The following is a 56,018-nucleotide window of genomic DNA, read 5'->3' as shown; positions in this document are numbered from 1 at the left end:
GTTCTTGACATTGTCACAGTAGCAGCAACCAATTTGAGTGTATCAAAGGTCACATGGCACGTCTAGTATACATGCCTTTGACCCCCCCCCCCCCCCCCTTTTTTTCTCTTCTCGTAGACTAAGAGTGATGTCTATTTATAGTTTGGGAACTCTTTAAAATCTTAAATTAGACACACGCTTGAGGAAGAAAGGTGCTGTCACGTGATACTGAAGTATATTATCGTGGAGTTAGTACATTACTATTCTTTTTAGAGGGGACACTTGGACAGACAACATGTGTATATATTGACGGAGCGGCATACTAACTGTTCATTTTATTCTTCAATATCTCGCGTATCACACGATACAAGTATTTTATCTTGTACAATTTAATTACACGCTTATCGATTGATTTCAGCTAATGTGTATATTTTTGCAGGTGTTCGATTAACGGATGTGTACTTTAATGCAAGTGCAGAAATGTCAATTAGTGTACTCTTCATGTTTCTCTCTCTCTCTCTCTCTCAGTGGCGATTTTCTCTTCAGAGCACGATTTTTGTAAAGAATAGAAAGAAGCACGTTAAATTATATATTCGTTTTCTTCTAGCATATTCTAGAAGATGTTTTGCACATAGTCTTCATCACAGAATTTTGTCTCAAATTTTTTTTTTTTTTTTTTTTTAATTTTTTTTTAAGGCTGTTTCCATGGCAACGGCGGCCATTTTGAAATTTCGAAGACAGATGACAATACAATAGCATTTAACGGGAATGAGCTTAAAATTTGTACGAAAATGTTACTTTGACGTTTTTTACCATATGGGTCCAATGTGCACTTTTAGCGTTATCTCCATGGTAACAGCAGCTATCTTAAAAATTCCAACGGCAATGAATTCTACAGTTTATACTGCTGTTTCTACTTACGGTTTTTTTTGCCGTATCTGTAGCGGTTTATTTTCTATAAATTAATTAAGGATTTATTTTCGTTTTTTTCACGTTTGGGACCGTTTCCATGACAACGGTAGCCATTTTAAAAGTTCTTAAGATGGATGTCACGCCTTCTAACGATGAGTTATTAGTTCTGAAAGTTTCATTAAATTTGGACCATTTTTAGGTTTTTACATTTTTGCCGTTTCCATGGAAACGGCGGCCATCTTGAACCATTCCATGCTTACTGCAACTTTGCACATGGGGATTGTCATTATGGTGCAGTTTTATAAATATATGTCAAGGCATCTCCGAGAAATCGGCTGGACAAAAAGTGTGGAAGAAAAAAATTCGTAGAATAACAATATATCCCCCCTTTTTCAAAGGGTGACATAATAATACGCGAAAGTCGATTGTTCAACAGAGAATTAAAGGTATTTTCTTTCATAAACTCAACGTAAAAGATATGTGGATTGGTTGATTGATGGTTTGTGATCATGATTGATCAATCATTGATTGATTAATCGTTTGATTGATTGATTAATCGACTGATAGGCAGTTGTAAAATGGTAAGGGGACGTTTTTTTCGATATCTGCACTTGATTCATTACTTGTTTGATATCAAAACTTGATTGATTGAATCACTTATCATGATTTTGATCACTTGAATCATGATTTGATTGATTGATCAATACTTTGTATAGCATAAAGTGACACATTTTGCATTGGTTTATTCCTTGTCTATACGTTTTGTGCTGTTCAGTGACAAATATCTGTGAACAATTTTACACGTAAAATTGAGAAAAATACTCTATTTCCTGTTTTCTCATCAGAAAAAATGAATTGCGAATGAGTTATTCTAACACTAGATTTGCCATTGCAAGCAATAGCGGAGGATGTCACCCCGTTCTTGACATTGTCACAGTAGCAGCAACCAATTTGAGTGTATCAAAGTCACATGGCACGTCTAGTATACATGCCTTTGACCCCCCCCCCCCCCCCCCTTTTTTTCTCTTCTCGTAGACTAAGAGTGATGTCTATTTATAGTTTGGGAACTCTTTAAAATCTTAAATTAGACACACGCTTGAGGAAGAAAGGTGCTGTCACGTGATACTGAAGTATATTATCGTGGAGTTAGTACATTACTATTCTTTTTAGAGGGGACCTTGGACAGACAACATGTGTATATATTGACGGAGCGGCATACTAACTGTTCATTTTATTCTTCAATATCTCGCGTATCACACGATACAAGTATTTTATCTTGTACAATTTAATTACACGCTTATCGATTGATTTCAGCTAATGTGTATATTTTTGCAGGTGTTCGATTAACGGATGTGTACTTTAATGCAAGTGCAGAAATGTCAATTATGTGTACTCTTCATGTTTCTCTCTCTCTCTCTCTCTCAGTGGCGATTTTCTCTTCAGAGCACGATTTTTGTAAAGAATAGAAAGAAGCACGTTAAATTATATATTCGTTTTCTTCTAGCATATTCTAGAAGATGTTTTGCACATAGTCTTCATCACAGAATTTTGTCTCAAATTTTTTTTTTTTTTTTTTTTTTAATTTTTTTTTAAGGCTGTTTCCATGGCAACGGCGGCCATTTTGAAAATTTCGAAGACAGATGACAATACAATAGCATTTAAACGGGAATGAGCTTAAAATTTGTACGAAAATGTTACTTTGACGTTTTTTACCATATGGGTCCAATGTGCACTTTTAGCGTTATCTCCATGGTAACAGCAGCTATCTTAAAAATTCCAACGGCAATGAATTCTACAGTTTATACTGCTGTTTTCTACTTACGGTTTTTTTTGCCGTATCTGTAGCGGTTTATTTTCTATAAATTAATTAAGGATTTATTTTCGTTTTTTTCACGTTTGGACCGTTTCCATGACAACGGTAGCCATTTTAAAAGTTCTTAAGATGGATGTCACGCCTTCTAACGATGAGTTATTAGTTCTGAAAGTTTCATTAAATTTGGACCATTTTTAGGTTTTTTACATTTTTGCCGTTTCCATGGAAACGGCGGCCATCTTGAACCATTCCATGCTTACTGCAACTTTGCACATGGGGATTGTCATTATGGTGCAGTTTTATAAATATATGTCAAGGCATCTCCGAGAAATCGGCTGGACAAAAAGTGTGGAAGAAAAAATTCGTAGAATAACAATATATCCCCCCTTTTTCAAAGGGGTGACATAATAATACGCGAAAGTCGATTGTTCAACAGAGAATTAAAGGTATTTTCTTTCATAAACTCAACGTAAAAGATATGTGGATTGGTTGATTGATGGTTTGTGATCATGATTGATCAATCATTGATTGATTAATCGTTTGATTGATTGATTAATCGACTGATAGGCAGTTTGTAAAATGGTAAGGGGACGTTTTTTTCGATATCTGCACTTGATTCATTACTTGTTTGATATCAAAACTTGATTGATTGATCACTTATCATGATTTGATCACTTGAATCATGATTTGATTGATTGATCAATACTTTGTATAGCATAAAGTGACACATTTTGCATTGGTTTATTCCTTGTCTATACGTTTTGTGCTGTTCAGTGACAAATATCTGTGAACAATTTTACACGTAAAATTGAGAAAAATACTCTATTTCCTGTTTTCTCATCAGAAAAAATGAATTGCGAATGAGTTATTCTAACACTAGATTTGCCATTGCAAGCAATAGCGGAGGATGTCACCCCGTTCTTGACATTGTCACAGTAGCAGCAACCAATTTGAGTGTATCAAAGTCACATGGCACGTCTAGTATACATGCCTTTGACCCCCCCCCCCCTTTTTTTCTCTTCTCGTAGACTAAGAGTGATGTCTATTTATAGTTTGGGAACTCTTTAAAATCTTAAATTAGACACACGCTTGAGGAAGAAAGGTGCTGTCACGTGATACTGAAGTATATTATCGTGGAGTTAGTACATTACTATTCTTTTTAGAGGGGACCTTGGACAGACAACATGTGTATATATTGACGGAGCGGCATACTAACTGTTCATTTTATTCTTCAATATCTCGCGTATCACACGATACAAGTATTTTATCTTGTACAATTTAATTACACGCTTATCGATTGATTTCAGCTAATGTGTATATTTTTGCAGGTGTTCGATTAACGGATGTGTACTTTAATGCAAGTGCAGAAATGTCAATTATGTGTACTCTTCATGTTTCTCTCTCTCTCTCTCTCTCAGTGGCGATTTTCTCTTCAGAGCACGATTTTTGTAAAGAATAGAAAGAAGCACGTTAAATTATATATTCGTTTTCTTCTAGCATATTCTAGAAGATGTTTTGCACATAGTCTTCATCACAGAATTTTGTCTCAAATTTTTTTTTTTTTTTTTTTTTAATTTTTTTTTAAGGCTGTTTCCATGGCAACGGCGGCCATTTTGAAAATTTCGAAGACAGATGACAATACAATAGCATTTAAACGGGAATGAGCTTAAAATTTGTACGAAAATGTTACTTTGACGTTTTTTACCATATGGGTCCAATGTGCACTTTTAGCGTTATCTCCATGGTAACAGCAGCTATCTTAAAAATTCCAACGGCAATGAATTCTACAGTTTATACTGCTGTTTTCTACTTACGGTTTTTTTTGCCGTATCTGTAGCGGTTTATTTTCTATAAATTAATTAAGGATTTATTTTCGTTTTTTTCACGTTTGGACCGTTTCCATGACAACGGTAGCCATTTTAAAAGTTCTTAAGATGGATGTCACGCCTTCTAACGATGAGTTATTAGTTCTGAAAGTTTCATTAAATTTGGACCATTTTTAGGTTTTTTACATTTTTGCCGTTTCCATGGAAACGGCGGCCATCTTGAACCATTCCATGCTTACTGCAACTTTGCACATGGGGATTGTCATTATGGTGCAGTTTTATAAATATATGTCAAGGCATCTCCGAGAAATCGGCTGGACAAAAAGTGTGGAAGAAAAAATTCGTAGAATAACAATATATCCCCCCTTTTTCAAAGGGGTGACATAATAATACGCGAAAGTCGATTGTTCAACAGAGAATTAAAGGTATTTTCTTTCATAAACTCAACGTAAAAGATATGTGGATTGGTTGATTGATGGTTTGTGATCATGATTGATCAATCATTGATTGATTAATCGTTTGATTGATTGATTAATCGACTGATAGGCAGTTTGTAAAATGGTAAGGGGACGTTTTTTTCGATATCTGCACTTGATTCATTACTTGTTTGATATCAAAACTTGATTGATTGATCACTTATCATGATTTGATCACTTGAATCATGATTTGATTGATTGATCAATACTTTGTATAGCATAAAGTGACACATTTTGCATTGGTTTATTCCTTGTCTATACGTTTTGTGCTGTTCAGTGACAAATATCTGTGAACAATTTTACACGTAAAATTGAGAAAAATACTCTATTTCCTGTTTTCTCATCAGAAAAAATGAATTGCGAATGAGTTATTCTAACACTAGATTTGCCATTGCAAGCAATAGCGGAGGATGTCACCCCGTTCTTGACATTGTCACAGTAGCAGCAACCAATTTGAGTGTATCAAAGTCACATGGCACGTCTAGTATACATGCCTTTGACCCCCCCCCCCTTTTTTTCTCTTCTCGTAGACTAAGAGTGATGTCTATTTATAGTTTGGGAACTCTTTAAAATCTTAAATTAGACACACGCTTGAGGAAGAAAGGTGCTGTCACGTGATACTGAAGTATATTATCGTGGAGTTAGTACATTACTATTCTTTTTAGAGGGGACCTTGGACAGACAACATGTGTATATATTGACGGAGCGGCATACTAACTGTTCATTTTATTCTTCAATATCTCGCGTATCACACGATACAAGTATTTTATCTTGTACAATTTAATTACACGCTTATCGATTGATTTCAGCTAATGTGTATATTTTTGCAGGTGTTCGATTAACGGATGTGTACTTTAATGCAAGTGCAGAAATGTCAATTATGTGTACTCTTCATGTTTCTCTCTCTCTCTCTCTCTCAGTGGCGATTTTCTCTTCAGAGCACGATTTTTGTAAAGAATAGAAAGAAGCACGTTAAATTATATATTCGTTTTCTTCTAGCATATTCTAGAAGATGTTTTGCACATAGTCTTCATCACAGAATTTTGTCTCAAATTTTTTTTTTTTTTTTTTTTTTAATTTTTTTTTAAGGCTGTTTCCATGGCAACGGCGGCCATTTTGAAAATTTCGAAGACAGATGACAATACAATAGCATTTAAACGGGAATGAGCTTAAAATTTGTACGAAAATGTTACTTTGACGTTTTTTACCATATGGGTCCAATGTGCACTTTTAGCGTTATCTCCATGGTAACAGCAGCTATCTTAAAAATTCCAACGGCAATGAATTCTACAGTTTATACTGCTGTTTTCTACTTACGGTTTTTTTTGCCGTATCTGTAGCGGTTTATTTTCTATAAATTAATTAAGGATTTATTTTCGTTTTTTTCACGTTTGGACCGTTTCCATGACAACGGTAGCCATTTTAAAAGTTCTTAAGATGGATGTCACGCCTTCTAACGATGAGTTATTAGTTCTGAAAGTTTCATTAAATTTGGACCATTTTTAGGTTTTTTACATTTTTGCCGTTTCCATGGAAACGGCGGCCATCTTGAACCATTCCATGCTTACTACAACTTTGCACATGGGGATTGTCATTATGGTGCAGTTTTATAAATATATGTCAAGGCATCTCCGAGAAATCGGCTGGACAAAAAGTGTGGAAGAAAAAATTCGTAGAATAACAATATATCCCCCCTTTTTCAAAGGGGTGACATAATAATACGCGAAAGTCGATTGTTCAACAGAGAATTAAAGGTATTTTCTTTCATAAACTCAACGTAAAAGATATGTGGATTGGTTGATTGATGGTTTGTGATCATGATTGATCAATCATTGATTGATTAATCGTTTGATTGATTGATTAATCGACTGATAGGCAGTTTGTAAAATGGTAAGGGGACGTTTTTTTCGATATCTGCACTTGATTCATTACTTGTTTGATATCAAAACTTGATTGATTGATCACTTATCATGATTTGATCACTTGAATCATGATTTGATTGATTGATCAATACTTTGTATAGCATAAAGTGACACATTTTGCATTGGTTTATTCCTTGTCTATACGTTTTGTGCTGTTCAGTGACAAATATCTGTGAACAATTTTACACGTAAAATTGAGAAAAATACTCTATTTCCTGTTTTCTCATCAGAAAAAATGAATTGCGAATGAGTTATTCTAACACTAGATTTGCCATTGCAAGCAATAGCGGAGGATGTCACCCCGTTCTTGACATTGTCACAGTAGCAGCAACCAATTTGAGTGTATCAAAGTCACATGGCACGTCTAGTATACATGCCTTTGACCCCCCCCCTTTTTTTCTCTTCTCGTAGACTAAGAGTGATGTCTATTTATAGTTTGGGAACTCTTTAAAATCTTAAATTAGACACACGCTTGAGGAAGAAAGGTGCTGTCACGTGATACTGAAGTATATTATCGTGGAGTTAGTACATTACTATTCTTTTTAGAGGGGACCTTGGACAGACAACATGTGTATATATTGACGGAGCGGCATACTAACTGTTCATTTTATTCTTCAATATCTCGCGTATCACACGATACAAGTATTTTATCTTGTACAATTTAATTACACGCTTATCGATTGATTTCAGCTAATGTGTATATTTTTGCAGGTGTTCGATTAACGGATGTGTACTTTAATGCAAGTGCAGAAATGTCAATTATGTGTACTCTTCATGTTTCTCTCTCTCTCTCTCTCTCAGTGGCGATTTTCTCTTCAGAGCACGATTTTTGTAAAGAATAGAAAGAAGCACGTTAAATTATATATTCGTTTTCTTCTAGCATATTCTAGAAGATGTTTTGCACATAGTCTTCATCACAGAATTTTGTCTCAAATTTTTTTTTTTTTTTTTTTTTAATTTTTTTTTAAGGCTGTTTCCATGGCAACGGCGGCCATTTTGAAAATTTCGAAGACAGATGACAATACAATAGCATTTAAACGGGAATGAGCTTAAAATTTGTACGAAAATGTTACTTTGACGTTTTTTACCATATGGGTCCAATGTGCACTTTTAGCGTTATCTCCATGGTAACAGCAGCTATCTTAAAAATTCCAACGGCAATGAATTCTACAGTTTATACTGCTGTTTTCTACTTACGGTTTTTTTTGCCGTATCTGTAGCGGTTTATTTTCTATAAATTAATTAAGGATTTATTTTCGTTTTTTTCACGTTTGGACCGTTTCCATGACAACGGTAGCCATTTTAAAAGTTCTTAAGATGGATGTCACGCCTTCTAACGATGAGTTATTAGTTCTGAAAGTTTCATTAAATTTGGACCATTTTTAGGTTTTTTACATTTTTGCCGTTTCCATGGAAACGGCGGCCATCTTGAACCATTCCATGCTTACTGCAACTTTGCACATGGGGATTGTCATTATGGTGCAGTTTTATAAATATATGTCAAGGCATCTCCGAGAAATCGGCTGGACAAAAAGTGTGGAAGAAAAAATTCGTAGAATAACAATATATCCCCCCTTTTTCAAAGGGGTGACATAATAATACGCGAAAGTCGATTGTTCAACAGAGAATTAAAGGTATTTTCTTTCATAAACTCAACGTAAAAGATATGTGGATTGGTTGATTGATGGTTTGTGATCATGATTGATCAATCATTGATTGATTAATCGTTTGATTGATTGATTAATCGACTGATAGGCAGTTTGTAAAATGGTAAGGGGACGTTTTTTTCGATATCTGCACTTGATTCATTACTTGTTTGATATCAAAACTTGATTGATTGATCACTTATCATGATTTGATCACTTGAATCATGATTTGATTGATTGATCAATACTTTGTATAGCATAAAGTGACACATTTTGCATTGGTTTATTCCTTGTCTATACGTTTTGTGCTGTTCAGTGACAAATATCTGTGAACAATTTTACACGTAAAATTGAGAAAAATACTCTATTTCCTGTTTTCTCATCAGAAAAAATGAATTGCGAATGAGTTATTCTAACACTAGATTTGCCATTGCAAGCAATAGCGGAGGATGTCACCCCGTTCTTGACATTGTCACAGTAGCAGCAACCAATTTGAGTGTATCAAAGTCACATGGCACGTCTAGTATACATGCCTTTGACCCCCCCCCCTTTTTTTCTCTTCTCGTAGACTAAGAGTGATGTCTATTTATAGTTTGGGAACTCTTTAAAATCTTAAATTAGACACACGCTTGAGGAAGAAAGGTGCTGTCACGTGATACTGAAGTATATTATCGTGGAGTTAGTACATTACTATTCTTTTTAGAGGGGACCTTGGACAGACAACATGTGTATATATTGACGGAGCGGCATACTAACTGTTCATTTTATTCTTCAATATCTCGCGTATCACACGATACAAGTATTTTATCTTGTACAATTTAATTACACGCTTATCGATTGATTTCAGCTAATGTGTATATTTTTGCAGGTGTTCGATTAACGGATGTGTACTTTAATGCAAGTGCAGAAATGTCAATTATGTGTACTCTTCATGTTTCTCTCTCTCTCTCTCTCTCAGTGGCGATTTTCTCTTCAGAGCACGATTTTTGTAAAGAATAGAAAGAAGCACGTTAAATTATATATTCGTTTTCTTCTAGCATATTCTAGAAGATGTTTTGCACATAGTCTTCATCACAGAATTTTGTCTCAAATTTTTTTTTTTTTTTTTTTTTAATTTTTTTTTAAGGCTGTTTCCATGGCAACGGCGGCCATTTTGAAAATTTCGAAGACAGATGACAATACAATAGCATTTAAACGGGAATGAGCTTAAAATTTGTACGAAAATGTTACTTTGACGATTTTTACCATATGGGTCCAATGTGCACTTTTAGCGTTATCTCCATGGTAACAGCAGCTATCTTAAAAATTCCAACGGCAATGAATTCTACAGTTTATACTGCTGTTTTCTACTTACGGTTTTTTTTGCCGTATCTGTAGCGGTTTATTTTCTATAAATTAATTAAGGATTTATTTTCGTTTTTTTCACGTTTGGACCGTTTCCATGACAACGGTAGCCATTTTAAAAGTTCTTAAGATGGATGTCACGCCTTCTAACGATGAGTTATTAGTTCTGAAAGTTTCATTAAATTTGGACCATTTTTAGGTTTTTTACATTTTTGCCGTTTCCATGGAAACGGCGGCCATCTTGAACCATTCCATGCTTACTGCAACTTTGCACATGGGGATTGTCATTATGGTGCAGTTTTATAAATATATGTCAAGGCATCTCCGAGAAATCGGCTGGACAAAAAGTGTGGAAGAAAAAATTCGTAGAATAACAATATATCCCCCCTTTTTCAAAGGGGTGACATAATAATACGCGAAAGTCGATTGTTCAACAGAGAATTAAAGGTATTTTCTTTCATAAACTCAACGTAAAAGATATGTGGATTGGTTGATTGATGGTTTGTGATCATGATTGATCAATCATTGATTGATTAATCGTTTGATTGATTGATTAATCGACTGATAGGCAGTTTGTAAAATGGTAAGGGGACGTTTTTTTCGATATCTGCACTTGATTCATTACTTGTTTGATATCAAAACTTGATTGATTGATCACTTATCATGATTTGATCACTTGAATCATGATTTGATTGATTGATCAATACTTTGTATAGCATAAAGTGACACATTTTGCATTGGTTTATTCCTTGTCTATACGTTTTGTGCTGTTCAGTGACAAATATCTGTGAACAATTTTACACGTAAAATTGAGAAAAATACTCTATTTCCTGTTTTCTCATCAGAAAAAATGAATTGCGAATGAGTTATTCTAACACTAGATTTGCCATTGCAAGCAATAGCGGAGGATGTCACCCCGTTCTTGACATTGTCACAGTAGCAGCAACCAATTTGAGTGTATCAAAGTCACATGGCACGTCTAGTATACATGCCTTTGACCCCCCCCCTTTTTTTCTCTTCTCGTAGACTAAGAGTGATGTCTATTTATAGTTTGGGAACTCTTTAAAATCTTAAATTAGACACACGCTTGAGGAAGAAAGGTGCTGTCACGTGATACTGAAGTATATTATCGTGGAGTTAGTACATTACTATTCTTTTTAGAGGGGACCTTGGACAGACAACATGTGTATATATTGACGGAGCGGCATACTAACTGTTCATTTTATTCTTCAATATCTCGCGTATCACACGATACAAGTATTTTATCTTGTACAATTTAATTACACGCTTATCGATTGATTTCAGCTAATGTGTATATTTTTGCAGGTGTTCGATTAACGGATGTGTACTTTAATGCAAGTGCAGAAATGTCAATTATGTGTACTCTTCATGTTTCTCTCTCTCTCTCTCTCTCAGTGGCGATTTTCTCTTCAGAGCACGATTTTTGTAAAGAATAGAAAGAAGCACGTTAAATTATATATTCGTTTTCTTCTAGCATATTCTAGAAGATGTTTTGCACATAGTCTTCATCACAGAATTTTGTCTCAAATTTTTTTTTTTTTTTTTTTTTAATTTTTTTTTAAGGCTGTTTCCATGGCAACGGCGGCCATTTTGAAAATTTCGAAGACAGATGACAATACAATAGCATTTAAACGGGAATGAGCTTAAAATTTGTACGAAAATGTTACTTTGACGTTTTTTACCATATGGGTCCAATGTGCACTTTTAGCGTTATCTCCATGGTAACAGCAGCTATCTTAAAAATTCCAACGGCAATGAATTCTACAGTTTATACTGCTGTTTTCTACTTACGGTTTTTTTTGCCGTATCTGTAGCGGTTTATTTTCTATAAATTAATTAAGGATTTATTTTCGTTTTTTTCACGTTTGGACCGTTTCCATGACAACGGTAGCCATTTTAAAAGTTCTTAAGATGGATGTCACGCCTTCTAACGATGAGTTATTAGTTCTGAAAGTTTCATTAAATTTGGACCATTTTTAGGTTTTTTACATTTTTGCCGTTTCCATGGAAACGGCGGCCATCTTGAACCATTCCATGCTTACTGCAACTTTGCACATGGGGATTGTCATTATGGTGCAGTTTTATAAATATATGTCAAGGCATCTCCGAGAAATCGGCTGGACAAAAAGTGTGGAAGAAAAAATTCGTAGAATAACAATATATCCCCCCTTTTTCAAAGGGGTGACATAATAATACGCGAAAGTCGATTGTTCAACAGAGAATTAAAGGTATTTTCTTTCATAAACTCAACGTAAAAGATATGTGGATTGGTTGATTGATGGTTTGTGATCATGATTGATCAATCATTGATTGATTAATCGTTTGATTGATTGATTAATCGACTGATAGGCAGTTTGTAAAATGGTAAGGGGACGTTTTTTTCGATATCTGCACTTGATTCATTACTTGTTTGATATCAAAACTTGATTGATTGATCACTTATCATGATTTGATCACTTGAATCATGATTTGATTGATTGATCAATACTTTGTATAGCATAAAGTGACACATTTTGCATTGGTTTATTCCTTGTCTATACGTTTTGTGCTGTTCAGTGACAAATATCTGTGAACAATTTTACACGTAAAATTGAGAAAAATACTCTATTTCCTGTTTTCTCATCAGAAAAAATGAATTGCGAATGAGTTATTCTAACACTAGATTTGCCATTGCAAGCAATAGCGGAGGATGTCACCCCGTTCTTGACATTGTCACAGTAGCAGCAACCAATTTGAGTGTATCAAAGTCACATGGCACGTCTAGTATACATGCCTTTGACCCCCCCCCCCTTTTTTTCTCTTCTCGTAGACTAAGAGTGATGTCTATTTATAGTTTGGGAACTCTTTAAAATCTTAAATTAGACACACGCTTGAGGAAGAAAGGTGCTGTCACGTGATACTGAAGTATATTATCGTGGAGTTAGTACATTACTATTCTTTTTAGAGGGGACCTTGGACAGACAACATGTGTATATATTGACGGAGCGGCATACTAACTGTTCATTTTATTCTTCAATATCTCGCGTATCACACGATACAAGTATTTTATCTTGTACAATTTAATTACACGCTTATCGATTGATTTCAGCTAATGTGTATATTTTTGCAGGTGTTCGATTAACGGATGTGTACTTTAATGCAAGTGCAGAAATGTCAATTATGTGTACTCTTCATGTTTCTCTCTCTCTCTCTCTCTCAGTGGCGATTTTCTCTTCAGAGCACGATTTTTGTAAAGAATAGAAAGAAGCACGTTAAATTATATATTCGTTTTCTTCTAGCATATTCTAGAAGATGTTTTGCACATAGTCTTCATCACAGAATTTTGTCTCAAATTTTTTTTTTTTTTTTTTTTTAATTTTTTTTTAAGGCTGTTTCCATGGCAACGGCGGCCATTTTGAAAATTTCGAAGACAGATGACAATACAATAGCATTTAAACGGGAATGAGCTTAAAATTTGTACGAAAATGTTACTTTGACGATTTTTACCATATGGGTCCAATGTGCACTTTTAGCGTTATCTCCATGGTAACAGCAGCTATCTTAAAAATTCCAACGGCAATGAATTCTACAGTTTATACTGCTGTTTTCTACTTACGGTTTTTTTTGCCGTATCTGTAGCGGTTTATTTTCTATAAATTAATTAAGGATTTATTTTCGTTTTTTTCACGTTTGGACCGTTTCCATGACAACGGTAGCCATTTTAAAAGTTCTTAAGATGGATGTCACGCCTTCTAACGATGAGTTATTAGTTCTGAAAGTTTCATTAAATTTGGACCATTTTTAGGTTTTTTACATTTTTGCCGTTTCCATGGAAACGGCGGCCATCTTGAACCATTCCATGCTTACTGCAACTTTGCACATGGGGATTGTCATTATGGTGCAGTTTTATAAATATATGTCAAGGCATCTCCGAGAAATCGGCTGGACAAAAAGTGTGGAAGAAAAAATTCGTAGAATAACAATATATCCCCCCTTTTTCAAAGGGGTGACATAATAATACGCGAAAGTCGATTGTTCAACAGAGAATTAAAGGTATTTTCTTTCATAAACTCAACGTAAAAGATATGTGGATTGGTTGATTGATGGTTTGTGATCATGATTGATCAATCATTGATTGATTAATCGTTTGATTGATTGATTAATCGACTGATAGGCAGTTTGTAAAATGGTAAGGGGACGTTTTTTTCGATATCTGCACTTGATTCATTACTTGTTTGATATCAAAACTTGATTGATTGATCACTTATCATGATTTGATCACTTGAATCATGATTTGATTGATTGATCAATACTTTGTATAGCATAAAGTGACACATTTTGCATTGGTTTATTCCTTGTCTATACGTTTTGTGCTGTTCAGTGACAAATATCTGTGAACAATTTTACACGTAAAATTGAGAAAAATACTCTATTTCCTGTTTTCTCATCAGAAAAAATGAATTGCGAATGAGTTATTCTAACACTAAAATTCCAACGGCAATGAATTCTACAGTTTATACTGCTGTTTTCTACTTACGGTTTTTTTTGCCGTATCTGTAGCGGTTTATTTTCTATAAATTAATTAAGGATTTATTTTCGTTTTTTTCACGTTTGGACCGTTTCCATGACAACGGTAGCCATTTTAAAAGTTCTTAAGATGGATGTCACGCCTTCTAACGATGAGTTATTAGTTCTGAAAGTTTCATTAAATTTGGACCATTTTTAGGTTTTTTACATTTTTGCCGTTTCCATGGAAACGGCGGCCATCTTGAACCATTCCATGCTTACTGCAACTTTGCACATGGGGATTGTCATTATGGTGCAGTTTTATAAATATATGTCAAGGCATCTCCGAGAAATCGGCTGGACAAAAAGTGTGGAAGAAAAAATTCGTAGAATAACAATATATCCCCCCTTTTTCAAAGGGGTGACATAATAATACGCGAAAGTCGATTGTTCAACAGAGAATTAAAGGTATTTTCTTTCATAAACTCAACGTAAAAGATATGTGGATTGGTTGATTGATGGTTTGTGATCATGATTGATCAATCATTGATTGATTAATCGTTTGATTGATTGATTAATCGACTGATAGTTAGTACATTACTATTCTTTTTAGAGGGGACCTTGGACAGACAACATGTGTATATATTGACGGAGCGGCATACTAACTGTTCATTTTATTCTTCAATATCTCGCGTATCACACGATACAAGTATTTTATCTTGTACAATTTAATTACACGCTTATCGATTGATTTCAGCTAATGTGTATATTTTTGCAGGTGTTCGATTAACGGATGTGTACTTTAATGCAAGTGCAGAAATGTCAATTATGTGTACTCTTCATGTTTCTCTCTCTCTCTCTCTCTCAGTGGCGATTTTCTCTTCAGAGCACGATTTTTGTAAAGAATAGAAAGAAGCACGTTAAATTATATATTCGTTTTCTTCTAGCATATTCTAGAAGATGTTTTGCACATAGTCTTCATCACAGAATTTTGTCTCAAATTATTTTTTTTTTTTTTTTTTTAATTTTTTTTTAAGGCTGTTTCCATGGCAACGGCGGCCATTTTGAAAATTTCGAAGACAGATGACAATACAATAGCATTTAAACGGGAATGAGCTTAAAATTTGTACGAAAATGTTACTTTGACGATTTTTACCATATGGGTCCAATGTGCACTTTTAGCGTTATCTCCATGGTAACAGCAGCTATCTTAAAAATTCCAACGGCAATGAATTCTACAGTTTATACTGCTGTTTTCTACTTACGGTTTTTTTTGCCGTATCTGTAGCGGTTTATTTTCTATAAATTAATTAAGGATTTATTTTCGTTTTTTTCACGTTTGGACCGTTTCCATGACAACGGTAGCCATTTTAAAAGTTCTTAAGATGGATGTCACGCCTTCTAACGATGAGTTATTAGTTCTGAAAGTTTCATTAAATTTGGACCATTTTTAGGTTTTTTACATTTTTGCCGTTTCCATGGAAACGGCGGCCATCTTGAACCATTCCATGCTTACTGCAACTTTGCACATGGGGATTGTCATTATGGTGCAGTTTTATAAATATATGTCAAGGCATCTCCGAGAAATCGGCTGGACAAAAAGTGTGGAAGAAAAAATTCGTAGAATAACAATATATCCCCCCTTTTTCAAAGGGGTGACATAATAATACGCGAAAGTCGATTGTTCAACAGAGAATTAAAGGTATTTTCTTTCATAAACTCAACGTAAAAGATATGTGGATTGGTTGATTGATGGTTTGTGATCATGATTGATCAATCATTGATTGATTAATCGTTTGATTGATTGATTAATCGACTGATAGGCAGTTTGTAAAATGGTAAGGGGACGTTTTTTTCGATATCTGCACTTGATTCATTACTTGTTTGATATCAAAACTTGATTGATTGATCACTTATCATGATTTGATCACTTGAATCATGATTTGATTGATTGATCAATACTTTGCATAGCATAAAGTGACACATTTTGCATTGGTTTATTCCTTGTCTATACGTTTTGTGCTGTTCAGTGACAAATATCTGTGAACAATTTTACACGTAAAATTGAGAAAAATACTCTATTTCCTGTTTTCTCATCAGAAAAAATGAATTGCGAATGAGTTATTCTAACACTAGATTTGCCATTGCAAGCAATAGCGGAGGATGTCACCCCGTTCTTGACATTGTCACAGTAGCAGCAACCAATTTGAGTGTATCAAAGTCACATGGCACGTCTAGTATACATGCCTTTGACCCCCCCCCCCCCCCCTTTTTTTCTCTTCTCGTAGACTAAGAGTGATGTCTATTTATAGTTTGGGAACTCTTTAAAATCTTAAATTAGACACACGCTTGAGGAAGAAAGGTGCTGTCACGTGATACTGAAGTATATTATCGTGGAGTTAGTACATTACTATTCTTTTTAGAGGGGACCTTGGACAGACAACATGTGTATATATTGACGGAGCGGCATACTAACTGTTCATTTTATTCTTCAATATCTCGCGTATCACACGATACAAGTATTTTATCTTGTACAATTTAATTACACGCTTATCGATTGATTTCAGCTAATGTGTATATTTTTGCAGGTGTTCGATTAACGGATGTGTACTTTAATGCAAGTGCAGAAATGTCAATTATGTGTACTCTTCATGTTTCTCTCTCTCTCTCTCTCTCAGTGGCGATTTTCTCTTCAGAGCACGATTTTTGTAAAGAATAGAAAGAAGCACGTTAAATTATATATTCGTTTTCTTCTAGCATATTCTAGAAGATGTTTTGCACATAGTCTTCATCACAGAATTTTGTCTCAAATTTTTTTTTTTTTTTTTTTTTTAATTTTTTTTTAAGGCTGTTTCCATGGCAACGGCGGCCATTTTGAAAATTTCGAAGACAGATGACAATACAATAGCATTTAAACGGGAATGAGCTTAAAATTTGTACGAAAATGTTACTTTGACGATTTTTACCATATGGGTCCAATGTGCACTTTTAGCGTTATCTCCATGGTAACAGCAGCTATCTTAAAAATTCCAACGGCAATGAATTCTACAGTTTATACTGCTGTTTTCTACTTACGGTTTTTTTTGCCGTATCTGTAGCGGTTTATTTTCTATAAATTAATTAAGGATTTATTTTCGTTTTTTTCACGTTTGGACCGTTTCCATGACAACGGTAGCCATTTTAAAAGTTCTTAAGATGGATGTCACGCCTTCTAACGATGAGTTATTAGTTCTGAAAGTTTCATTAAATTTGGACCATTTTTAGGTTTTTTACATTTTTGCCGTTTCCATGGAAACGGCGGCCATCTTGAACCATTCCATGCTTACTGCAACTTTGCACATGGGGATTGTCATTATGGTGCAGTTTTATAAATATATGTCAAGGCATCTCCGAGAAATCGGCTGGACAAAAAGTGTGGAAGAAAAAATTCGTAGAATAACAATATATCCCCCCTTTTTCAAAGGGGTGACATAATAATACGCGAAAGTCGATTGTTCAACAGAGAATTAAAGGTATTTTCTTTCATAAACTCAACGTAAAAGATATGTGGATTGGTTGATTGATGGTTTGTGATCATGATTGATCAATCATTGATTGATTAATCGTTTGATTGATTGATTAATCGACTGATAGGCAGTTTGTAAAATGGTAAGGGGACGTTTTTTTCGATATCTGCACTTGATTCATTACTTGTTTGATATCAAAACTTGATTGATTGATCACTTATCATGATTTGATCACTTGAATCATGATTTGATTGATTGATCAATACTTTGTATAGCATAAAGTGACACATTTTGCATTGGTTTATTCCTTGTCTATACGTTTTGTGCTGTTCAGTGACAAATATCTGTGAACAATTTTACACGTAAAATTGAGAAAAATACTCTATTTCCTGTTTTCTCATCAGAAAAAATGAATTGCGAATGAGTTATTCTAACACTAGATTTGCCATTGCAAGCAATAGCGGAGGATGTCACCCCGTTCTTGACATTGTCACAGTAGCAGCAACCAATTTGAGTGTATCAAAGTCACATGGCACGTCTAGTATACATGCCTTTGACCCCCCCCCCCCTTTTTTTCTCTTCTCGTAGACTAAGAGTGATGTCTATTTATAGTTTGGGAACTCTTTAAAATCTTAAATTAGACACACGCTTGAGGAAGAAAGGTGCTGTCACGTGATACTGAAGTATATTATCGTGGAGTTAGTACATTACTATTCTTTTTAGAGGGGACCTTGGACAGACAACATGTGTATATATTGACGGAGCGGCATACTAACTGTTCATTTTATTCTTCAATATCTCGCGTATCACACGATACAAGTATTTTATCTTGTACAATTTAATTACACGCTTATCGATTGATTTCAGCTAATGTGTATATTTTTGCAGGTGTTCGATTAACGGATGTGTACTTTAATGCAAGTGCAGAAATGTCAATTATGTGTACTCTTCATGTTTCTCTCTCTCTCTCTCTCTCAGTGGCGATTTTCTCTTCAGAGCACGATTTTTGTAAAGAATAGAAAGAAGCACGTTAAATTATATATTCGTTTTCTTCTAGCATATTCTAGAAGATGTTTTGCACATAGTCTTCATCACAGAATTTTGTCTCAAATTTTTTTTTTTTTTTTTTTTTAATTTTTTTTTAAGGCTGTTTCCATGGCAACGGCGGCCATTTTGAAAATTTCGAAGACAGATGACAATACAATAGCATTTAAACGGGAATGAGCTTAAAATTTGTACGAAAATGTTACTTTGACGATTTTTACCATATGGGTCCAATGTGCACTTTTAGCGTTATCTCCATGGTAACAGCAGCTATCTTAAAAATTCCAACGGCAATGAATTCTACAGTTTATACTGCTGTTTTCTACTTACGGTTTTTTTTGCCGTATCTGTAGCGGTTTATTTTCTATAAATTAATTAAGGATTTATTTTCGTTTTTTTCACGTTTGGACCGTTTCCATGACAACGGTAGCCATTTTAAAAGTTCTTAAGATGGATGTCACGCCTTCTAACGATGAGTTATTAGTTCTGAAAGTTTCATTAAATTTGGACCATTTTTAGGTTTTTTACATTTTTGCCGTTTCCATGGAAACGGCGGCCATCTTGAACCATTCCATGCTTACTGCAACTTTGCACATGGGGATTGTCATTATGGTGCAGTTTTATAAATATATGTCAAGGCATCTCCGAGAAATCGGCTGGACAAAAAGTGTGGAAGAAAAAATTCGTAGAATAACAATATATCCCCCCTTTTTCAAAGGGGTGACATAATAATACGCGAAAGTCGATTGTTCAACAGAGAATTAAAGGTATTTTCTTTCATAAACTCAACGTAAAAGATATGTGGATTGGTTGATTGATGGTTTGTGATCATGATTGATCAATCATTGATTGATTAATCGTTTGATTGATTGATTAATCGACTGATAGTTAGTACATTACTATTCTTTTTAGAGGGGACCTTGGACAGACAACATGTGTATATATTGACGGAGCGGCATACTAACTGTTCATTTTATTCTTCAATATCTCGCGTATCACACGATACAAGTATTTTATCTTGTACAATTTAATTACACGCTTATCGATTGATTTCAGCTAATGTGTATATTTTTGCAGGTGTTCGATTAACGGATGTGTACTTTAATGCAAGTGCAGAAATGTCAATTATGTGTACTCTTCATGTTTCTCTCTCTCTCTCTCTCTCAGTGGCGATTTTCTCTTCAGAGCACGATTTTTGTAAAGAATAGAAAGAAGCACGTTAAATTATATATTCGTTTTCTTCTAGCATATTCTAGAAGATGTTTTGCACATAGTCTTCATCACAGAATTTTGTCTCAAATTTTTTTTTTTTTTTTTTTTTTAATTTTTTTTTAAGGCTGTTTCCATGGCAACGGCGGCCATTTTGAAAATTTCGAAGACAGATGACAATACAATAGCATTTAAACGGGAATGAGCTTAAAATTTGTACGAAAATGTTACTTTGACGATTTTTACCATATGGGTCCAATGTGCACTTTTAGCGTTATCTCCATGGTAACAGCAGCTATCTTAAAAATTCCAACGGCAATGAATTCTACAGTTTATACTGCTGTTTTCTACTTACGGTTTTTTTTGCCGTATCTGTAGCGGTTTATTTTCTATAAATTAATTAAGGATTTATTTTCGTTTTTTTCACGTTTGGACCGTTTCCATGACAACGGTAGCCATTTTAAAAGTTCTTAAGATGGATGTCACGCCTTCTAACGATGAGTTATTAGTTCTGAAAGTTTCATTAAATTTGGACCATTTTTAGGTTTTTTACATTTTTGCCGTTTCCATGGAAACGGCGGCCATCTTGAACCATTCCATGCTTACTGCAACTTTGCACATGGGGATTGTCATTATGGTGCAGTTTTATAAATATATGTCAAGGCATCTCCGAGAAATCGGCTGGACAAAAAGTGTGGAAGAAAAAATTCGTAGAATAACAATATATCCCCCCTTTTTCAAAGGGGTGACATAATAATACGCGAAAGTCGATTGTTCAACAGAGAATTAAAGGTATTTTCTTTCATAAACTCAACGTAAAAGATATGTGGATTGGTTGATTGATGGTTTGTGATCATGATTGATCAATCATTGATTGATTAATCGTTTGATTGATTGATTAATCGACTGATAGGCAGTTTGTAAAATGGTAAGGGGACGTTTTTTTCGATATCTGCACTTGATTCATTACTTGTTTGATATCAAAACTTGATTGATTGATCACTTATCATGATTTGATCACTTGAATCATGATTTGATTGATTGATCAATACTTTGCATAGCATAAAGTGACACATTTTGCATTGGTTTATTCCTTGTCTATACGTTTTGTGCTGTTCAGTGACAAATATCTGTGAACAATTTTACACGTAAAATTGAGAAAAATACTCTATTTCCTGTTTTCTCATCAGAAAAAATGAATTGCGAATGAGTTATTCTAACACTAGATTTGCCATTGCAAGCAATAGCGGAGGATGTCACCCCGTTCTTGACATTGTCACAGTAGCAGCAACCAATTTGAGTGTATCAAAGTCACATGGCACGTCTAGTATACATGCCTTTGACCCCCCCCCCTTTTTTTCTCTTCTCGTAGACTAAGAGTGATGTCTATTTATAGTTTGGGAACTCTTTAAAATCTTAAATTAGACACACGCTTGAGGAAGAAAGGTGCTGTCACGTGATACTGAAGTATATTATCGTGGAGTTAGTACATTACTATTCTTTTTAGAGGGGACCTTGGACAGACAACATGTGTATATATTGACGGAGCGGCATACTAACTGTTCATTTTATTCTTCAATATCTCGCGTATCACACGATACAAGTATTTTATCTTGTACAATTTAATTACACGCTTATCGATTGATTTCAGCTAATGTGTATATTTTTGCAGGTGTTCGATTAACGGATGTGTACTTTAATGCAAGTGCAGAAATGTCAATTATGTGTACTCTTCATGTTTCTCTCTCTCTCTCTCTCTCAGTGGCGATTTTCTCTTCAGAGCACGATTTTTGTAAAGAATAGAAAGAAGCACGTTAAATTATATATTCGTTTTCTTCTAGCATATTCTAGAAGATGTTTTGCACATAGTCTTCATCACAGAATTTTGTCTCAAATTTTTTTTTTTTTTTTTTTTTTTATTTTTTTTTAAGGCTGTTTCCATGGCAACGGCGGCCATTTTGAAAATTTCGAAGACAGATGACAATACAATAGCATTTAAACGGGAATGAGCTTAAAATTTGTACGAAAATGTTACTTTGACGTTTTTTACCATATGGGTCCAATGTGCACTTTTAGCGTTATCTCCATGGTAACAGCAGCTATCTTAAAAATTCCAACGGCAATGAATTCTACAGTTTATACTGCTGTTTTCTACTTACGGTTTTTTTTGCCGTATCTGTAGCGGTTTATTTTCTATAAATTAATTAAGGATTTATTTTCGTTTTTTTCACGTTTGGACCGTTTCCATGACAACGGTAGCCATTTTAAAAGTTCTTAAGATGGATGTCACGCCTTCTAACGATGAGTTATTAGTTCTGAAAGTTTCATTAAATTTGGACCATTTTTAGGTTTTTTACATTTTTGCCGTTTCCATGGAAACGGCGGCCATCTTGAACCATTCCATGCTTACTGCAACTTTGCACATGGGGATTGTCATTATGGTGCAGTTTTATAAATATATGTCAAGGCATCTCCGAGAAATCGGCTGGACAAAAAGTGTGGAAGAAAAAATTCGTAGAATAACAATATATCCCCCCTTTTTCAAAGGGGTGACATAACTAGAATTGCCATTGCAAGCAATAGCGGATGTCACCCTTCCCCCAATTGCCACTAAGTTGCAGCCATTTGAGAATCGTTTAACAGTGAATGCCCATATAATATGCATGGCAATACATCTTTCTGTAAATTTTTCAGTACATTCACAGCATTTTAAAAATTTCACATTTCTGCCGTTTCCATGGCAACGGCAGCCATTTTGAAAATTTCAAAGTCAAAAGCCTCATCATTACTTGTCAGTTAACAATAATATCAAGTTTTATTATGTTCAAAGCATTTTGAGAATTTTTGACTTTTTTGCAGTTTCCATGGCAACGGTGGCCATTTTGGAAAGTCCAAAGTCAAAAGTCTCATCCAGACTTGGCAGTCAACAATAATATAAAGTTTCATCAATTTTGGAGCATTTTGAAATTTTTGAAATATTTGATCCTGTATCCATGGTAACAAAGTAGTTCCAATGATTGTCATAATCATTCAAAACCTGTATATAGTGGACAACTATATTGTATAAAAATTTGTTGATTTTAAGTTCAAGCATACCAAAGTTATTCACCAAACCCTGAAGTTTTTGGAGCATTTTGACCTTTCTGCATTGTTTCCATGGAAACGGCAGAGATTTGGGAAATTCCAACGCCAAATTCCACGTCTACCAAAGTTGCTCATCGTTATGCTAGAATTTCAAAAAATTTGGAGCATTTTCATATTTTTGAAATTTTTGGTGTAGTATCCATGGCAACATAGCAGTTCCAATGATTGCCAAAATCATCCCAAAGCAGTATATAGTGGGCACCTACATTGTATTAAAATCTAAAGATTTTAAGGTTAAGCATTCTCAAACAATTCACCTAACTCCAAAATTATATTTTTTCACCATTTTTCCGTTTCCATGGTGATGGGAGCCATTTTTTTAGTGCCAATATTGAAAAGCAACAGGAAAGTCAGGGTTCCTTGTTATAGTGCACCATCATTCAGATTGGTTCCTTTGGCTCTGAGAAAGCGAGCGGACAAAATTAGGTGGAAGAAAAATAATAATAACTAGATTTGTAATTGCTAGCAATAACGGATGGCACCCTTCCCCCATTGCCAGGTGAGCGGCAGCCATTTTGAAAATTCCAAAGTCAAAGAGCGCATCTACAAATGTCGATTAACATTGTTGTAAAATTTCATGAAGATTGGAGCACTTTGAAACTTTTGAAATTTTTGCTGTTTCCATGGTAACGGTTTCCATTTCCATAATTCTAAAGACCGGTGCCATTTTGAAACATTCCATGTTGCATATCCATGTAGTTTCATTGAGTTTGATCTTCCTTGTTAACGGAGTAAATGCTACTTTAAGGTTTTCCCATAGGGTTTAATGTTAAATGTATTTAGTTTCCATGGCAATGTAGTAGTTCCAAAGATTCTCAAAATCCCCTAAAACTTGTATATAGTGGACACCAACAATATATGAAAATTAGATGATTCTATGTTCATGCATACTCAAATTATTCACCAAAAACAAAAATTTTATTTTTCACATTTGTTCCGTTTCCATGGTAACGGTGGCCATCTTGAAAATGCCATACCCCGATTACAAATCTCCACCTGCTGGTTAACATTATGGTATAGTTCCATAACATTTGGTTCATCCAATTCCAAGATATAAGCTGGACAAAAAAAGTGGAAGAAAAATAATAATAAGAAAAAAAGAAACGTAGAATAACAATATGTCACCCCAACTCCGTTGAGGGTGCCATAATAATACGGAAAAAGAAACAGAGGAAAAGCAATATGTCACCCGACATTGTCGATCGGGTGACATAACTAGATTTGCCATTGCAAGCAATAGCGGATGGCACCCTTTCCCCATTGCCAGGCCAGCGGCAGCCATTCAGAAATTTTTTGCTGTTTCCATGGCAACGGCGGCCATTTTGAAAATTCCAAATAATCATATATACCATCATATACCATTTGATGTGTCTAGAATAAATTTAACAATGATGTTCTGGAATGTTCTGTGAAAATTCAAAGTTTTGAACTTTTTGCATTGTTTCCATGGTAATAACAGATATTTTGGAAATTCCAACGCCAAATTCCACATCTTCCAATGTTGCTCATCGTTACTGTGAAGTTTCATTAAGTTTTGAGCATTTTGATATTTTTGACATTTTTGGTGCAGTTTCCATGGCAACATAGTAGTTCCAATGAGTACCAAAATCATCCAACACCTGTATATAGTGGGCACCTACATTGTATTAAAATATAATGATTCTGAGTTAAAGCATATCCAAACAGTTCACTAAAACAAAAAACTGGATTTTTTCACATTTGTTTCGTTTCCATGGCAACGGCAGCCATCTTGATGGTACCATACCCCACTGCACTATAGAATGTGGTGGTCTACATTATGGTATAGTTCCATCAATATTGTTCAAGCCAATTCTGAGAAATAGAATGGACAAAAAAGTGTGGAAGAATAAATATAATAACTAGATTTGTAATTGCTAGCAATAACGGATGGCACCCTCGTCCCCCCATTGCCAGGCGATCGGCAGCCATTTTGAAAATTTCGAAGTCAGAGTGCATCTACACATGCAAGTCATCATTTTTGTAAAATTTCTTTAGGTTTGGAGCATTTTGAAATTATGAACAATTTTGCTGTTTCCATGGTTACGGCAGCCATTTTGGAAATTCCAACTTCAAAATGCAACTCCGCACATGTCAGTTACTATTCCTGTAAAGTTTCATCCAGTTTGCAGCATTTTGATTTTTTTGGAAATTTTGAACATTTGTGCTGCAACCATGGTTACAATAGATAATTCCAAAATTCTAAAAGCGTACATCTCTTTGCCACATGTCATGTTATATATCAATACAGTTTCATGTACTTTGGTGCACTACTCTCTGAAAAAATGCTGATTTTATGCATTTTTCCATAGGGTCAATGCAAAATTTGGCCCCAGTTTCCATGACAACGGCGGCCATTTTGAACTATCCAAATATTGTCTTGACATCTTAGCGTACCGGGTAACATTTTCATAAAGTTTCATCCAGTTGGATCTTATAACGAAAGAGTTAGAATTTTTGATATTTTAGCTGTTTCCATGGTAACGGCAGCCATTTTGAAAATTCCAAAGTCAAATTGGAAATCAGCACATGCCAGTTACCATTCCTGTGGAGTTTCTTCCAGTTTGGAACACTTTGATTTTTTTCGCATTTGTGCTGTTTCCATGGAAACGGCGGCCATCTTTTACCATTCCATAGCAAGGTGCACAACTTCAAATGGGGGTCCTCATTATGTTATAGTTCCAACAATATTGGATCACTCAATTCTTAGAAACACGATGGACAAAATGTGTGGAAGAATAATAAAAATAACTAGATTTGTAATTGCTAGCAATAACGGATGGCACCCTCGTCCCCCTATTGCCAGGAAAAAGGCAGCCATTTTGAAATTTCCAAAGTCAAAGAGCGTATCTACACATGGAAATTATGATTTTTGTAAAGTTTTATTAAGTTTGGAGCATTTTGAAATTTTTGACATTTTAGTCATTTCCATGGTTACGGCGGCCATTTTGAAATTTCTAACTCCAAAATGCAATTCTGCCCATGCCAGTTATCATTTCTGTAAAGTTTCATCTAGTTTGCAGCATTTTGAATTTTTTGAAATTTTTGATATTTCTACTGTTTCCATGGTTACAGTAGATAATTCCAAAATTCTAAAAGCAGGCATCTCATTGCCATATGTCATGTTATATATCAATACAGTTTCATTGATCTCTATGCAATATTCTTAAAGAAAATGCAGCTTTTATGTATTTGTCCATAGGCTCAATGTTAAACATTTGCCCTGTTTCCATGACAATGGCGGCCATTTTGGAATTTCTAAATATTGTCTTGACATCTAGGCATACCAAGGAACATTTCCATAAAGTTTCATCCAGCTAGGTCTTATAATGAAAGATTTAGAATTTTGAAAATTTTTCACGTTTTTGCAGTTTCCGTGGAAACGGCGGCCATTTAAAAAAATTCCAGAGTCAGATGCACAACTTCACATGGGGGTCCTCATTATGTTATAGTTTCAACATTATTGGATCACTCAATTCTTAGAAACACGATGGACAAAATGTGTGGAAGAATAATAAAAATAAGAAAAAAAAGAAACGTAGAATAACAATACGTCACCCCAACTCCGTTGAGGGTGCCATAACTAGAATTGCCATTGCAAGCAATAGCGGATGGCACCCTTCCCCTATTGCCAGGCGAGCGGCAGAATTCTAGAAGATTCCAAAGTCAAAGAGTGCATTTACACATTCAAATTATCATTTTTATTAAGTTTCATTAATTTTGAAGCATTTTGAAATTTTGGACATTTTTGCTGTTTCCATGGTAACGGCGGCCATTTTGAAAATTCAAACTTCAAAAGTCAACTCTGCTTATGCCATTGACCATTCCTGTAAAATTTCATCCAGTTTGCAGCATTTTTATTTTTTTTGAATTTTTTTACCTTTTAGCATTGTTTCCATGGAAACAACAGATATTTTGGAAATTCCAACTCCAAATGACACATCTTCCAATGTTGCTCATCATTACTGTGAAGTTTCCTGAAGTTTGGAGCATTTTGAGAATTTTGAAATTTTTGGTGTAGTTTCCATGGCAACATAGTAGTTCCAATGGGTGCCAAAATCTTCCAACACATGTATATAGTGGGCACCTACATTATATAAAAATATGACGATTCTGAGTTAAAGCATATCCAAACAGTTCACCAAAACCAAAAACTGCATTTTTTTACATTTGTTCAGTTTCCATGGTAACGGCGGCCATTTTTTACCATTCCAATGTCTTTTGCACTACTTCACATGGCGGTTCATATTATGGTATAGTTCCATCAACATGGGTCTGACCAATCCAGAGAAATAGTATGGACAAAATGTGTGGAAGAATAAAAATAATAATAATAATAATAAAAAGAAAAAAAAGAAACGAACAATAACAAGATGTCACCCCAACTCCGTTGAGGGTGCCATAACTAGATTTGCCATTGCAAGCAATAGCGGATGGCACCCTTTCCCTATTGCCAGGTGAGCTGCTGTCTTTTTGAAAATTCCCAAGTCAAAGAGAGCATCTACATATGTTTATTAACATTCTTGCAAAATTTCATCAATTTTGAAGCATTTTGAAGTTTTTGAAATTTTTTGCTATTTCCATGGTAACTGGTACCATTTCTATAATTCCAAAAGACAGGTGCTACTTTGGAACATGTCATGTTACATATCCATTAAGTTGCATAAGGTTTGATCTTATATTCTTGCATTATTTACATTTCAAGCATCGATTTAGTAAAGACAACACTATTTTCACCTGTTCTTGCAACTTTCAAAACATAGTAAAATATATAGGCAAAAGAAATGAGAAACATTAACATTAGAGGTGAATACGAATATATCGGTTTTGTACAGAACATGGCAAAGACGCTCGGAAAAGAAAACAAAATAATTATTCTAATTTCAAACGGTGATTTGGTAAAAGGGAAACTAAATTCATTCGCTAAAGGAGTTGTTTAAACATGGTCAAATATGGACCAAAAAAAAAGTTAATATTATTTACATGAAAGGTGTTAAAAAGCAGTCGTTAAAACATGGTAAAATATGTGGAAAAGAAATAAAAACATTATTCACATGAAAGGTGAGTATGGGTGAAACAGTAGGAACCCAAAATCATTATTTACATTTCAAACCTTGATATGGCAATAGGAAAACTCAATTCATTTGTTGTAGCAGTCGTTCAAACATGGGAAAATATGGGGAAAATTAATGAAAACAGTATGTACATCAAATAAGAGCACATATATATAGGTTTCGTACAGAGCATGGTTAAAACACTAGGATAGGAAAACGAAATCATTCTTCACATTAAAACCTTGATCTGGTAAAGGGAACACTGTTTTCCCTTGTTAAAGCAGTCATTAAAACATGGTAAAAAATGGGGAAAGACATAAAAACATTATTTACATCAAAGGTGAGTACCAATGAATTGGTTTTGTACAGAGCATGGTTTAGACACTAGGAAAGGAAAACTAAATCATATTTACATTTAAATACTTTGATTTGGCAAAGGGAACATAACATTTTGTTAAAGCAGTTGTTAAAACATGGTAAAATAAGGGGAAAGAAATGAAAAACATTATTTACATCATAGGTGAGTATGGGTGAAACAGTAGGAAAACAAAATCATTATTTACATTTCAAACCTTGATTTGGCAATAGGAAAACTCAATTCATTTGTTGTAGCAGTCGTTCAAACATGGGAAAATATGGGGAACATAAATGAAAACAGTATGTACATCAAATAAGAGCACATATATGTTGGTTTCGTACAGAGCATGGTTGAAACACTAGGATAGGAAAACGAAATTATTATTCACATAAAAACCTTGATCTGGTAAAGGGAACAATGTTTTCCCTTGTTAAAGCAGTCGTTAAAACATGGTAAAATATGGGAAAAAGAAATGAAAAACATTATTTACATCAAAGGTGAGTACCAATGTATTGGTTTTGTACAGAGCATGGTTGAAACACTAGGATAGGACAACGAAATCATCATTCACATTAAAACCTTGATCTGGTAAAGGGAACAATGTTTTCCCTTGTTAAAGCAGTCGTTAAAACATGGTAAAAAATGGGGAAAGACATAAAAACATTATTTACATCAAAGGTGAGTACCAATGAATTGGTTTTGTACAGAGCATGGTTTAGACACTAGGAAAGGAAAACTAAATCATATTTACATTTAAATACTTTGATTTGGCAAAGGGAACATAACATTTTGTTAAAGCAGTTGTTAAAACATGGTAAAATAAGGGGAAAGAAATGAAAAACATTATTAACATCATAGGTGAGTATGGGTGAAACAGTAGGAAAACAAAATCATTATTTACATTTCAAACCTTGATTTGGCAATAGGAAAACTCAATTCATTTGTTGTAGCAGTCGTTCAAACATGGGAAAATATGGGGAAAATAAATGAAAACAGTATGTACATCAAATAAGAGCACATATATGTTGGTTTCGTACAGAGCATGGTTGAAACACTAGGATAGGAAAACGAAATTATTATTCACATAAAAACCTGGTAAAATATGGGAAAAAGAAATGAAAAACATTATTTACATCAAAGGTGAGTACCAATGTATTGGTTTTGTACAGAGCATGGTTGAGACACTAGGAAAGGTAAACCAAATCATATTTACATTGCAATACTTGGATTTGGCAAATAGTATGGACAACGAACATGAACAATACTATTAACATCTAAGAAGAGTACAAATAGGTTCCTAGTAATGCATGGTAAAGACATTGGGAAATAATTTCAAAAACTTTATTTACATTTGACACCTCGATTTGGTGCAAGTACCAAATGTATTGACTAGTTGAAGCAGCCGTTTAAACATGACATAATAGGGACAAGGGAACTCTAACATTATTTACATCTTAGGCGAGTACAAATGGATAGATCAAACCTGCACATGGTTAAGATATTGGGAAATAACATTATTTATATTTAAAAGTTGGAATTGGTGAAAGTCACAATGTATTTACTTGTTTAAGTAGCCACTAAAACATGGTATAATATTGACAAAGGAAATAAAAAACATTATTCACATTGATCGTGATAACAAGTAGATGGATTCATACCTGCAATTGTAAAGACATGGGAAAATGAACCTAAAAGCATTATTAACATTTCAAACCTTGATTCGGTGAAAGTAACAATGTATTACTTGTTTGAGCAGCCATGAAAACATAAATATATATACGTATGAAATGAAAAATATAATAAATCTATAAGGTTGGTACTAATAGGTAGTTTCCTTGCTACACATGGTAAACACATCGGAAATGAATCAAAACACTATTTACACTTCATATCTCGATTTGGTGAGGGTAACATTTTATTATACAACTGTTCAATCTAATCCCAGAGGAAGCTTCTGACAATAAATTAACTGTACACCTATAAGGTCGGAAGTTTAATTCGCAATGACACCATGTTATGGTAACTGTAGTATGTTTGCATAACTTCTACAGAAATCTTTAAATTACCATTAAGGTAGACATGGTCAATGAGTGTGTCTCCATCTGTTGTTGGATTGGAAACTATTTGTGCGAAACCTTGAATTGCCATGAACTCTTTAATAGATGAGTTTGTCTTCAGAATATCCTGATTGAAGTCTCCTAACACTATTGTCGACGTATTTACATCCTCGAGGGGTATAGAAATAAGCACTTCATATAATTCCTGTAGAAACACTGATGTAGTGTATGTCTCTGGTTTATAAACAAGGACTAAATTGGTATTGATCTCCTTGATGTATATAACGTAACATTCTATATTCATAGAGTCGACTGTCAGCGGACAGCACTGATGTTGATTTCGTACGTAAATTCCTACACCGCCGTGTTTTTTTTGTTGAAGTTCTTGAAATAAAGGTTTGTCCGATGGATAAGAAGAATATCTCTCTTTATGTAAAAAGTTAAAACCTTCCAAAGATGGGAAGAGAGTTTTCTTTTCCAACCATGTTTCAGTCAAACAAATGAAATTTGCGTTTGAAATGTCAGAATTAGCTCTGATATCGTTAATGTGTGGAATTAGTCCTTGGATATTATGAAGGACTACAACCAGCTCATTTTGCTCAATTGTTCTGTCTTTAACCGTCAAAAACTGAGGCATTTGTTGGAGAGCCTTACCGATTTGTTCATTACAATATATGTGTTTTTCGTCAAAATCTTTAATGACGAGCCCAGCCATCGATGTAACACGACTAAGAGCCACGTATGTCATACCTGCAGCAAAGATATGTTTTAGAGAAACAACAGCTTTATCTGTAGTTATGCCCTGCACCTTATGAATAGTACAAGCCCACGACAATTGAAGTGGAAACTGATACCTCACTGCATTTTTTTCAAGATTTTCCTCAAACATCGAAATTTTAGTAGGCTGATGTTTAGAGCTATGATGTTTTTTACTTTGACCAATTTTCTCATTGTCAAAAAGTACCATGACACCTTGTGGCGTGGAAAACCCTGGTTTTGGGGGTAAAACATTAGTAACAGTGCCCATTGCTCCATTGACTAAACCGCATGCTAAATCTACATTCCTCAAGAGCATAACTCTTGCTTTTGGGCCAATTACCAAGTGTGCTGGTAAAAAATCATACGAAGTTTCATAGGGCACCTCTCTCACTTTAAGTCTACCTGTCTGAGGATGTTTATCATAATCCAGTGCGTCAATAGTTTGGGTTATCGGACAAACTGATTCAATCATCTGGGTGTTGTGTAAAGCAACTTCCTTGTTAGTTCCAAATATGTGCAGTGTTTCAGGTGGGACTGTATGTTGTTCACATGACTCTAAAATGGCTTTGTCATCTAATCGTAAACAGTCACTTTTCTTTTTAACACGCAAACGGTTGAGTAACTCTGCAAACATCATATCGTCCTTTTGTCTCATGATCTGTTTTAGTTCTACTATGGAGAAGTTAGAACTCCAAAGCGGAAATTGGCTGTCAGGCTTTAAATTATAGAGAGACTTCTGTTTAACAGGTGGCAACTGATAAAAGTCACCAACAGCTATAACACAAATGTTACCAAAAAGAGCATTTCTACTCTGTTTTATTTGTCGCAATCTCTCACTTATATACAAAAGGACTGGTTGACCGACCATAGATATTTCGTCAATTATCAGTATACACAAATTCTGCAATTTAGAACGAAGTTTGTTAATTGCATCATCTCTAAGGTAGATGTATGGAAGATGTAGAGATTTTGGCAGGGAAAAAGCTTGATGAAGTGTAGTACCTCCAATATTGTAAGCTGCAGTTGCTGTAGGAGCTGTTAAAAGGACAACTATATCGTCAGGATTTGCAGAATGAGGTGATAGTATTTTGTTCATTTCATAATACATGCACTTTATTAAATGACTTTTCCCTGTGCCGGCACCTCCATTTATAAAGACTCTGAATGGTTCAGGATCCTTACAATTCACCTTGTCTATACACCACTGTCGTATTCTGTAAAATATACCCTTTTGTTCTGTATTAAGTTGTTGAATATAGGTTTTCATTTGTGGACCAGGAAATAATGTTTGCCTTATTTCAATATCATGGCCTTTATTAGTTTTTCGAGTAGAAGTATCTAATTCAGGTATTTCAATTTCAATTTCTTTTTCACACAACTCTTCTCTGCTTAGTTCACCATCCAATCGCTCTGCCTCTGCTTCAGGCGCAATCAAAGCCCATGCATCTTCTTGTGTTCCTTCAGCTTGTAACAACTCCTCTGCCTCATCCAAGTCTTCTACATTTTGTTCAAATAATAGTCTGTTGGTATCGACAATGGATTTTACACTAACTGGTTGCTTTGCTGGTGGTATTATTACAAACCCATTCATAAACATTTCTTCGTATGTTTTAAATTTCATAGGTTTTAATTGACTTTCTAACCTGTGTGGCAAAAACAGCTGAAGATTGGCATGAAAATGTAATTCAGGGTATTTTTCTTGTGAAAATCTAGGGTATTTAATTACTGCTGAATCAGTCCTAGAGCGTTTTTGGATGCATCCATATTCATGTTGTAAGTTGTAGACCTGGCACTTCACAGGATGTTGAGGTATTTGAGATGGTGAAAGAACACGGAACTCCGAACAAAAAGATGCATAGCATACATTCTCAAACACAATATCCACTGGTCTTGCCTTATATCTATCATATAGGGACAGCATCCAAATATCATTGTCCTGCAGTTGTTCCGCTTTCTTCCTGATCACATTTAACGGGAGACTCATTTTAACTTGATTTTCACCAACAGGAACAAACTGCACTTTCCTAGAACTTTCTTTCAGATGTAAGCCACAAACTCTATAAACTGCTTCTTGTGCACTTACTTCCCGTTGGCGAAAGTATGCTCCCCCGATCTTCTTCATAGCCTGTTGTGCACCACAATTTCCTGCTGCTGCCTCTTTGCTCGCGTTTTCTAATACTATCCCCATCTCTCTCTCTGCTTTGGAAATGTAAGATATAATATACATTACACATGAATATGCATCTGTGATGAATTGTATGTCCATGTTCGCGTTCCAACATCGTAGCAGATCGGGGTTGTATTGGTTAACCCATAAGTCAGATGGAGAACGCTTCAGTGTGACAGTATTTCTCTTTGTCAGGATATTAGATGCATCCTCTAGATCTTTTTGAGTAATTCCAGCAGCAGCAAACAAACGGTCAGTTGTAATATCTTCCAAATTCTCATTATTAATGATAGTCCAAAGATTATGTAAAACAGACTGAGCATGATCTTTTAGCTGTTGCGGAGGTTTTTTTATTTTTGGATCTGCCAGGCTTTGACGTCTTGAGATAAAAGTTTTTTCTGAGGGCGGACGCGGAAAGTGAAATCTACAGGTGGTGCCTTTCTTTTTGCAAGATTTAGTATGGTGTTTGCTGTGCTGTTGAACAATGCTAACTATTTCATAAAGCTCTGGGTCCACTGAGTAATCTGGTAATTCACACGTCACATATTTGTCAACAAAGTCGCACACTGTCTGGTCGTCAGCTTTATCGAGCAACGGTGCATCCTCTATCCAGAAAAGACAGTGAGCATGAGGAGAGCCACGTTGTTGAAACTCTATCCTATGGAAATGATCCTTTACCTTGCCAACAATTCTACGCTTAATGATAATCTCCTTAAGAAAGGTGTGAAACCTGTGATCAAACATGACAGCGTTCATGACAGGATTCAACCTCAATATTTCCGATTTTGCTGTCCAATCAAGATCTTCAAAAGATTGAGTACTTTGCTGTTGTTCCAGAAGAAGATTAATAATTTCTGACCATCTCATATCAGCAGCAGAAAAAGTGGCAAACCATGTTGGTATTCCTAGCTGGCGAATTGTTGCCAATAGGTCCTTTAAAACTGACTGCCAATATGGAGGGGTACCTCGAATGGGAGTTAAAAATTTGTAGCCCTGGTCTGTAGACAACAGACTTTTCAATTGATTTCTATCGGTCAACATACTAGCTGTGATATTATTACCTGCTGTATCTTTGCCACTGCTCTTTCGTAAAGCTATAGAAACTTTGGATATAACTTGTTCTAGTTCTGAAAGATACTGTGCATAAAATATGTATGACGAATCAGTTGAAAATCTCATATCACCACTTAAGAGCCTTGCATGGAAGTATCTTGTTCTTGTGAGATGAACTGGTCTGTTGTTATCAAACGACCCAAACAATCCTTCAGGAAACTGTGCAGGAAAGGACATTGCTTCATTGCCTACCTCTGTCATCATGCTCACAGGTGTACTACCTTCACCTGGTGCAACACAAAAAATATTGTCAAAATATTGATCAAGTATCTCTTGCCCTATATCTACTGGCTGCAGACAGGTATCAGATGGAAATCCTCTGTCTTTGATATTGTGAACGTCTTCATGATGATGTTCTTCATCGCTTTCAGTTGTATTGACTTCCTCTAGTATTTCTGGATTGCTTTCATTTCCTTCGACATTCACACCTTCTTGCTGTTGTTTATCTTGGTCGTGTTCTTTTCTTTCGTCTTGTACCTTTGATATTTCAGAATGTCTTTCATTCCCTTCCTCTGCTGCTGTCATATCTTCAAAATCTGGTGGTAGATTGTCATGCCATTTATCATTAAAAGCTATATCTTGATAGTATGGATTTCTTTCCTTTAAAGATTCTATTCCTTTACAAATCTTTTTAGTGCTGACAAATTCATACTGACAATAACCTATGTATGACTGCTTTCTCTTGAGCTTACATCGGACAACCTGTGTTTCATCATCAGAACGAGGGAGAATTTGTACTGTTTTTTGAACATCTGTCGGTACTGAAACACATGGACCTATTATGCCTCTTTGATTCCCTTTAGGTAGTTGAACAAGTTTCATAAATGGTATTCGTAAAGAAACAAGTTGTTTCTCTAATAAATTTAAAGATTTGAGTTCTTCTGGAATAGTTGGAAGCTGTAAACCATTTGCACTTGCATCTGCTGGAATCTTACCCTTTAGGAGGTGCCGATGGCAAGTGTAGCATATCCATAATTTATGGCTTATGGTCGGACACTTAATTGGGCATTTATCTGTACAATCAGATTTAAATTGAAAAGTAATACACTTATTTGCAACTGCTGCACTCTGTTCGTCTTTCTTGTCATACTTGTCCTTGTGCAATTCTAGAACTTGCTTTCTGAACTTTAATTTGATGCACACAGCACAAATGTAACTTGGTCCATCCCTTACTTGTCGTCTAAACCATTCTGCAATATCATCTACACACTTTGTTCGTCTCTTTTGTACTAGTAAAATCTTCTTTTCCCTGTAGCGTAATTCACGTTTGTATTGTTCACGTAGCTTAAGCTTGCACTTCTCCCTGAATAGCACATTCTGTCTATATCTAAGAAGGCTGGATGTTTTCAATTTAAGCTGGAAGTCTTTATCACTAGCATACCTTTCTCTTCTAGCTAATTGAAACTTTTTACTGTAATTCTTCTGTATTTGTTTGAATTGAATGTTTGATTTGTACCTGTTCTTGATGTAATCCTTCTGTCCTTCTCGAAATTTAATGTCAGATTTGTATTTGTTCCTTATATAATCTTTGCATGCATCTTTGAATTGAACGTTCTCTTTGTATTTCTTTTTGATGTAATCGTTATGTGCTTGTCGAAGTTGAATGTTTGATTTATATTTCTGCTTTTTTGACTGTTTCTTTGCTATTTGACAAGGAACATCAGAACTGTATCTTTCTCTACTATATGCCTTTTTATATTCTCTGTACCGATCATCTTCTTCATATAATTTTTGAAATCGGGAAGAGGATGGCATCCCTATATTACTCGTTGATTCTTCAAGTTGTTTTAGTAATTGTCTTTCCTTTCTCTTTCTTTCTTTATCCATATTCCTTTGTAATCTAGAATCTGATTTTCGTTTTTTCCTTTTAACATGGATTTTGGGACCTTGTATTGTAAAGTTTGATGGAAGCTCAAAATCTCGTATTACAGAGCAATGATATCGTATCTCACCCAATAAGCATACAACAGCCGTATGCAATTTTTCATTGTGTAGTTGATGTGAATCCATATTAACAGTTTTTGAATATCAAAAACACAAACATGCATGCATTTGGTTTCAATGTCTTCACTATTTACCGGAGCAAATTATTTCACAACCATGACTTTTCATAAAAAAATGTCTTGTGTGACACAATCTTATTATTGTAAATTGTATAAATTTCAAGATTTGATTAAAAGTAGTAAATAAGGTATAATCACTTATCATATCTCAAACTAAATTTTGGAAATTCAAAAGCTTAAATACTTAAAACTAATCGAATCAACAGTAGTATTCCTTACTTAAAAAACATTTACATGCAGTGGAAAATAATTGATCTGTAGGTCCTGCAATGCAATAGGTTCCAACTGAGAGACAGATTATAATAAATGTCAGAAAGAGTCAAAGGAAATATTATTGTAAGTGTTAAAACAGAGGTTCTTTAACAATGAGTGTGTATGGATTTCCCCTTACATTTCATTATCCTCATTTTGGTCAGTGTCCTCATTCAGACCGGACGTGGCTGTGTACTTATACATCCTGCAGTCAACGAAACACCAACTGTCAGGCAGATTTTACTGAATGCTGGAAGACAGGAATATGATATCATAGATATTAGTAGGTGTCAGAAAGTGTCAAAGGAAATATCAATCAAAGGGTAGTCACAATGGTTCTTAACTATGCGATTGAAACTACTCCGCGAGTTACATCTCATTTATAGATCAGAAACAGCCAATATATCTTTCCACTCTGGAAAAGTGATATTGAAAGTGTAGATGTTAAAATCCAAATCCAGGGATGTATGTTTATGCATTTTTCACTGTCACTTGCGAGGCAGAGGTTACTGCTTGTTTGAAAAAAGAGTTATAATTATAGTTGTTTGAAGTTGAACGAGTGTGGAAATCTCATTACGCGGTGCCTTGCTTATGATCACTTTATTTAGACCGGGAGTTGCTGGAAACTTATACACCAGACACAGCAAAATAGTCACCCCTCCGGTAAAAAAATGAAATAGTCGTTGAATATACAGAAAGGTAATGGGTCACTTTTGAAGAAGTCGTTCAACATGCAGAGAGGTAAGGGATGAATCTTGAAGCTGAGAGGTAAATGAGGAGTGTTAAAGGAGTCGTTAAACGTACAGAATGGTAAGGAATGACTCTTGATAGAGTTGTTACAACTTAATCAACGTACAGATATCAATGTCCTTATCGGGGAAAAAGAGGGAGGGGGGGGGGGGGGGGTGGACGCGGCTCCGTATTTATAGATCCCACAGACCAGTAAAATACAACAGTCACATATATAAAAGCCTGTCGAGGAAATACAGAAATGACCACGAACAGTCATTCAACATAGATACAGGTAAGGGAAGACTCTTGAAGGAGTCGTTCAACATACAGACAAGTAATGGATAACTCTTTTAGCAATCGTTCAACGTGCTACAAGGTAATAGATGTCATTCTTTAAAGAGTCGTTCAACGTGCATAGAGGTAAGGGATGACACTTGAAAGAGACATTCAATGTATGAAGAGGTATGACTTAAAAAAGAGTTGTTATAACTTACTCCACGTGCAGAGACCAATATATTTATCCGGGGAAGACGTGACTGTGTACTAGTATTTATACATCCCTCGGTCAGAAAAAGTCTAAATAAAGCAGTGAAATATATGAAAACCTGTCGAGAAAACAGAGGTAAGGTATGGCTCTTGAAAGAGTCGTTCAACGTGCATAGAGGTTAGGGATTATTCTTGAAGCTGAGAGGTAAGGGAGGAGTGTTAAAGGAGTCGTTAAACGTACAGAATGGTAAGGGATGACTCTTAATAGAGTTGTTACAACTTAATCAACGTACAAATATCAATGTCCTTATCGGGGAAAAAGAGGGGGGGGGGGGGTGTGCGCGGCTCCGTATTTATAGATCCCACAGACCAGTAAAATACAACAGTCACATATGTAAAAGCCTGTCGAGGAAATACAAAAATGACCACGAAAAAGTCATTCAACGTAGATACAGGTAAGGGAAGACTTTTGAAGGAGTCGTTCAACATACAGACAAGTAAGGGATAATTCTTTTAGCAATCGTTGAACGTGCTACAAGGTAAGAGATGTCGTTCTTTAAAAATAGAGGTAAGGGATGACACTTGAAAGAAACATTCAATGTATGGAGAGGTAAAGGATGACTTTAGAAAGTGTTGTTACAACTTTCTTCACGTGCAGAGATCAATATATTTATCCGGGGAAGACGTGGCTGTGTATTTATACATCCCTCAGTCAGAAAAAGTCTGAATAAAGCAGTCAAATATATGAAAGCCTGTCGAAAAAACAGAGGTAAGGTATGGTTCTTGAAAGAGTCGTTCAACGTGCATAGAGATAAGGAATGAAGCTTGATAGAGTTGTTCAACCTGCAGAGGGATTAGGGGTGACACTTGAAAGATACATTCAATGTATGGAGAGGTAAAGGATGACTTTAGAAAGAGTTGTTACAACTTACTCCACGTGCAGAGACCAATATATTTAGAGGGATTAGGGATGACACTTGAAAGATACATTCAATGTATGGAGAGGTAAAGGATAACTTTAGAAAGAGTTGTTACAACTTACTCCACGTGCAGAGACCAATATATTTATCCGGGGAAGACGTGGCTGTGTACTAGTATTCATACATCCCTCAGTCAGAAAAAGTCTAAATAAAGCAGTCAAATATATAAAAGCCTGTTCAGAAAACAGAGGTAAGGTATAGCTCTTGAAAGAGTCGTTCAACGTGCATAGAGGTTAGGGATTTTTCTTGAAGGAGTCGTGAAAAGTCAATAGAGGTAAGGTCTTTAAACGTACAGAGTGGTAAGGGATGACTCTTTGTAGAGTTATTACAAATTACTCGAGGTACAGAGATCAATGTCCTTATCCAGGGTGAACGTGGCTGCGTATTTATACATCCCGCAATCCAGTAAACGTATGAATACTACAGACATATATTACAGCCTGTCGAGGAAATACAGAAATGGCCATGAAAAAGTCGTTCGTAGTGCATCGAAGTAAGAGATGAGTCTTGAAGGAGTCGTTCAATATATAGACAGGTAAAAGATAACTTTTTTAACAGTTGTTCAACGTGCTACACAGTAAGGGATGTCTTTTGAAAGACTCGTTGAACGTGCATAGAGGTAAGGTGTATTCTTGAAGTAGTCGTGTAACGTTCAAAGATGTAAGGTCTTTTAACGTACAGAGTGGTAAGAGATGACTCTTGAATAAGTTACAACTTACTCAAGCTACAGAGATCATTGTCCTTATCCGGGGTGAGGAGTTGTTCAACATACAGTCAGGTAAAGGATAACTCTTTCAACAGTCGTTCAACTTGCTGGTAAGTGATGTCTCTTGAAAAAGTTGTTCAACGTGCAAAGAGGTAAGGGGTATTCTTGAAGGAGTCGTTTAACGTCCAAAGAGGTAAGGTTTTTTTTTTAACGTACAGAGTGGTAAGGGATGACTCTTAATATAGTTGTTACAACTTACTCAAGGTACAGAGATCAATGTTCTTATCCGGGATGAGGAGTCGTTCAATATACAGGCAGTTAAGTGATAACTTTTTTAACAGTTGTTCAACGTGCTACACAGTAAGGGATGTCTCTTGAAAGAGTATTTCAACGTGCATAGAGGTAAGAGGAATTCTTGAAGTAGTCGTGTAACGTTCAAAGATGTAAGGTTTTTTTTAACGTACAGAGTGGTAAGAGATGACTCTTGAATAAGTTACAACTTACTCAAGATACAGAGATCATTGTCCTTATCCGGGGTGGACGTGACTGCGTATTTATACATCCCGCAGTTGAATAAACGTTTGAATACCACAGACACATATATTAAAGCCTGTCATGAAATACAGAAATGACCATGAAAAAGTCGTTCAACGTGCATAGAGGTAAGGGGTGAGTCTGGAAGGAGTCGTTCATTATACAGACAGGTAAGGGATAACTTGCAACAGTCGTTTAACGTGCTACAAGGTAAGGGATGTCTCTTGAAAGAGTTGTTCAACGTTCAAAGAGCCAAGGAATGACTCTTGGAAACACAGAAATGCCCATGAAAAAGTCTTTCAACGCGCATAAAGGTAAGGAATGACTCTTGAAGGAGTCGTTCAACATGCAGACAGGTAAGGGATGACTATTTTGACAGTCGTTCAATGGTCTTGAGGAAACGATGATAGTCTGTGACTCTTTACGAAATGTGAAGGTTGAAATCATCATGTTTTTAAAAGAATTTGGCCGTAAATGTAAGAAAGAAGGTAAGTTAAAAGTTATTTAACTTTAAAATTCAACGTACAAACTGTTTCCATATATGCGAACAAATCATGAAATCATCGTATGTGACGTCATTTTCACAATTTACTGCGTTGAGGCCTGGACTGAGTCGGGTGTGTCTATTCTGTGTTGGTCATTCATTATGTATTCGTGTTTGTTTTATGTAATGAGTTAATACTTCAGTTTCATTATGTATATCTGTTATATTCATTTGATAAAATTTACTGTTTGCAATAGCATTAATTGTTCTAAATAATAAGGATGTTCTTATCCCAAGCATAAAAACTTAGCCGTATTTGACACAACCTTTTTAAACTTTTGATCTTCAGTGCTGTACAACTTGGTACTTTTTTTCCCGTTCGATCTTTTATATCTGGGCGTCACTGGTGAGTCTTGTGTGGACGAGGCGCGTTTTTGGCGTATTAAATTTTAAACCTGATGCTTTTTGTTATTCATTAATCATGTGTTTCTTTGTCTAATACGTTTTCCTATTTATTTGTATTGTAGTCCTGTAATATTATGTTGTCATTTCTATGTTATATTTAACATTGCCGTTAAAGTGCGAGGTTTGGCATGCCACAAAACCAGGTTCAACCTACCATTTTTTCCTTTAAAAATGTCCTGTACCAAGTCAGAAATATGGCCATTGTTATATTATAGTTCGTTTCTGTGTGTTACAATTTAACGTTGCGTCGTTTGTTTTCTCTTATTTTTTGAGTGTAAATTGACATTGCGATAAGACGTGTCACGGTACTTGTCTATCCCAAATTCGTGTATTTGGTTTTGATATTATATTTGTTATTCTCGTGGGATTTTGTCTGATGCTTGGTCCGTTTCTGTGTGTGTTAGTTACATTGTAGTGTTGTGTCGTTGTTCTCCTCTTATATTTATGCGTTTCCCTCAGTTTTAGTTTGTTACCCCGATTTAGTTTTTTGTCCATGGATTTATGAGTTTGAACAGCGGTATACTACTGTTGCCTTTATTTATGGACAACATCTTCTTGCATAAGTATTTTTGTTTAGAATCTTACTATCTTACGATTTTCCGTCATTTTATATGATGTTATATATAGCAACTATACTATGGTTACGCTTCCGATTTTCAAACTTTAAAGGCCGAAAGATTTCAGAGTAGATAATACACTTGTACACGGATAGAAACCTAAAAACATGTACAATACACCTATATAATGATTTCAGAGTAAATATGTCCATTTGTACACGGACAGAAGGCCAAGAATATGTAGGTTTGATCTAATATTCTTGCAGGAAATGCAGCTTGCATGTGTTTCTCATAGAATCAACCTTGTTGCATTGTTTGCATGGTAACAACAGACATTTTGGAAATTCCAACGCCAAATTCCACATTTTCCAATGTTGCTCATCGTTACCGTGAAGTTTCATTAAGTTTGGAGCATTTTGATATTTTTGAAATATTTGGTGTAGTTTCCATGGCAACATAGTAGTTCCAATGAGTGTCAAAATCATCCAACACCTGTCATCGTTACTGTGAAGTTTCATTAGTTTTCTAGATTTGCCATTGCAAGCAAAAGCGGATGGCACCCTTTCCCCATTGCCAGGCCAGCGGCAGCCATTCAGAAAATGTTGGCTGTTTCCATGGCAACGGCTGCCATTTTGAAAATTCGAAACTCAAAAATTCAGTCTACATAAGCAAGGCAATATTTTTCATAAGTTTCATTAAATTTAAAGCATTTTGAAGTTTTTCAACGTTTCCATGGTTACGGCCGCCATTTTAAAAATTCGAATTTCAAAAGTCAACTCTGCTTATGCTAGTGACTGTTTCTGTATTGTTATAAGTTTCAATAAATTTGAAGCATTTTGGAGTTTTTCGTTTTTTTGCTGTTTCCATGGCAACGGCGGCCATTTTGAAAATTCGAAACTCAAAAGTTAAGTCAAATAAGCTAGGCAACATTTGTTATAAGTTTCATTAAATTTAAAGCATTTTGAAGTTTTTCATAATTTTGCTGTTCCCATGGTAATGGCAGCCATTTTGAATATTCCAAAGACAAACCCCCGCTGCCATTTTTCCCCTCCATAATCATATATACCATCATATACCATTTAATGTCTCTAGAATACATTTAACATTGATGTTCTGGAATGTTCTGTGAAAATTTAAAGTTTTGACCTTTTTGCATTGTTTCCATGGTATCTACAGATATTTTGGAAATTCCAACGCCAAATTCCACATCTTCCAATGTTGCTCATCGTTACTGTGAAGTGTCATGAAGTTTGGAGCATTTCGATATTTTTGAAATTTTTGGTGTAGTTTCCATGGCAACATAGTAGGTCCAATGAGTGCCAAAATCATCCAACACCTGTATATAGTGGGCACCTACATTGTATTAAAATATGATGATTCTGAGTGTAAGCATATCCAAACAGTTCACCAAAACAAAAAACAGAAATTTTTCACATTTGTTTCGTTTCCATGGCAACGGCAGCCATCTTGATGATGCCATACCCCACTGCACTATAGAATGTGGTGGTCTACGTTATGGTATAGTTCCATCAATATTGTTCAAGCCAATTCTGAGAAATAGTATGGACAAAAAAGTGTGGAAGAATAAATATAATAAGACAAAAAGAAACGAACAATAACAATATGTCACCCCAACTCCGTTGAGGGTGCCATAACTAGATTTGCTATTGCAAGCAATAGCGGACGATGGCACCCCGTACTGCACATTGTCACAGTAGCATCAACAATTATGAGTGTACAAAAGTCAAATGGCATATCTATTATACATGTCGGAATCAGCATGTCTAAACACCCCCCCCCCCCTTTTTTTTTCTCTTCCGTAGAATACGTTTCAGTTCTATACATAGTTTGGGAATCCTTTTTAAATCTAAAATTAGACACGCGCGCAAGTAGGAAGGTGGTGTCACGTGATACTCAAGTATATTATCGTGGACTTAGCATATTAATATTCTTTTTAGAGGGGACGTAGGACAGACAACATGTGTATATATTGACGGAGCGGCGTATTAACTGTTCAATTTATTCTTCAATAGCTCGCGTATCATACAATACATGTAACTTATCGTGTACAATTTAATTACATGTTTATCGATTGATTTCAGCTAATGTGTATATTTTAGCAGGTGTGTCATTCACGGATATGTACTTTAACGCAAGTGCAGAAATGTCAGTAATTTGTACTCTGAGTGTTTCTCGTTCTCTCGGTGGCGATTTTCTCTTTAAAGCACATTAAATAAAATACATATTTTTATTCTAGAATATTCTAGTACATGTTAGCAGTACAGCAATTGCATGTGACCATTTGCACACACTCCTAATTACGATTTCCGTGGAATTGTTGTTATATTTTTCAAGAAAATGCAGCTAAAACGCATTTTCCCATAGGGTCAATGTTAAACTTTTGTCTAGTTTCCATGGCAATGGCAGCCATTTTGAAAATTCCAAGTACTGTTGGTACCTCGGGGCACCACTGCCAACATTTACATAAACTTTCAAGACTTTGCCTCTTATAACGAAAGATTTAAAATTTGGATTTTTTTTTACATTTTTTTTGTTTCCATGGTAACGGCGGCCATTTTTTACCATTCCAATGTCTCTTGCACAACTTCACATGGCGGTTCATATTATGGTATAGTTCCATCAACATGGGTCTGACCAATTACGAGAAATAGCGTGGACAAAATGTGTGGAAGAATAAAAATAAAAAGAAAAAAAAGAAACGTAGAATAACAAGATGTCACCCCAACTCCGTTGAGGGTGCCATAATGATACGCGAAGCGAATTAAAGGTTTTTTTCTTTCATGAATTCAACGGAGAAGATACATGTACGTGTATTGGTTGATTGAAGGTTTGTGATCATGATTGATCAATCAATCAATTGATCGATCGTTTGATTGATTGATTGATCGAATGATTGACAGTTCGTAAAAATAGCGATGGGACGTTTATTTCGGATTCTGCACCTGATTGATATCAACACTTGATTGATTGATCGATCTCTAATCATGATTTGATCAATGTGATCATGATTTGATCACTCTGATCATGATTTGATTGATTGATTGATCGATTGATCAATACGTTGTATTGCCTAAAATGACACATTTTGCATAGGTTTATTTATTGTCTATACGTTTCATACTGTTCAGTGACAAATATCTGACGCACAATTTTGCATGTAGTATTGAGAAAAATACTCTATTTGCTTTTCTTACATCCGAAAAAAAAAGAATTGCGAATGAGTTATTATAACACTAGATTTGCTATTGCAAGCAATAGCGGACGATGGCACCCCGTACTGCACATTGTCACAGTAGCATCAACAATTATGAGTGTACAAAAGTCAAATGGCATATCTATTATACATGTCGGAATCAGCATGTCTAAACACCCCCCCCCCCCCTTTTTTTTTCTCTTCCGTAGAATACGTTTCAGTTCTATACATAGTTTGGGAATCCTTTTTAAATCTAAAATTAGACACGCGCGCAAGTAGGAAGGTGGTGTCACGTGATACTCAAGTATATTATCGTGGACTTAGCATATTAATATTCTTTTTAGAGGGGACGTAGGACAGACAACATGTGTATATATTGACGGAGCGGCGTATTAACTGTTCAATTTATTCTTCAATAGCTCGCGTATCATACAATACATGTAACTTATCGTGTACAATTTAATTACATGTTTATCGATTGATTTCAGCTAATGTGTATATTTTAGCAGGTGTGTCATTCACGGATATGTACTTTAACGCAAGTGCAGAAATGTCAGTAATTTGTACTCTGAGTGTTTCTCGTTCTCTCGGTGGCGATTTTCTCTTTAAAGCACATTAAATAAAATACATATTTTTATTCTAGAATATTCTAGTACATGTTAGCAGTACAGCAATTGCATGTGACCATTTGCACACACTCCTAATTACGATTTCCGTGGAATTGTTGTTATATTTTTCAAGAAAATGCAGCTAAAACGCATTTTCCCATAGGGTCAATGTTAAACTTTTGTCTAGTTTCCATGGCAATGGCAGCCATTTTGAAAATTCCAAGTACTGTTGGTACCTCGGGGCACCACTGCCAACATTTACATAAACTTTCAAGACTTTGCCTCTTATAACGAAAGATTTAAAATTTGGATTTTTTTTTACATTTTTTTTGTTTCCATGGTAACGGCGGCCATTTTTTACCATTCCAATGTCTCTTGCACAACTTCACATGGCGGTTCATATTATGGTATAGTTCCATCAACATGGGTCTGACCAATTACGAGAAATAGCGTGGACAAAATGTGTGGAAGAATAAAAATAAAAAGAAAAAAAAGAAACGTAGAATAACAAGATGTCACCCCAACTCCGTTGAGGGTGCCATAATGATACGCGAAGCGAATTAAAGGTTTTTTTCTTTCATGAATTCAACGGAGAAGATACATGTACGTGTATTGGTTGATTGAAGGTTTGTGATCATGATTGATCAATCAATCAATTGATCGATCGTTTGATTGATTGATTGATCGAATGATTGACAGTTCGTAAAAATAGCGATGGGACGTTTATTTCGGATTCTGCACCTGATTGATATCAACACTTGATTGATTGATCGATCTCTAATCATGATTTGATCAATGTGATCATGATTTGATCACTCTGATCATGATTTGATTGATTGATTGATCGATTGATCAATACGTTGTATTGCCTAAAATGACACATTTTGCATAGGTTTATTTATTGTCTATACGTTTCATACTGTTCAGTGACAAATATCTGACGCACAATTTTGCATGTAGTATTGAGAAAAATACTCTATTTGCTTTTCTTACATCCGAAAAAAAAAGAATTGCGAATGAGTTATTATAACACTAGATTTGCTATTGCAAGCAATAGCGGACGATGGCACCCCGTACTGCACATTGTCACAGTAGCATCAACAATTATGAGTGTACAAAAGTCAAATGGCATATCTATTATACATGTCGGAATCAGCATGTCTAAACACCCCCCCCCCCCCTTTTTTTTTTCTCTTCCGTAGAATACGTTTCAGTTCTATACATAGTTTGGGAATCCTTTTTAAATCTAAAATTAGACACGCGCGCAAGTAGGAAGGTGGTGTCACGTGATACTCAAGTATATTATCGTGGACTTAGCATATTAATATTCTTTTTAGAGGGGACGTAGGACAGACAACATGTGTATATATTGACGGAGCGGCGTATTAACTGTTCAATTTATTCTTCAATAGCTCGCGTATCATACAATACATGTAACTTATCGTGTACAATTTAATTACATGTTTATCGATTGATTTCAGCTAATGTGTATATTTTAGCAGGTGTGTCATTCACGGATATGTACTTTAACGCAAGTGCAGAAATGTCAGTAATTTGTACTCTGAGTGTTTCTCGTTCTCTCGGTGGCGATTTTCTCTTTAAAGCACATTAAATAAAATACATATTTTTATTCTAGAATATTCTAGTACATGTTAGCAGTACAGCAATTGCATGTGACCATTTGCACACACTCCTAATTACGATTTCCGTGGAATTGTTGTTATATTTTTCAAGAAAATGCAGCTAAAACGCATTTTCCCATAGGGTCAATGTTAAACTTTTGTCTAGTTTCCATGGCAATGGCAGCCATTTTGAAAATTCCAAGTACTGTTGGTACCTCGGGGCACCACTGCCAACATTTACATAAACTTTCAAGACTTTGCCTCTTATAACGAAAGATTTAAAATTTGGATTTTTTTTTACATTTTTTTTGTTTCCATGGTAACGGCGGCCATTTTTTACCATTCCAATGTCTCTTGCACAACTTCACATGGCGGTTCATATTATGGTATAGTTCCATCAACATGGGTCTGACCAATTACGAGAAATAGCGTGGACAAAATGTGTGGAAGAATAAAAATAAAAAGAACTAGAATTGCCATTGCAAGCAATAGCGGATGTCACCCTGGTTCCCCAATTGCCACTAACCGGCAGCCATTTCGAAATGTTCCATCAGTAAATGCAGATATATCCATAACAAAAGATCTTTCTGTCAGTTTTCATAGCTTTATGTACGGTCTTCTGTTTTCAACAATTGTGCCGTTTCCATGGCAACGGCGGCCATTTTGGAAATTCCGAACTCAAAAGTCAAGTCTACATTAGCTAGGCAACATTTGTTTTAAGTTTCATTAAATTTGAAGCATTTTGGAGTTTTTCATATTTTTGCTGTTTCCATGGTAACGGCTGCCATTTTGAAAATTCCAAAGTCTAACTTCTGCTGCAAATTGAACTCTCCATAATTATATACAATCATATACCATTTAATGTCTCTAGAATAAATTTAACACTTATGTTCTGGAATGTTCCATGAAAATTTCACCCCCTCAAATTATGTCTAGAGACCCCCCAGTTGAAAAAAAAATGTACTTTGTTGAAGTGTGCATGAGTCTCTTAATATCATAGAAGTTTCATATAAATTGGAACACATTTCTATTTTTCACATTTTTGCTGTTTCCATGGCAATGGCAGCCAATTTTTTAATTCCAAGGTAAGATGCAAAACTACACATGGTGACTAATATTATGTTATAGTTCCATCAACATTGGTCCATTCAATTCTGAGAACTAAGCCGGACAAAAAGTGTGGAATAAAAATAATAAGAAAAAAAGAATCGTACAATAACAATATGTCACCCGACCTCCGTCAGGGTGACATAAAAAAAAGAAACGTAGAATAACAAGATGTCACCCCAACTCCGTTGAGGGTGCCATAATGATACGCGAAGCGAATTAAAGGTTTTTTTCTTTCATGAATTCAACGGAGAAGATACATGTACGTGTATTGGTTGATTGAAGGTTTGTGATCATGATTGATCAATCAATCAATTGATCGATCGTTTGATTGATTGATTGATCGAATGATTGACAGTTCGTAAAAATAGCGATGGGACGTTTATTTCGGATTCTGCACCTGATTGATATCAACACTTGATTGATTGATCGATCTCTAATCATGATTTGATCAATGTGATCATGATTTGATCACTCTGATCATGATTTGATTGATTGATTGATCGATTGATCAATACGTTGTATTGCCTAAAATGACACATTTTGCATAGGTTTATTTATTGTCTATACGTTTCATACTGTTCAGTGACAAATATCTGACGCACAATTTTGCATGTAGTATTGAGAAAAATACTCTATTTGCTTTTCTTACATCCGAAAAAAAAAGAATTGCGAATGAGTTATTATAACACTAGATTTGCTATTGCAAGCAATAGCGGACGATGGCACCCCGTACTGCACATTGTCACAGTAGCATCAACAATTATGAGTGTACAAAAGTCAAATGGCATATCTATTATACATGTCGGAATCAGCATGTCTAAACACCCCCCCCCCCCCCTTTTTTTTTCTCTTCCGTAGAATACGTTTCAGTTCTATACATAGTTTGGGAATCCTTTTTAAATCTAAAATTAGACACGCGCGCAAGTAGGAAGGTGGTGTCACGTGATACTCAAGTATATTATCGTGGACTTAGCATATTAATATTCTTTTTAGAGGGGACGTAGGACAGACAACATGTGTATATATTGACGGAGCGGCGTATTAACTGTTCAATTTATTCTTCAATAGCTCGCGTATCATACAATACATGTAACTTATCGTGTACAATTTAATTACATGTTTATCGATTGATTTCAGCTAATGTGTATATTTTAGCAGGTGTGTCATTCACGGATATGTACTTTAACGCAAGTGCAGAAATGTCAGTAATTTGTACTCTGAGTGTTTCTCGTTCTCTCGGTGGCGATTTTCTCTTTAAAGCACATTAAATAAAATACATATTTTTATTCTAGAATATTCTAGTACATGTTAGCAGTACAGCAATTGCATGTGACCATTTGCACACACTCCTAATTACGATTTCCGTGGAATTGTTGTTATATTTTTCAAGAAAATGCAGCTAAAACGCATTTTCCCATAGGGTCAATGTTAAACTTTTGTCTAGTTTCCATGGCAATGGCAGCCATTTTGAAAATTCCAAGTACTGTTGGTACCTCGGGGCACCACTGCCAACATTTACATAAACTTTCAAGACTTTGCCTCTTATAACGAAAGATTTAAAATTTGGATTTTTTTTTACATTTTTTTTGTTTCCATGGTAACGGCGGCCATTTTTTACCATTCCAATGTCTCTTGCACAACTTCACATGGCGGTTCATATTATGGTATAGTTCCATCAACATGGGTCTGACCAATTACGAGAAATAGCGTGGACAAAATGTGTGGAAGAATAAAAAGAAAAAGAAAAAAAAGAAACGTAGAATAACAAGATGTCACCCCAACTCCGTTGAGGGTGCCATAATGATACGCGAAGCGAATTAAAGGTTTTTTTCTTTCATGAATTCAACGGAGAAGATACATGTACGTGTATTGGTTGATTGAAGGTTTGTGATCATGATTGATCAATCAATCAATTGATCGATCGTTTGATTGATTGATTGATCGAATGATTGACAGTTCGTAAAAATAGCGATGGGACGTTTATTTCGGATTCTGCACCTGATTGATATCAACACTTGATTGATTGATCGATCTCTAATCATGATTTGATCAATGTGATCATGATTTGATCACTCTGATCATGATTTGATTGATTGATTGATCGATTGATCAATACGTTGTATTGCCTAAAATGACACATTTTGCATAGGTTTATTTATTGTCTATACGTTTCATACTGTTCAGTGACAAATATCTGACGCACAATTTTGCATGTAGTATTGAGAAAAATACTCTATTTGCTTTTCTTACATCCGAAAAAAAAAGAATTGCGAATGAGTTATTATAACACTAGATTTGCTATTGCAAGCAATAGCGGACGATGGCACCCCGTACTGCACATTGTCACAGTAGCATCAACAATTATGAGTGTACAAAAGTCAAATGGCATATCTATTATACATGTCGGAATCAGCATGTCTAAACACCCCCCCCCCTTTTTTTTTTCTCTTCCGTAGAATACGTTTCAGTTCTATACATAGTTTGGGAATCCTTTTTAAATCTAAAATTAGACACGCGCGCAAGTAGGAAGGTGGTGTCACGTGATACTCAAGTATATTATCGTGGACTTAGCATATTAATATTCTTTTTAGAGGGGACGTAGGACAGACAACATGTGTATATATTGACGGAGCGGCGTATTAACTGTTCAATTTATTCTTCAATAGCTCGCGTATCATACAATACATGTAACTTATCGTGTACAATTTAATTACATGTTTATCGATTGATTTCAGCTAATGTGTATATTTTAGCAGGTGTGTCATTCACGGATATGTACTTTAACGCAAGTGCAGAAATGTCAGTAATTTGTACTCTGAGTGTTTCTCGTTCTCTCGGTGGCGATTTTCTCTTTAAAGCACATTAAATAAAATACATATTTTTATTCTAGAATATTCTAGTACATGTTAGCAGTACAGCAATTGCATGTGACCATTTGCACACACTCCTAATTACGATTTCCGTGGAATTGTTGTTATATTTTTCAAGAAAATGCAGCTAAAACGCATTTTCCCATAGGGTCAATGTTAAACTTTTGTCTAGTTTCCATGGCAATGGCAGCCATTTTGAAAATTCCAAGTACTGTTGGTACCTCGGGGCACCACTGCCAACATTTACATAAACTTTCAAGACTTTGCCTCTTATAACGAAAGATTTAAAATTTGGATTTTTTTTTACATTTTTTTTGTTTCCATGGTAACGGCGGCCATTTTTTACCATTCCAATGTCTCTTGCACAACTTCACATGGCGGTTCATATTATGGTATAGTTCCATCAACATGGGTCTGACCAATTACGAGAAATAGCGTGGACAAAATGTGTGGAAGAATAAAAAGAAAAAGAAAAAAAAGAAACGTAGAATAACAAGATGTCACCCCAACTCCGTTGAGGGTGCCATAATGATACGCGAAGCGAATTAAAGGTTTTTTTCTTTCATGAATTCAACGGAGAAGATACATGTACGTGTATTGGTTGATTGAAGGTTTGTGATCATGATTGATCAATCAATCAATTGATCGATCGTTTGATTGATTGATTGATCGAATGATTGACAGTTCGTAAAAATAGCGATGGGACGTTTATTTCGGATTCTGCACCTGATTGATATCAACACTTGATTGATTGATCGATCTCTAATCATGATTTGATCAATGTGATCATGATTTGATCACTCTGATCATGATTTGATTGATTGATTGATCGATTGATCAATACGTTGTATTGCCTAAAATGACACATTTTGCATAGGTTTATTTATTGTCTATACGTTTCATACTGTTCAGTGACAAATATCTGACGCACAATTTTGCATGTAGTATTGAGAAAAATACTCTATTTGCTTTTCTTACATCCGAAAAAAAAAGAATTGCGAATGAGTTATTATAACACTAGATTTGCTATTGCAAGCAATAGCGGACGATGGCACCCCGTACTGCACATTGTCACAGTAGCATCAACAATTATGAGTGTACAAAAGTCAAATGGCATATCTATTATACATGTCGGAATCAGCATGTCTAAACACCCCCCCCCCCTTTTTTTTTTCTCTTCCGTAGAATACGTTTCAGTTCTATACATAGTTTGGGAATCCTTTTTAAATCTAAAATTAGACACGCGCGCAAGTAGGAAGGTGGTGTCACGTGATACTCAAGTATATTATCGTGGACTTAGCATATTAATATTCTTTTTAGAGGGGACGTAGGACAGACAACATGTGTATATATTGACGGAGCGGCGTATTAACTGTTCAATTTATTCTTCAATAGCTCGCGTATCATACAATACATGTAACTTATCGTGTACAATTTAATTACATGTTTATCGATTGATTTCAGCTAATGTGTATATTTTAGCAGGTGTGTCATTCACGGATATGTACTTTAACGCAAGTGCAGAAATGTCAGTAATTTGTACTCTGAGTGTTTCTCGTTCTCTCGGTGGCGATTTTCTCTTTAAAGCACATTAAATAAAATACATATTTTTATTCTAGAATATTCTAGTACATGTTAGCAGTACAGCAATTGCATGTGACCATTTGCACACACTCCTAATTACGATTTCCGTGGAATTGTTGTTATATTTTTCAAGAAAATGCAGCTAAAACGCATTTTCCCATAGGGTCAATGTTAAACTTTTGTCTAGTTTCCATGGCAATGGCAGCCATTTTGAAAATTCCAAGTACTGTTGGTACCTCGGGGCACCACTGCCAACATTTACATAAACTTTCAAGACTTTGCCTCTTATAACGAAAGATTTAAAATTTGGATTTTTTTTTACATTTTTTTTGTTTCCATGGTAACGGCGGCCATTTTTTACCATTCCAATGTCTCTTGCACAACTTCACATGGCGGTTCATATTATGGTATAGTTCCATCAACATGGGTCTGACCAATTACGAGAAATAGCGTGGACAAAATGTGTGGAAGAATAAAAAGAAAAAGAAAAAAAAGAAACGTAGAATAACAAGATGTCACCCCAACTCCGTTGAGGGTGCCATAATGATACGCGAAGCGAATTAAAGGTTTTTTTCTTTCATGAATTCAACGGAGAAGATACATGTACGTGTATTGGTTGATTGAAGGTTTGTGATCATGATTGATCAATCAATCAATTGATCGATCGTTTGATTGATTGATTGATCGAATGATTGACAGTTCGTAAAAATAGCGATGGGACGTTTATTTCGGATTCTGCACCTGATTGATATCAACACTTGATTGATTGATCGATCTCTAATCATGATTTGATCAATGTGATCATGATTTGATCACTCTGATCATGATTTGATTGATTGATTGATCGATTGATCAATACGTTGTATTGCCTAAAATGACACATTTTGCATAGGTTTATTTATTGTCTATACGTTTCATACTGTTCAGTGACAAATATCTGACGCACAATTTTGCATGTAGTATTGAGAAAAATACTCTATTTGCTTTTCTTACATCCGAAAAAAAAAAGAATTGCGAATGAGTTATTATAACACTAGATTTGCTATTGCAAGCAATAGCGGACGATGGCACCCCGTACTGCACATTGTCACAGTAGCATCAACAATTATGAGTGTACAAAAGTCAAATGGCATATCTATTATACATGTCGGAATCAGCATGTCTAAACACCCCCCCCCCCCCCTTTTTTTTTTCTCTTCCGTAGAATACGTTTCAGTTCTATACATAGTTTGGGAATCCTTTTTAAATCTAAAATTAGACACGCGCGCAAGTAGGAAGGTGGTGTCACGTGATACTCAAGTATATTATCGTGGACTTAGCATATTAATATTCTTTTTAGAGGGGACGTAGGACAGACAACATGTGTATATATTGACGGAGCGGCGTATTAACTGTTCAATTTATTCTTCAATAGCTCGCGTATCATACAATACATGTAACTTATCGTGTACAATTTAATTACATGTTTATCGATTGATTTCAGCTAATGTGTATATTTTAGCAGGTGTGTCATTCACGGATATGTACTTTAACGCAAGTGCAGAAATGTCAGTAATTTGTACTCTGAGTGTTTCTCGTTCTCTCGGTGGCGATTTTCTCTTTAAAGCACATTAAATAAAATACATATTTTTATTCTAGAATATTCTAGTACATGTTAGCAGTACAGCAATTGCATGTGACCATTTGCACACACTCCTAATTACGATTTCCGTGGAATTGTTGTTATATTTTTCAAGAAAATGCAGCTAAAACGCATTTTCCCATAGGGTCAATGTTAAACTTTTGTCTAGTTTCCATGGCAATGGCAGCCATTTTGAAAATTCCAAGTACTGTTGGTACCTCGGGGCACCACTGCCAACATTTACATAAACTTTCAAGACTTTGCCTCTTATAACGAAAGATTTAAAATTTGGATTTTTTTTTACATTTTTTTTGTTTCCATGGTAACGGCGGCCATTTTTTACCATTCCAATGTCTCTTGCACAACTTCACATGGCGGTTCATATTATGGTATAGTTCCATCAACATGGGTCTGACCAATTACGAGAAATAGCGTGGACAAAATGTGTGGAAGAATAAAAAGAAAAAGAAAAAAAAGAAACGTAGAATAACAAGATGTCACCCCAACTCCGTTGAGGGTGCCATAATGATACGCGAAGCGAATTAAAGGTTTTTTTCTTTCATGAATTCAACGGAGAAGATACATGTACGTGTATTGGTTGATTGAAGGTTTGTGATCATGATTGATCAATCAATCAATTGATCGATCGTTTGATTGATTGATTGATCGAATGATTGACAGTTCGTAAAAATAGCGATGGGACGTTTATTTCGGATTCTGCACCTGATTGATATCAACACTTGATTGATTGATCGATCTCTAATCATGATTTGATCAATGTGATCATGATTTGATCACTCTGATCATGATTTGATTGATTGATTGATCGATTGATCAATACGTTGTATTGCCTAAAATGACACATTTTGCATAGGTTTATTTATTGTCTATACGTTTCATACTGTTCAGTGACAAATATCTGACGCACAATTTTGCATGTAGTATTGAGAAAAATACTCTATTTGCTTTTCTTACATCCGAAAAAAAAAGAATTGCGAATGAGTTATTATAACACTAGATTTGCTATTGCAAGCAATAGCGGACGATGGCACCCCGTACTGCACATTGTCACAGTAGCATCAACAATTATGAGTGTACAAAAGTCAAATGCATATCTATTATACATGTCGGAATCAGCATGTCTAAACACCCCCCCCCCCCCTTTTTTTTTTCTCTTCCGTAGAATACGTTTCAGTTCTATACATAGTTTGGGAATCCTTTTTAAATCTAAAATTAGACACGCGCGCAAGTAGGAAGGTGGTGTCACGTGATACTCA

General features: G+C 35.2%; 1 protein-coding gene across 1 annotated transcript; it reads right to left on the bottom strand.

Moving 5' to 3' along the window:
* Positions 1-30,734: 30,734 nt before the first annotated feature.
* Positions 30,735-36,863, bottom strand: LOC139508698 (uncharacterized). The gene has a single exon (XM_071296003.1). It carries the CDS (start codon positions 36,861-36,863, stop codon positions 30,735-30,737), a length of 6,129 nt encoding a protein of 2,042 aa, XP_071152104.1.
* Between the last annotated feature and the right edge of the window lie 19,155 nt (positions 36,864-56,018).

This window comes from Mytilus edulis, unplaced genomic scaffold (genome assembly GCF_963676685.1).
Source record: "Mytilus edulis unplaced genomic scaffold, xbMytEdul2.2 SCAFFOLD_235, whole genome shotgun sequence".
NCBI lineage: Eukaryota > Metazoa > Mollusca > Bivalvia > Mytilida > Mytilidae > Mytilus > Mytilus edulis.
The sequence above is the reverse complement of the archived record's forward strand: the minus strand, read 5'-3'. Positions and strand labels throughout refer to the sequence as shown.

Bases quoted from the DNA above. Each gene is read 5' to 3' on its own strand.
- LOC139508698 (XM_071296003.1), bottom strand. From the start codon at position 36,863: ATGGATTCACATCAACTACACAATGAAAAATTGCATACGGCTGTTGTA.